This window comes from Plecotus auritus, assembly GCF_963455305.1.
Source record: "Plecotus auritus genome assembly, chromosome: 4".
Taxonomy (NCBI): Eukaryota; Metazoa; Chordata; class Mammalia; order Chiroptera; family Vespertilionidae; genus Plecotus; species Plecotus auritus.
The window spans coordinates 28,088,416-28,160,504 of NC_137775.1; positions in this window are offsets into that span (position 1 = coordinate 28,088,416).

Consider the following 72,089-nt stretch of genomic DNA (forward strand, 5'->3'; position numbering starts at 1 on the left):
ATTTCAAAATATTAATTGAGTTTCCTTTAGAAGTGCCTTTGAACCCAATTTAACAATCGTTTTTGACTTTTAAAAATAAGTTATCAATTTAGTGTACCAGGAAGAAGAGTCTTTGGGAAGCCTGGAGTGGTGCTTCCTATCCATGTCTCTCTGGGAAAATGTATAAAATCTTTCTGAGCCTCGGTTTACTGTCGGGGTGAATACACTATTTCTTCTTAAAGGCTGTTGAAAGCAGTCAATGAAGTAATGTATGTAAAGAGACTGACACCGTGACTGGGTTTTATCAGTCACACATCAAGCTGTGCTGTGTCCAAGCTGGCTTCTACCGGCGTGAGCCAATCCTTAAAATTTCAGGAAGGCCAGGTGCTGGTTAACATCATTTTGGTAGCTTGAAATCAGCAATGGAAGAACAAATCAGATAGTTTCTTTTTTTCTGGTTTTTAAACATTTAAGAGCATGCCGTTGATAACAAGTGTTAATCCTCATTCATCACAGCTCCAAATTAGATTTTAAACCTGCCAGCCCTTGTAAACAGTCCATATAGAAAGTGGTCCTGTAAGAGGATGTAAGTAAACTTCAGTCATTTTCTATATTGCAGCATGGGTGCAGGCAGGCCCATTGAACTGTCCTCCCCATCCCATAGGACTGAAGAATGTTCTACTTTTTGAAGTTTAATGTTCACTTTTTATATATTTTTTCTTCTCCTGTTATCTCAGGCGAGCTGGCATATCTTCATAGCTCCTCCGCACATTATTTGCTTCTCTCATTAGTTGTTAGCTTAAAAACCAGCTGTTAAAATAATGTGTAAAGTAAAAGTAAACGCTCCCTATTAAAAAATGTTCAAAGAATCTGAATTGGTATTTCTCTGAGGAAGATATACAAATGGCCAACAAGTAAGCACTGGAAAATATGTTCAGCATCATTCATCATCAGGAAAATAGAAATCAAAACCATAATGAGATAGCATGTCGCACCCATTGCAACAGCCACAATGAAAAAGCCCAGTAATCACAAGTGTTGGTGAGGATGTGGAGAAATTGGAACCCTCATACACTTGTTGGAAATGCGAAATGGTACAGCTACTTTGGAAAAACAGTCTAGTAGTTTGTCAAATGATTAAACGTAGGCCCATACCATATGACACAGCAGTTCGACTCTACACATATATTCAAGAAAAATGAAAACATATGTCCAAACAGAAACTTATAATGGAATGTTTACAGCAGCATTAATTCATAATAGCCAAAAAGTGGAAACAACCTAAATGTTAATCAACTGACAAATGGATAAGTAAACTGTGGTATATCCATACAATAGAATATTATTTGGCCACGTAAAGGAATGAAGTGCTGATACATGCTATAGTATGGATAAACCTTAAAAACATTAAGCTAAGTGAAAGAAGCCAGTCACAAAGACCATATATGATTCCATTTATATGAAAACCCAGAATGGAGAAATCTATGGACACAGAAAGTAGATTAGTGACTGACTGCTCAGGGCTGGGGTAGGTGGGGGGCGACAGGGGAATAGGGGAGTGATAGCTAAATGCTATGGGGTTTCTTTCTGAGGTGATGAAAATGTTGTAAAATGGATAGTGGTGATGGCTGTGCATACATGTGGATGTACTAAAAAAACCATTGAATTGTACACTTTAAATGGATGAATTGCATGCTATGTGAATTATATCTCCATAAAGATGTTAACATTAAAAAAACAATAATCATGTGCCGCAACCGGTTTGGCTCAGTGGATAGAGCGTCGGCCTGCGGACTGAAGGGTCCCGATTCCGGTCAAGGGCATGTACCTTGGTTGTGGGCACAGCCCCAGTAGGAGGTGTGCAGGAGGCAGCTGATCGATGCTTCTCTCTCATCGATGTTTCTAGCTCTCTATCCCTCTCCCTTCCTCTCTGTAAAATATCAATAAAATATATTAAAAAAAACCACAAAAAAACCATAATCATAACGTTTGATGATTATGATAAAAGTAAGAAAATATTCTACTAATACATTAATTAACTTTTTTAAAAAAGCAAACTGGCTTTGAGAGACAACTTGAAGGGCTCAGGGAAGTGCATGGGTTTTTAACATCCATTTTGCTGTTTAGGAACACTTTTGTTTGTTGTTGTTGTTACATTCTGGAGAGTTACTGTCTTAAGTAATGAATGAGTTGTCTGAATGAGTTGTTTACCATACAAGAGCTTTAGTTGACCTTTTAAATGACCAATAAATACTGAGGGGGCTGAATAAGGCTCTCTCTGTTCATTTGTGTGTATGTTTAAGTTTAATATATTTGGATGACAGTGGTGGTGATATTGCAGTTTAGAAAAGATAGTTTAATCTCTGGCCTCTGTAGAGACGCGGGAAGGTCAAGTGAGGGATGGGAATGGCAATATTATTATCCACCCATCATCATTGGTAGAGCAAAGATAAATGACGAGTACATGGAGCCTAAAAATAGCGAACTATTCAACAGCTGTGTGTGTGTGTGTGTGTGTGTGTGTGTGTGTGTGTATCTCCTTTGAAAAAAAAGCTTGTAAGATATTTGGGTGCAAAGATTATAGAAGTGAAAATACATATGTAAACATCATGCCAGTAACTTTCCATTTAATTTTATGCTCTTGTGTTATGCCAACACCCAGCAAAATGTTCTGCTTTTCATATTTTAAAAATGTGAAATGTTATCTTATGCCCTCTTTTAGAAAGATCTATGTATTTGAAGGGAAAAATATCTGTCATTTGAAATTGTTTTATTAAGCATTCAAATGCCTGTCTGAAAAAAAAATCATTCCTTAAGGGTAAGCCGATCCCTTACAGAGTACTTGCACTCTGCTTGCAAGATTAAAATACATACTTGGTATATGCTGTGAATCTTCTGTGGTGAAATTCAGTTTTTCACTTCTAGTAATGCTATTTTTTACATTAATATTTGGATTGTTCTTGCTCAAGTTTTATTGCTAGTTATTCTTAGTTTATTTTTGTTTACCATAATGCTTAGGGATTAGATTCAGGAAGAAAAACAAACAAGGAAAAGTACTTCTGAAGTTCCACACTGCGTAATTGCCTCAATATTGTAAATACAGGCTAAGAAATACTAAGACTCCAATAGCTCAGCCGCATCTTCTGGTGAGATCTAAATGCTGCGGGAAGGAAATTAGCCAATAACCATCCCCCACCCCTCTTCATGGTCCTCTGCCCTCCAGGCACCCGCCCAATTGTGCAAACCTTAGTTTAAGTGTGAGGATGTCATTTTCTCAACTAGCACTGGGTCAATTATAAAGTCCTCGGGCATTGTGGGAGAGCATTTCTTTCCCACCTCCATCAGCAGATCCTTGATCCCTAGAAGCCTGGAAATTGATTACCTCCCAGTAACCACAGTTGCCAATCTCAGTTAAACATTTGAAGAGAGCAAGAGGGCAGAGGGAAAGTTAGTCTTACTCCTCTTGATGGTCAGATTCATGGATAAATTACCTCCTGGGGAAGAAGGAGACAGGAGAGTGTTCAATGATTTGTATATCTGGGAACGTACAGGGTCAGGTTAATGCAATGACTTAACTGTTAGGAATACCTGGCACTTGCTTTTATGTTGTTGGACATGATCCACAATGTAAATATGAAATCTTAGTGCATTTTTTGGGCTTGAAAGAAGAGATAAAGAATTTGTAGCTCTAACCAGTTTGGCTCAGTGGATAGAGCGTTGGCCTGCGGACTGAGGGGTCCCACATTTGATTCCGGTCAAGGGCATGTACCTTGGTTGCGGGCACATCCCCAGTGGGGGTTATGCAGGAGGCAGCTGATCGATGTTTCTCTCTCATTGATGTTTCTGGCTCTCTATCTATCTCCCTTCCTCTCTGAAAAATATGAATAAAATATATTAAAAAAAAGAATTTGTAAATAATATTTTAAATAGTATTTATGAAACTTTATGATATGTACCTGTTATTTCCATCTTAGAACAAATGAAAAATGGACTAATAGGTAGGAAGACAGTCATCAGCTCCTAGCATCTCATATCCTTCCCCTCTCTCTAAAACCAGCAAGTCATATCCTCGGGTGAGAATTAAAATTAAAAAAGACAATTTAGTTTATCTTTGATGCCATTTAAGGACAGTTTCTAGCCTATCTATCATATAAGTTGCAAAAATATTAATATAGGTTTTTATCTTTATGAAAACCTATATTTATTTATGTTCATCTTTCCTTCATTCAAATTATTAACTAATTTTAAAGACTTCCCATATGCAATTGTGCCTATCTTTCCCACTGCTTCTAATGACTTTCCTGGAGTTATTAGATGTTTCTTTGTATTTTTTACCATCTTTCTTTGGAAATAAGGTGATTTTAACTGAATGTAGAACAAGTGTGTGCCATTGACTTTTGTAATTGCTTTGGAATATATTCTCTCTCATTCTCACAGCAATTTAGCAGTGTATTTGCTTTCTTTCTTTTTAAAAAAACTGCTGAGCATCCTGCATACATCTTCATTAAGATGTCTTCCATGACCCTAAATCTTTTCCCTGTGAGTTTAGAACTAATTCAGAACTCACCCAAGTGGATGACTAATTTAAATTGCTATTTCCAACATGCATTACTTTGCACTTGTCTGCTCTGAGTTTCATCTGCCACTATTTTGCCCAATTACCGAGTTTGGATTCTGTATTTCTCACATCCATCTGCGTAGACTTAGGGAACCAATATAGTTTTGTTTACTCAGCAAATTTCAGCAACTCGTTATTTAGTCCATTCTCAAGGGTGTTAATAAATATCCTGGAGGACAATACTCTTGTACTGATTGCTGACATCCTACTATTAACTCTATTCTATGCTGAGAGCTGGTCATTTATTCTTTCATTCCCCCTCAATCTCTAAACTCACTTTTCATCCATGATTGACAGCCCTTTACCTCTTGCCCAGTGGTTGGCAAGTTTCCTTCATAGTCTCTTGTGTAGGCCTTCATAAAAAGCCCTTTGAGAGTCTAAATAAATTGCATCCTCTAGTCTTCCTTTACCCACCATTTTGTTGCCCATAAATTTCTGCATTAAACATATCAAAGGCACATAAGCAAAATAACAACTTTCAAATGTTCTAAAAATCTCTTTTCCCCTTTTTGGATATGTAGTGCTGCTTTTTTTCCTTTCCCTTAATATTAGTTTTCTGTTTGTATCATCTTCACTGAACCTCTGCAAACCAAAGACGTGTTCCCCACCTCATGTTAATGCTGTGACATATCCAACAAGATTCTGAGTTACTTTCTGATGTAAATAAATTCCACTCATTGGCCCTGTCAGCACTATGAAACATGTCTTGCTAACTTACTTCACTCATTCACCAGCTTGTCAGAAATTCCAAGAAAGTAAGTTTTCTCTTTGGCAGTGAACAATCCAGTATTTTGACTTCAGGGGCATGACACCTTGTGAGCACATTTTGCTGTAAAGATATTTATTTGAGTCATCTTCACTGTACTTCAATAATTCCTCACTTTACAGAAAATTGTTTTCCTGGAATTTAAAAAAGGAAATTTAAAAATGTGTAATAAGTAATCCAGCAAAAGCTTTTTTTTTTTTTTACAATTTAATTTTACATTTATTTATGTATTCATTTGATTATTATCTTTCTGACCAACTAATCTGTAAAGACCACCAGAGCAAGGATGTTGTCTGCTTTTAGTCATCCTTGCTCCTCATCTTGATGAGGAGGTTGATGGCACTGGTGCTGTGTGGCATGTCCATTTATAGACCTTTAGAGCCTCACAACAACCATATGAGGTCTGTAAGCAAGAAATATTATTATTATTATTATTATTATTATTATTATTAAATGTAGAGTAAACTAACACATAAGAAGTACATTATTGGCTCAAGGCCATCGGGCACATTAATGCCCCTGGTCTACTACCCAAGGTTTCAGATCCTTCATCCAAAGTCCCCTCTATGCTGCTATGATGAGCACGTCTATAAAAGATTAAAGCCATTTTAAAAATTACTTGTAGCTCCTCATATTCTATTATTTCAAAGTCTTTTCAGGAGACGTGCAGTTCTAAATGTGGAGAGGACATATCCTTGCCCTCTTACATCATCTACCTGCCAAATCTTTCCCTTTAGAAATGAAGGACATTTTCATTTTGAATTAATATTAAGATTACATAAAAAACATTTTGCTCTCTGAGGTAAGCTTTTATTCTGTGTTTCTACAAACCATTTATACTTTTATCATTTTTTTACCTAAAATCTCCCACATTTAAATTCTCACAGCTTGGGAGCCCTGCCGAGAATACATAATAACTGCCTGTAACACTTAAAATAAAAACAAATTTACCAAGGATGGTGGAATGACAACAAAAAGCAGGAAAAATATAAGTACCTGGAAAATAGTCTCTCCTACGCATATATTTTCAGCACTAAGTGTTTTTATTGAAAATACCTGCTTCCGCTTACCCTGCTTACCTTCTCTTCATCTGGATTTTTTTGGGGGCAGGGGAGGAAAGTTCAAATTCTAAAGATCTGAGGAAAGAGAGATGAGCCTTTAGAATTGTTATTTGATTTATTGGGTTTAGAGGGGAGTATTTAGTGAAGTAATACTGAATCTGAACAGAACACTGATTGGCAGGTAGCAGTTAGAACAAGCCTTCTCAGCTTTGGTACTATTGACATTTGGGGCTGGGTCCTTATTTGTAGAATTGAGGTCTGTCCTGTGTATTGTAAGATGTTTGGCAGCATTCTTGGTCTCTATGCATTAGTTGCCAGTTGTGACAACCAACAATATCTTCAGACATTGTCCAAAGTCTCTGGGTTTAGAACCCTGACTTAGAGGCCAGATGCTTGGAAATGTGCCGCGGGACTCTGGTAGGGGCTTTGGCAAACCTCCCACTTCCTCCCGTGGGCAGTCCCTCCCCATCCGGGGCAGACTGGCCTTGATCCCTGCAAATAAATTCACTTCCAACGAGGCCTGCTAGCTTACCCAGCCTTTGTTTATGGTCTTTGTCTAGTGAATCTGAAAGATCCATTTATTCTCTCTTGCCAGAACTAGCGAGACTTGACAAAAGCACTTTGAGAACATCCCTATTGGTGGGGAGGAACTCATGCCATTTCCTGAAAATTCCATGCTCCTCTCTGGCCTTACCCTATTACTCTTCTCTCTTTCCACTCAGCACGAAAGCTATGATAAAATGAGAACCCGACTGGGAAGCAGCAGACCTCAGTGACCTTGGGGAGCCAGTCCCTGCTCTGGGCTTTTGTTTTCTTATCCACACTTGGAAACAGTTGGACTAGATAATACGTCTTCATGGCCTTTCAGCTCTAGAGTATTATGGTCTGAATGTTCTTATTTTTCTTGGCTTCTTTAATCTGCCCATTCGGACTTTAGAATACCTACTTCCTTTAATGACACCAATATATAAACCAATTTTTGCAAAAATGTTTGTTTGGATTTGAGTTTATCTACTTGCTTTATTTCATCTATATTTTTTTTTACTCCCCCAGAGCCTGACTTTATTAACCCATACGGAAAATTTAGGAAAAATTAGTCGTGTCTTTTGAAGTAGACACTCATTTAATATACTGATCACATCAAGAAGTTTTGAGTTCAGTGACAACTTATAAGACTATACTGTGTATTAAGTTTATAGCAGCAAAGTGTGTGAGTGAAAACCATATTTCACATACATTAGGGAGAACCGGTCATTTAAAGCAAACTGCTGGGAAAGCCTTTTGAGAAAAAAGAGAGTACTTTAAAAATATATAAATTAAGTAACTGGATATTTCTGGATATAGGCATTTCAAAAATTATTAAAATGCATGCAAACTTTTGCTGCTGCTGTGTCTGATTTTCAGGATAAGGCACGATTGAGGTGGGAAAGTTTTCCCTGATTCTGACGGGCTGGTCATGTGACCTTAGGCAAGTCAGTTTTCCTCTCTGGGCTTCCATTTCTCCCTTTCTAATAGGGGGTTAAGTTTTATTCCTAAGGTCTCCTATAACTCTAAAATTGTAAGAGTTCAATCAGAAATGCTGGTCAGGAACAAGGCTTTGGGACACAAAACTTCTTCATCAGGGCTGGGCGCTAGATTCCAGTGAAAACTGGCTCCCTCTGAGTGGGCAGACCTTGAGCTCTTCTTCCCACCAGGAAAAAAGAGGTGGGCAGAGAGGGATTCCTTCCCTTTACTGAGGCTGATGTGTGAGGGACTGCACTCGACAACTGCTCCCCCTCACCCTGCTCTGTGCTGTTGAGAAAGGCAGCAGTTCTAGGAAAACAGGTGGGAGCCTGCTAAGGAAAATGCATTAACAGAGGTAGAGGACTAAAGAGGAAGAGGACAGGGAAAATCAAACATTCTTCTGAGCAGGGAGCACAGAAAGGGTGTTATCAGCATGCTCTTTGAATGGGAAAGGAGCAGGTGGGGTGATCAGGGGTGACTGAAGTGCCCTCACGCCTGACATTCACAAGGAATCAAGGGGTGGCGCCATCCAGAAAGCAACATCTCCTGAAGATCTGCCCAGGTCCAGAGTAGCCCCAAATACCACGACGATCACAACACTCGGCCTGGGGGGAGCTGCCACGGGTTTTCCTGTGATTGCGTGTTAGGGAACTGGCCCAAAGAAATGGGTTCCATTGGTCTTCCTTGAAGGTGCACTGGGAGCCTTGCATCATATCACATTACACATTCATTTGTGAAAGGATATTTACGGAGTCACTATTATGTGCTAGATGCTTGAGATACATCAGTGAACAAACTGCCCAACATCCCTGCCCTCCGGGAGTGTGCAGTGGAGACAGTCAATGCAAAGTAAAGGTAACAAGCAGCTTAAGCAGCATGTTAGAAGGTTGATGGAGCCAGGGAATAAAGAGAAAAGAATAGGTGCCATTTATTCCAGATTCCTTCTTTACTTTCCCTCTGGCTCCAGCATTCAGAATACCCACAAATAACTTTTCCTTCTTATAATTTCTTACCCTTCCAGTTTTTCATTACTGACCTATTATTTGAGACTAAATTTCATATTATATTATAACTAAATTTCATATCCTATATAATAAAAGGCTAATGTGCAAATTGACCAAATGGCGAAATGACCAGTCGCCATGATGTGCACTGACCACCAGGGGGCAGACGCCCAATGCAGGAGCTGCCCCCTGGTGGTCAGTGCGCTCCCACAGGGGGAGCACCACTCAGCCAGAAGCTGGGCTCACAGCTGGCGAGTGCAGTGGTGGTGGGAGCCTCTCCTGCCTCTGCGGCAACACTAAGGATGTCCCCCAAGGGCTCCCGGAAGGTAAAAGGCCATAGGCCAGGCTGAGGACCACCCCCCCCCCCCCCCCCCCCAGTGCATGAATCTCGTCACCGGGTCTCTAGGTATGGTCTCTAGTTATATTATAACTAGAGGCCCGGTGCACGAGATTTGTGACCCTGCACACTCTTCAATCTGGGACCCTTGGGGGATGTCCGACTGCTGGTTTAGGCCCGATCCCACAGGCAGTCAGACATCCCTCTCACAATCCGGGACCATTGGCTCATAACTGCTCACCTGCCTGCCTGCCTGATCACCCCTAACTGCCCCCCCCCCCCCCCCCGATGGCCTGGTCATCCCACGCAACCTGCTGTTTGGTCATTTGGTCGCCCCTCACTGTCCCCCTGCCGGCCTGGTTGCCCCATGCAGCCTGTTCGGTTGTCCGTTCGGTTGTTTTGGTTGCAACGGTTGCTTAGGCTTTTTTATATATAGACAGTTTTACGAATTGATGTTAAAATGCCTTCTATCTGTTCAGTGACATATTTCCTTTCAATACTTGTGTGAGGTCGGCAGAGAGGCATTTTATAGATTAGGAGCCTGTAGTTTAAAGAATCTTCATGAAGCTCAGCAACTTGATTTTTTTCTTGGTATTCTTTCATAGATCTTTATAGAAAATATGTTTCTCTATGGGGAAACGTGTTAGAAATGTCAAACAATTGAGTTCAAACAAATACTTGGCTATTTCTTGGGAAATTCTAATATGATAATTACTTTAGGCAGATGGGTGGGATATATGTGGTGGGATAGTTGCTGTTCTTGGAAAATGATGGTTGAAAAGAAATTTACTTCCATGTGTACTTGATGGTCACCACTGTGATCCCTGACACCAGGCTTATCCTTAGCGAGCTGGTGACCTGCAGCCCTCATGACAGCAGGGTACATAGCCTAAAATTGGTGAGGTACAAAATTCTTTTGATTCTCCTGAGTATTAGCATACACCTCCACTCTTGTTGCCTACCTTCTGGGACTTACTATCAACCACATCTCCTGGACATGGGTCATATAGTCTTGGGTGTAATCTTTAGAGGACAAATGGGACAAATGGGACATGTGCATATGTAATTTCCTGAAGTCCCTGGGGAGTTCGTGTGTGAGTGTGTGTGTGTGTGTGTGTGTGTGTGTGTGTGTGTAATTTGATAAGCTGTAAGGTTGAAAGTTTTATCTCTGAATTCTTTTGCTTGTTCCTCTTCTCACCCCCCCCCCCCCCCGCACCACACACACACACTTCTGCTCAGGGCCTTTTCCTCCTAGCACAGGAATCTGTGGGGAAGCTTTGGTCCCCAGATAGTTTCTCTGTGAAGGCTCTTGAGTGCCTTCTCGTCGGTTGCTATATGCTCAGCACCCACGGCCGAATTTCACTATCAGTACAACCAGAACATGTTAAGGAAGGTAAGTTCACTTCTGCTGCTGCTGCCAAAATAGGATTATGCAATGTGTTCTTACACCAAATAGAAATGATTTCTGTTTTGTGCCTTATCGTCAATAATCTAGAATGCTGCTCTTCACAGTAGTGTGGAAAACAAGGGTTTCTAGTTCATGGCTTTCCCACCCTGTTCTCTGTTTTAGAGTCCACACCTAATAGTGAATTAGTGACAGCAGGTTACAATGAGGCGGGAGGTGCCTCGGAGGGAGGAGGGCCTTTCGGGAGTCTTGAATTTGGAAACTGACAATGATGCTTTAATAGTTCTGTGACTTTGTCATATTTAGTTTACATCTCTGATACTTAAGGTTTTGTGTGTGTGTGTGTGTGTGTGTGTGTGTGTGTGTGTGTGTGTTTCTGTAAAATGGGAGGAAAAGTACTTCTTACAAGTTTTTTTTTTTTTTTTTTTTTTTTTTTTTTAGTGATGAAAGGGGATAAGGGATAAAGTGCCTGGCATTTAAATAGCATATACTTGAAAAATATTGGTTTCCATTTCTCTCTTCTTCCCTCTCCCCCTTAGATTGATAATAAAGCTTTCTTGGGAATGAAGTTTTTATGTGACAGGTTTATTTCTCTGCTAAGACTCATGCAGCATGAACAGTTTGTGGTGTGCTGTGGAGGTGTCGGCTCCCCATGTGTGGCGTGGTGGGAAATATGTTCTCCTCCCGCCGTGCTGATGAAAAGACTCCTCTCTGTGGCTGAGAATGACAGAGCCTGCCTGGGGCTGATCTTTTTCAGTATTGCCGGGTGACTGTTTACCCTTGAAAATCCATGCGTTTGGGGATTCAGAGATTAGTGATGCTCATCTAACTTGAAAGTGTGGGGAGAAATAACCGGTACACTTCTGGCTTCGGCTCTGGTAATTCTCTCCTTCCATCTAAAATGCTGTGCCAGAACTTTCTTTGCCATCACCACCAAGGGGCGAGTTTCCGGCCAGTGACCCATTCCCTGGTCAACTGCTTCTTCCTTAGTTTGATGGCTGGGAAGAGCAGAGAGACTTTAGCACTGAGGAGAGAAAGCACGGTTTGGAGAAGGGGGCACTTTGGGAAAATATAACCATCTCACCAAGATCCCCCATCTGTGCTCTGAACCCTGTGGAAAGGATAGTACTTGACATTGATAGAGAGGAGCTTCTCCAAGTGACAAGTATAAATTATGCTGCTTATTGGTGTAATCTGAGCGGCCAGCACCTGGCCCAGAACAAGGGCTCCAGCAGGAGAGAACATTCCAAAGCCCCAACCACATCTCACACTGCACACGTTGCCTCCCTAATGAAATGAAAAACGGCACTGCGAGAGAAACAAAACAGAGGTGAGGAAAGCTTACAAATAATCAGGAAAAGGAAGATGTAAGGTGGGAGTCAGAGTCAACAATGCCGTCTATCAAAAACATTGTAGGAAACAGCTCTATTAACTTTGTGTAAATAACTAGATGGATATACTCTCAGGACTTAAATCACAAGCAAAGTGGAAATTGCCCAAAGAAGTAAATAATTTCTTGATAGAGCCTTTCATAAATAATCATGGTTTGTCTCTGCTGGATAGTTCATGTTTAAATTGTCATCAGAAATTTCCATTTTAGCTACGAGGCTAAACACGGGATTGTGTTTTTATGGTATATAAAAAAGCTAAGTACTTAATAACATCCCCTTAGAATTAGTTATTAAATTATATTTGCAGCCAGGATGCACTGAGGGAACGCACGCACGCAGCAAGCCAAACAAAAGCAAAACAGAAACAAAATCAGAAATGACTGTGAAGACTTGTGCCCTTGCAGTGACAGTAAGGACCCCTTTGCCTTGAAGGTTCGCTTCCCTTTGTCCTGAGCGCAGAGAGATAAGATCTCTAAGACAAAAGCTGAGCTGGTCTGAGAGGGGCCTCCTGAGCAGGAGAAGGTTTTTGTTTCCATCACCTTTATCACATCACCCTTTTCATCGCATCGGAAGGTCTCTCTCTACTCCACACTCAGTGAGCTGGACACTGCCAAGAGCATGAGGTGCCCTGGATTGGAGGTGAGAGAACTCCGTAAGGCTATCAGAGTACCCTTGGGCACAGAGGTGCCACCCTTGGCCACTGAGTCTAGTGGAATGAGTCCATCAGGGCTGAAGGGATGCCCTCAGGAGAGAATCACGGTTGTGGAGAGTAAACCTATGTTCAGGAATACGTACTTGCTGTATGCAATGACTGGCCAGTTGTTGATCTGCAGGTGTGATCCCTTTTTCAAAGAGCAGAAAAGGAAAAACACATATGCAAAGGTAAACATTTCAACTCTCTCCCTAACTGCAAACCATTCTTGATACTCATGACTGAACTGAAGCTTTTCTTTCCAAAGCAGATCTGAAATGTTCGAAAGGCCCAGGGAGTCAAGGCCAATCTTCCTGGATGTTTAAGGCCATGCCTGATCCCCACCCCCACTGGGCTCAGCTGCTGCCACAGCCAACCTGAGCCCAGTTCCTTGCCACACCCCTGTCCTTCCTGGTCTGAGCTGCCTCTGTACACACTGCTCCCTCTGCCTGGAGATCTCTCCTCTCAAAATCTTGTCCCTTCCAGACCCAGATGGGATGACCCCTGTCTGGGAGGAACCTCACACACCACTGGAAATTAGAGCTATCCTGCAGCTCTTTGCCTTTATTCAGCCTTTGGCACTTTCTGTACTAAGACTTGCACTGCAGTTACCTGCCAGCTTCCCCACCAGGTACAAAACCCTCAAGGGCCAGGGCTTGTCGTATTTATCTTGGTAAGGGAGTGCCCCAGGCACTAGGAGAGTTTTTCAGCACAGGCTAGGCGAGGTGAATGCTGGCGGATACACCTTTCCTGCTCTCTTTAGATTTTGGTGATTTGCTGTGTGAAAATTGGAGTTAGTCTTTTTCTTTTTCCTTTTCTTCTTTAATATATTTTTATTGATTTCAGAGAGGAAGGGAGAGGGGGAGAGAGAGATAGAAACATCAATGATGAGAGAGAATCATTGATCAACTGCCTCCTGCACGCCCCCCACTGGGGATTGAGCCCACAACCTAGCATGTGCCCTTGACCGGAATGGAACCCAGGACCCTTCAATCCGCAGGCCAACACTCTATCCACTGAGCCAAACCAGCTGGGGCTGGAGTTAGTCTTTTAATGTTCAAACCCCTACCTATTCTGAATCTTTGCTGAGATGTCATGTGTCCTGGTCTCAGCTTCTAAAAAAGTGTTTATGCTTCTGCCCTGTAGGAGTTTAGGCCCTGGAAACTTGGACCTTATTGTGTTTTTTGTTGCAAATCCTGTCCATCAGATTATATTCACCACATTGGCTTTTCCCTTACAGCCAAAACTAATTCTCAGTGTGTTCGGACTCAGTGCTAGGTTAGTAGAAGGGCCCCCTTTGTGCAGTAGGCCCTGGACTGTGTCTGCCAGAGGATTCCAGATTTGTCACCGCTCAGGACTGGCCTTTTTGGTTGGTGCCTAGTGAGGGTGGTTGCTCCTGCCAGCCCAGGACCCTGCTGGAGAACTTGCCAGGGGAAGTGTTTGTTCTTCTTGTAGGATTTTTACGAATGGATTTTTGTATAGTTCAATGTGGACCAGTAATTTTCCATGGTCAGATTGCCTCTGCCAGATGGGTAGTTTCCCTCAGCTTGGTAGGACGCCTTCTGATAAGAGTTAGGCTCAAATAAATAGCTTACCCTTTATGGACCTTTGGCTACCAGCCATAGAAGAGGGGAGGGGTCCAGGGTTCAGCAGAAGACCTTGAGAGGACTGCATAACCAGGAGAGATTGATAAAATCAGTGTTCCAACCAATAATATACTTAAGCGATACCCAGGGACCACCGTTAGGGAGATCTTGTTGGTACACTTCAGCAGAGCAATATATCTTAAAGGAAGATAACATATATACACACATACATAATTATAGCTGTGTTTATTGAGCTCTTTCTAGGTAAGATGCTTCATGCTTTACATTAGGTTTGTTGTTCAGTCTTCACAGCAACCCTAAGAGATAAACATAATTATTTCCACTCTATAAATATACAAAATGAGGCTTAGAATGTTACCTACCTTATCTTATTTGCATAATAAAATTTTAACTGATGGCTTTTCCAAGTTGTTCTTGTTTCTTTGTTTTCTAAAAGATTGGAAGAAATGAGGCAGCTCAAAAGTTTTTATTTCTATTGCTGACCAAGGACAAGGATGTTTAAGAGTTTTGCTAGAGAAAAACATGCCAGTTGGGAGGTCTGAGACCCTGTGGCTGAGATGTGGGAGTGTGAGCAACAAATACTTTCTCTACGTAAGAGCTGATATTTTGGGATGCAATAACTACAGATTAGAATGGCTCCATGGTCAACAGTAATTTTCCCAGTGTTCACATCTATATTAACTCTTTGCTTTTGACCGGTAGCTGACTGGTCCAGGAATTCTTGACCCAAGTCTGGTAATTAGGCCTCTCTTTCTTGTCAGTGTGGCATCCAGAGATATGAGACTAGAAGTCCCAGGTGCTGAATAAATTCAGCACTGGAAGGGGTTGGTGCTAAACTGTCTGCTCCTCAACCTTCTGATTGGTAAATATCTCTCTACCTATGTGGATGCCTCCTGCTTCTGGAATTCAACGAATCCTGAGCTGGGCTGAGTGTACACTGATAGGCATCTGTATGTCATCTGGGCAAGGCATGTGCAGCCCTGCTGTTTTGATCTTTGTTCTGCCTTGAACTTCATGTCTGCAGGAAGAGGCACAAATCCATTCCATCTTGGTGCGTTGTAGGGTGGGCTCAGTGGCCTGTGAGAGTCTCCTAAACTTGTCTTGTGTTACTATATTTGCTGAGCAACCACTGGTTCCCCCTCCCCTTCTACTATTTTCCAGCCCCGAGGTTGAAACATGGGTGGGTAGTGAGGATGAAAGCAGTAGAAGGCTCGGACCAAAGGTTGCAGGGTGGGGTTGTTCTCTTCACTCCTCCCTGTTGGGTATGAAAGGAGGAAGAGAAAGGCCTGTGTACTTCAGGAGAGGTATGCATGAAGGGGGAGGGGTGGGTGCTCTAAGTACAGGAAAGCCCTTCTCTGCCTTGGAAAAACTAAATAAGCACCTGAGAAAAAAAGAGGAGATGATAGAAGAAACATCCTGCAAAAATACCTGCTCATAAAAGATAGGTCTCTGAAATGTAAATGCCCTGAGAATCTATAAGGCTGGAAGATAAACTTCCTGAGTTTATCATCCTTAAAAGTGTGCAATAAAGCTAGGAGGAGGTTCAGGAGTAAGTTTGCAAAAGCTGGAAAAAGAGTGTAAATGACCTCCTGGTAAATTAGATAAGTTGATTTCAGAAGAGAATATAAGTAAATTGAGAAAAACATCAATAGCAGAGAACACCTGTGATAATGTAATCAAGGGCAATAAATAATATAGGTTTTGAAATGATAAATTATGACAAGTCAAATTGGTAGATTTGAGACGACTTACAAAGACTAGGAATTAAGTTCAGCCAAGCAGATGTTAAATGTTTAAAATTTAGGAAAGCACTTGGGGTGAGCTCTCAAAACATTTTACTTGCAAAATTAGTTCAGATTGATTTGGATATGCTGAAACCAAACAATAAGCATGAGCCCTGGAGAGACACAAGGTCCCCAGCAGGAAGGGAGATATGAGGAGGAAAAAATAAATTTTAATGTATTTTTTCTATAGGAAATGATTTTTTAATGTATCTTTTTTGATAACTATAAGGAGGTGATGAGTTTTTCCTAAGCTGTGAGGACATAAAATAAAACAGAAACCAAGGTATGCCAAGAAAAAGAAATAAGCATATTAGATTCTATTTTTTAAAAAGCAACCTAAATCTGCATCTGTTCTGTTTTGAAGAAAATCCTGGAATATAGTAATGCAGTTCTAACCATCCATTCATTCCACAGCACATGCCCCTGCCTCCTGTGTGCTGGGAACTGCTCTAGTGCTGACGCATGCCAACTAAACCTGGTGTTGAGGGAACCTCAGGAAGGTCCAGGGAAGGACTCCTAGAGTTGGTGGGTGAAAGGGCAGGGAGAGACCAACTCCATGTTCCTTTTGTTCCATGTCCTCTACCTCGTGGAGTCAGGTTCCCGCCCTAGAACCTCTCCAAGAGCCCAACCCACACTTTGAATTAGCCAATAGAAATGCAAGAGGAAAGTAAGCCGCGTCCTGCCCCCATGTGCAACCTGACCCCAACCAATCAGCGGAGGCCACACTACCTCACCCCTCCTACCTCTCCCAGGCCCCCTATAAATCAGCGTGTTTGGGGTCTGGGGCTCTCTCTCTCTTCACCTCGCCGCTGCGCAGGTGTGTGTGTGTGTGGGACTGAGCTCGAGCTAGCTCGATTAAAGGCTCTTTGCTTTTGCATCGGACTCGGCTCCCTGGTGGTCTTTGGGAATCACGAAATCTGGGCATAACAGTGGGAACTGAGTTGTCTTAAGTTATCATTATAACTGCTCATGTTATATAATATTTTACATATTAGGAAGCACCTTCACATACAGAACCTTATTTGGTCTTTGACACACAGCTCTGGGAGTGGTGCAGAGAGTATTAACACTTTTGGGGTCTATTTCATATTACCTCTTTACTATGTTTAACATGATTGTCCACACCTCCCTTTTGGACATTTGCTCTTCTCCTGGCTTGTGAGACTTTGCATTAATAGTTTTCATCTCCTTGGATGTTCCTCAGGATCTAACTCCACTCTTTTCTACACTTGATCTTAGCCAAAAGGCCGAGAAGCGATTCCACTCTTTTAGCTCATCCCTTAAATGTTAGTGTCCCTAAGGGTGTTGTCTTCTGCTGCTCTTCTCTCCTTCACTTCATACACCAGTGGTAATGGTTTAATCTACTCACAGCTGACATGCTCAAGAATTGGATTGGAACATAGTTAGGGGTGAGGAGGAAAGGCATTATGAGTTTCAATTGGATGATATGTGCAGTTGAGAAAAGCTTTCTGGGTAATTCTGACAGCCCTCCCATCTCTCTGTTTTGAGTGCCACTTACCTAACATGTTGATGTTTATATTCCCGGGCAAATTCCCTGTGGACCTCTGGATCTACTGCCTAGTTTTTTACAGGAACTTTCTGCTTGGCTGTTTTACCAGAACCTTACTCAGATGTCCCAGACCACACCTACTAGTGCCCACTCCCTCTGTTACCTGTCAAAATCCAGTGTGCCTGACACTGAAAGGCCGAAACTCAAAACACCAGAGGTTGGAGTAAGAAGAGGTTAATTGATTGAGAAGGCACCCACTGAGAAGATGGGAGACCTAATCCTCCAATCCATCTTCAGAAAGTACAGAGTTCAGGCTTCTTTTATGTCAAGGGAAGGGTAAATGGGAGAGGCTGTTTTTTGTAAGAACTCAAGCCCCAAGCAGAATTCCTGTAATGATTAGTAATAAAGCAGGAGCTGTTCACTGAAGGTCATGGGCACAATGCAGGCTAAAACAAGATGGAGTCAGAGGCATGGAGCATTTTACTCTGTGACACCCCCATCCAAGTCAGGATGGCTGTTTCCTCTCTTCTCACATCCCTCACTCCCCATTGATAGCACTCAGTGACAGCAGGGAATGGACAGCCAGTGTGGTGAACAATAGAGATGTGAAAAGGAAGAAGTTGGGGCCCCACTGTGAATCTTCATATGTGTTTCTTTTAGCACTTAGCTCCTCTCTGTCTCCCTCTCCATAGTATATGTGAGTAGATTAGATGGTCTTTAAAATTCTAACTCTGTAACTCTGTCTGTCACATTTAGCTACTTCCCCCTTAAAAGTCTCAGTGATCAACACATGAAATGTACTAGGAAGTATGGTGTGTCTTAAAGCTTGACACAAAAATCACAGTTACCCTGATGGCATGCCTGGCTGGTCTCAGATCCAGATGTTTTTCCCAATCAATAGTGAGGACTTCTATTACCCTTTAACCCCTTTCTAAACATACATCCACCTAATGGTGTGGTGGACCTGGTTCGAAGTCTGGAAAGTTGCACTGGTGTCTCCCAGAGCCAGCCCATCCTGAGGGTCTACACCAGATAGTGCATCGCTGTACCTCTCCACAGTGAAATTCCCGGGCCCACATTAGTGAGGAACGCATGCTCAGGCAGGGGCATGTTTGGTTCCAGGGAGGAATCCTCTACCCTCTCTGCCATCAGCTGCGTCTGATTGGATTGAGGTGGCAGCCTTCACAAGCACAGCCAAACCATAGGCTGCTTAAAAACCTGCAGAATGGCCTCATACAAAACACATTGGCTGCAATGAGGCTCTGGAGCTGGAAATTCCTAAAGAATGGGCAACTAACCCCATTCATTCCAGTGGTGGAAACAGTAGCTGAAAAGAAGACACGAGAAGCTCTGAGGTAGTCATAACCGTGAAGTGCCATTGTAACCTAAAGTTCTGGGGAAACAAACTTAAGAGGTTATACTTACATATGGGAGTCCTTGAGGGATAAGATATGCAATCTGGAATACAGAATACACAGGTCAGAAAGAAGGGAACGGAGTGGACAAGGAGAGAAAGACTTCTGGGGGCAAGAGGGGGGTCAAACCCACATGTTCCTATGCTGTGATCTGGACGGATGTCTTGGATCTTCTGGTCCGGTGTCATGTTTAGAAAGGTCTGGCCCTATCGCAGTTCTTGTTCTTATTTCTGTGAGGTTCTTACAGTGTGTATCCTTACAATGACCACCCCTTCCTCATTTCTTTCTGGGAACTGGAAAAGCCTAATGTAGACACCCTTAGGGCAGGACTCCTTAATTCTGACTCACTGCTCTGGCCATTGTCTGGTGTGTGAGCATTACGTGTCTGAATACACTGGTCACTCTTCTTCTACATTCAACGCAACGTTTTCATTCGCACAGCACAACTCCTTAAATAGACAACAACCAAATCCCACATGTTGATACTTCAGGGAATATTTAAATTAGAATTCCATGATTTGGGGCTTATGAACCCAAGGAAACTCTGGATGGTCTGTAAGGAGGTCTAGAAACCCTCTGAAATTGTATGTAGTGAGAGTTTGTGTGTATGTGGTGGGGTGGGGTGCATTTTACTGAGGAGGGGTTCCATAACTTTAATCAGATCACTAGTTTAATCCCTAGCAGAGCTGGGTTGCCTAGAGCTCAGACTCTGGATGCAGAAATGTGACTGAAATCTCAGCTGAACCACTTACTATTGGGGTAGCCTTGACTATTTTCTTACCTCCACATCTGATGTTATTCATGCACTAAATGGATCTAATGCCAATAGCACTTACATAAAGGAGTGCTATGAGGATTAAAAGATGTAACAGACATAATGTGCACAGTTTCTGGCATATAGCAAGTGCATTACATTTTTGGTATATGTAATAGATATAAGTGTGATCATTGCTTCATTGTCATATATTTTCAAATTCCAAATGTATATGTTTTATTATTGAGGACAATATTTTTGTCAGAGAATTATGAGATTAGAATAAAGGACAAATAAACAAATATGATTTTTCAATAATGGACTTTTTACTCTCTAGTGCAGCAGAGTAGAAAATGCTATTAAATGAGTGAAATCGATCTATTTTATACTGATGAGCATAATTTTTATACCACCATAATCAGTAATAAAAATGAGATAAATTTGAAAGTCAGCTGCTTATGGGTTAGTGAAATGTTGCAATGACTGGAATTTTTACTCAACTTGAGAATTGGTACCACTTATATCCACACTTAATACCTATTGGTTTGCCATGCCTCCAAATAACTTGAGAGACCAAATGCACTGACTCTAGTTCATGTGATTGTCTCAATAGAGCTGTGTCCACTTGATTATATTTCTTTAATGCCCAGTAAAAATCCTCTGTTAGGCACATTTTTGGCATTACCAATTAACTCGCATAGAACAAGGCATCATCCACAGCAGGTCAAACTTCTGACTAGCTATTTTAGAATAAAAGTCGATACAGTCAAATAAACCTTCCTGAAACTAATACGACAGATGTTATTGTGACACTCTGCATCCAAATGGGTGCATAACTTACTTCAACTGAATATCACACAATGGGATCCATCTTCCCAGGAACCTGCCTGGACTCTTAGAAGTAGTGGAAAGGACTGTTGGGTAACCGTGTGCATGCAATCAGCTGCGGTCGTCCAGCTGGTTCTAACAGGTAATTCCCGATGAGGCCTTTATGGTGGAGAAAATAAATCCTCAAAATTCCTGATGGGATGCTCTTGCTTTTAATTTGACAGGTGGTTAGTCAGGTATATGAGAATAATCATTATACAGGACACAGCCCCAGCCAAATAAAACCCAACCCAACTCATGAATGTGAAAAATGCCATGTTTTCAAAATAATGACGTTCAGCCTGCCGTATGGAAAGGCAAGAGCACAGCAGTGGTCTTTACCAATGCAGCACAGTGTTCTTATCCTCCCGAGTGGTAGAAATAAAAGTGGAGTGTTTTCTGGCCCTCATCCAACCACTCATCCTCTGTTGACTGGGTCTATGACCTGCAGCCGCTCTAGCCCACACGGGTATTTGGCTGGACTCCACGTTGGAGTACGTAAAAAGTCCTGCTACTTGCAGATTGTGAAGGTAGTAGTAGTCATGAAAATGATAATGAGGGTGATGATGATGTTGGTGATGATGCTATTAGTTGGTGCTCTAACTTTTTGGTGGATATTTGTACATAATTTTTAATCTAAAGGTCTCAGGTGTGATCTGGTGATGGGGCTTCTGCAGGGGCTGTTTTATCCCTAAGAGAGTGAGTGTTCCTTGTGTCAGTTGCCTGTGCCCTTGGCCTGCCCAGGCTCAGGGACAGTGGCCAGCATTTTGCTTAGGTGTGAGGATGTTACATAGAAGCTCTCTGTTCAAACACATTGAGAACTGATTGTGACAATTCCCGATTCTCCCTTAAGACATCTCCATCGAGGACACTGTATCAGTACTGTATCTAGCCCATCAGAGAAACTAGCCAGTTACTCTGTAAATGTTTTGCTGCTGCTTCATGTAATCCTATATAATAAAAGTCTAGTATGCAAATTGACCGAACTGTAGAACGATCAGTGGAACAACCAGTTGCTATGATGTGCACTGACCACCAAGGGGCAGATGCTCAATGCAGGAGCTGCCCCCAGCCTGCAGGCCCCAGGCCAGCCAAGGAGGGTGCCATTGGAGGCCGCCCTGATCACCCCGCTGGTCGCCCCACAGTTTGGCCCTGATTGCTGGCCAGGCCTAGGGACCCTACCCATGCACATATTTCATGCACTGGGCCTCTAGTGAATACATAAATGGCTTAATGCAGTGGTCGGCAAACTGCAGCTCGTGAGCCACATGCAGCTTTTTGGCCCCTTGAGTGTGGCTCTTCCACAAAATACCACGGCCTGGGCGATTCTGTTTTGAAGAAGTGGTGTTAGAAGAAGTTTAAGTTTAAAAAATTTGGCTCTCAAAAGAAATTTCAATTGTTGTACTGTTGATATTTGGCTCTGTTGACTAATGAGTTTGCCGACCACTGGTTTAATGCAAAGAGCAACCTCCTCCTTCTGATTCTCTCTCTCTCTCTCTCTCTCTCTCTCTCTCTCTCTCTCTCTCTGTGTGTGTGTGTGTGTGTGAGAGAGAGAGAGAGAGAGAGAGAGAGAGTGTGTGTGTGTGTGTAAAGGGAGGGAGGCTGATTAAGGCATTTGGAAAATTCCTTAGTACATTGCTGGTATATTAGTTGCTTTTTATGCAATAGAAGACATGACCATTAGTATAATTTCAGATAGTTCCCAGTTTGAATCCTTAATTTCTATCCATTTTCTATAAGGATCTCCCATTTTGTTGACTCCCCCATCTCCAAATTTAGGCAGGAGAATGAGACTTTTAAGTGGGTCTTCTGGAAATTCCAGGGCATCGAGATTGGGTGCCAAGCTTAGGACTAGGTTGAATTTAGAATTATTATAGCAGTTGTTTGTACAAACTCATTCTAGGGAGGAAAGTAGAGAGGTATCTTATGTAGCTTTGTTCAATTTGCTGAACTGGAACGATGTTTCCCGTAGTCCCTTTCCCTTATGGCTCCAGGTTACTATTGAGCACTAGACACATTTAAAGAAGATTTGAAAGGTGAGCATGAAGCAGCAGCCACTGTTTACCCACTGATGGTGAGCAAGGAACTCCAGGCACAGTGGTAGGTCATGAAAGTTGGTGCTGATCTGCTAGCTCACTTGTGGACCACACATGGCCACAGCCTCTCCCGCAACTACCAGATGCTCTTTCAGCTTCTCTGAGTTCAGATGTGTATTCAACTCTGTGGTAAATCATGTTGGCTTTATTGTGCACATCACCTCCTCATCGAGACTGAGGGTGATGAGAGGCAGATGTGAGTTCCAGTTTGTTCTCATGGGTTCCAGTTCATTGTCCCAGGTTCCAGTTCATCCTTGTTCTTCCTACACAATGTTTAGCTTTCTTTCCTGACTGTTGGCTCAGTTTCACAGCAACATCATGGCCAACACCAGTCACAGAAGTGACTTGCATAGAGTTACTTTTCCACCAGCTTCCACCCTTGTGTAAAGTTTAGTCCCTATAATAAATCTCTTTTCGACATTACTTATAGTAGTTCTGCTTCTCTAACTAAACCTTGATGGGTACACTATTCTTATTCTAAATGAATACCAGCATCCCTTTTGAAATAGTGGCCCTGGAGTTCAGATGTTCTTTATACTATCTTAGGGAAGGCATTGGAGATTTTTTTCCTGTAATTCATCTGGTATGTTAGCTGAAGTTGTAAACTTGAACTTATTTTATGTGACTCAAATATTATACTATTCATAGGAGAGGAGTACATGAGGTTTTCAGGGGAGGAAAAGACAATTGCTTGCCATCCAAGAGCCTGGTTGGTTAGGTCAAGTGTATACATGCCAAACACAGATATTAAAAATGTATCAAACACCTGAGGACATAAGAAAAGTGAATAAAAGATGAGGATGGGGTGGAGTAAACAAGGGTTAAACACAAATTATGTGTACAATAAATGTTTTTGAATGAATGTATGAGAGGTATTTTGATATTTTTAATGAAAAACAAATATAACAATACCAGTCAAAAGCACAAAGTTATTTTTAAATCTCCCATTTTCACAATACCTCTAACTATTTTTCATTTTCAGGTATTATTCTTCTCATCTATGTATAGTTGTTATATAGTTGAAATCACAGGGCAACAGCTTTTTGTATCTTTTTGTGTTTCCCCTCCCACACACACACTATTTTTCATATACAGGGTGAGGCAAAAGTAGTTATAATTGTTTGTATGGAAAATAATATAATAATCCTATATAATAAAAAGGTAATATGCAAATTGACCTAACGGCAGAAGGACCAGAATGACCGCTCGACCAGTCACTATGAGGTGCACTGACCACCTCTCGGTCCCTTTCCCTGGCCAGCAGGCTCTGATCGCCCATGGCAAACAGGGAACCAGGGGTGGGTGGCAGGGGATGCGGGTGGTGCCAAGTCGAGGCCCCACCCCACCAGTCGCCCCACACACAGAGGGCAACCCGCAGTGAGAGCAGGAGTGGGCTGACGTCTCAGTTCCTTCTCCCGGCTGGCAGGTTCCAATCACCGGATGGTGAATGGGGAACTGGAGGTGGCGGGACGGCGGGGGGTGGGGCCAGCTGAGGGCAGCCGGGAAAGATGGCCCTGATCACAGGCCAGGCCTAGGGACCATACCCGCTCACGAATTTTGTGCGCTGGGCCTCTAGTTAATAAATAACAATACACGAATAAATTCTTTCATGTACTCACAACTGTAAACCTACTTTTGCCCACCTGTGTATATATTGTTCATTGACCTGGATCTCAACGGAGGCTCTTTCAAAGAGATTTTAAACCTGTGTTCAAGAATATGTTACTTTCAAGGAGATTTTAAACTTCTGTACAAAAATACGAAACATTCTACTTCAATTCCTGCTTATAATGTGTGGTTCTAAGAGGGATATGAGCTATTTTGGAAATCAGTCTAACAAATGATTGCTAAAGCAGTGTGTAGCCAAGGTGAGTTCTAAAAAGTAAGAGCTGTTGCTAAGGGAACCAGGAGAGAGACATTTAGGGTATAAACTTTGCTATGGTATTTAAATTTCTTGCTACCGTCCTTGCTTACTGGACTTGAAAATTTAAATAGCTCTGATCAAGACAGAACTGTCCTGGGGGGTCATAGAGACAATGCAGGCTGGAGAGAGGGAAGGGAGCTGACCAACAAGAGAACTTTTTGGACTCAGGGATCTGGGAATTTGAGTGAGATCCTTCTTAGCTTACTATTGAGGATGATCATCCTGGTGCAGCTGCCAACATCCCTATCTATCAGGAGGCAAGTGTTTGTTAGCTGGCTGGACACCACCTATATGTATTTAATTACAGGAACAATTAAAATGAAACCTTACATTAAAATTCAGTGCCTTCAGTTGATAAAAATGGAGCTGCTTTGGTTGACTTTTAAATTAGGTGACTGAGCATTTCACTTGCCTGGCCTTGACGTCACCCTTAACCCCACCTATACTTCTTTTCTATTGCAGTCCCTCAGGTCATGGGTTAGAAGAAAAGTAGCTTCAAAAATACTAGTTTAGATCCACTTTAGTTCATACTTATTCTTAGGAGGAAATTTGAACATTGCATCTTTTTTATTTTCACTCATCTCTTTGTAATAATAATGACACTATAATAAACAAAATCTATAATTGCAACATTTTAAAATTTCTTAATGGCACATAAAATAATGGTGTGTTGTACATAGAGAACAGCTTAGATTCCGCAAAATACAATATTACTATCCTTGTTTGACAAATGAAGAACTAAGGCACTGAGAGGTCAGATAACTTGCCCAATATCACAAACCTTGGCATGCTGGTTTAGGAATCCGTGCTTTCAGCTACCTTGTGCCCTTGCTGGCATTCAGCATGGCTATCCTTGTCTCTCCTTGCACTGCCACTGAGGGGTGCACCCTCAGCCCAAGGGCCCCGCCAATATTGACTGTGGATTCCATCCATTGGGTTGAGACCCTCTTCCAGGAGGCCTCCCAGCAGGGTTAACACAGAGCCTTTTTCATTCAGCCATTGACATTCTGCTGGCATTCACTCATTATATTGCGTTTCCAAATGAAAGACAATTCTGAAACAGTGTTTTAGAGATGAGGCACAGAGCAAGTTTTGATAAGGGAAAAGACTAGAAGGTCAAGTAGTGTGTGAGAACTGATTTCGACCAGCTTGCAAGAGTTCTTCAGTGCTATTGTTAGTTAAATTGTTGGTAACGTGAAATTGACCATGGTAAAAGGGTTTACATCACAGAAACCAGCAAACACCAGGGATAAGGGCTTTTGTTTGTCCTTTTGATAGAACCAGTTTATGAGCATATCATTACATAGATGCTAAATGATTACATTAGAACAGAAAGCCCTCATTGGTCAAAACACAATAGTAGTAGGAGGGGATGAGGAAATGAGCAGATACTCTGAAGTTTTCAAAATAGTCTCAATGTCAAATAATTCATCTATTATTAGAGTTACATTGTATGTGTGTGAATATTTTAATTTATGTTATGATTTTAATAGCTTTATGTGTAGAAGACCAATGACACATAGACTATCCATCTGCAGAGCTGCAGAGGAATAAAAATTACCCAAGGAGAGAGCACTGACCACTTTTCATTTTGCTCTCCTTGTCGAGAGGAGAGGTTAGTGTGCTAGTTACCAAGAAAGTGAGTTCTACGTCCAAGATCATCTCAGAAGCATAGCCCAGAAGTGATAACTATGAGATCCCAGAGGGCACTGCTCAACACGAGGGAAGTGATCAGTGGATACTGCTGAATGAAGCAATTATATGAGTTCTTATACTGTCACATCTCTTCCATGTGGGTACTTTGTTATTTTCTCTTTTTCTCCTTGGTGATTCTCAGTAAAACCCACAAAACAGAAAGGGCGTGTGGGCTTATCATTCAGAGGAGGAAGGAAGTGAGCTGCATGGACAGAGCCTCCGCCTGAATAGAGAAACCTCCAGGGAATAAAGTATATTGTAGCATGGTTACAAAGAAACCCAGAGTGGGCCAACACCTCAACTGCTTGTCAAAGAAGGAAAGAAGATCATGGGAGCAGGATAGGGTCTGAGGAGAAGCTCTTGGGGCCAAGAGGGAGAGGAGAAGGCAGTTGGAGTCCCCAAACAGGGGCTCTTTCATCATTTTGGGTCCACAGAAAGCCCCAGACACTGGCCGGGAGGGGAAGAGAAGGGAGAATGATTCTCAAGGCCTACTGAAGGCGGAGGTGGCATGATGGCTGCTTTACATGTTGCAAAGCCCATTTCTCATTTCCAAATTAGGCTATTTTATAAAACAACAACAACAGCAACAGAACCTTTGTGATTCTCCTCTATTTAGAGCTGCCAAGGATTACAGTCAGGAAAGGTACCTTCACAATCACATGATGGAGATTTCAGCAGTAGGACTTTTGTTTAATTCAGCGGGAGGGGATGGACTTCATGAGGGTATGATATGAAGGCCAAATAGAAACTTCTAGAACGACCTTCCTAATATCTTCTCCCACTCACAGAAAAGGGCTGCTCACAACCTATTAACAGATTTAGTTCTCATTAATAGTTCTTTGAACTGGCAGAGCAATTCTACCTGATTGAAAATAATTATCAGCCTCTCCAAATGATTAAACAGCGTGTTTGAATTTTCATTTATATCATCGTTTTGATTGAATGATGTGTATGTGTGTGGGACTGTGTATTAACAAGGTATTTCTTCAAAGTAATAATAAATACTTGATGAAAAAGAGTTGCATATTGCTTTGCATAAAAGGCAAAACAAGAAGTCTAGGGCAGGTGAATAAAAGAACAAAATTAGTACCTAAAATAAATGATGAAAGACAGGCTGTGGCAGAGATAAAGTTTCACGGGACATAAGTGATAAACACATAACAAAATACTTACGACGTTCCAAGCATAGCACCAGAAGATTGAAAATTCTGGTCAGCATCAACAAACAAGCAGTGTAATTAATCTGGAACAGAAAGACTACCACAGATGTTTAAAATTATTTTTTTTTTCCTACTGACTCAGTCTCCTGCATATTTACAAATTGAACGTTGTGGATTAATGCCCCTGAGCTTCACGCCCAATGGGCCCTGCTCCAGGTCTGTGTTTGCACTCAATGACATTCTTTTGGATGCAAACTATTTCTCCTAATCAGAATATAAGAAAAATTAAAGCCAAAACCTGCTTTGTCTTACACAGGTCTCCCAAGTGTATTCTGTTAAGGATCCACTCAACAAGAATAACAAACAAAAACTCCCACCAGAAACTGCTGCATCTCACGGAGGTGGTGCACACGGCTGTCCGCTGCTAATATAACTCAGTTTGGTGCAGCCTCATCCATAACATAATAACAGCAACTCGCTTCCACCTGGTTCATTTGAATTCTGATTTTGCTGCATGTCCCCATCTGGATTAGCTCAACACACTTTAAATGCTAGAGAGAAGATCCTGCAGACATGGTCGTTTACAACACTCTGAGGACATTTTTCTTTCACAACACCCAGAAGTAGGCAGCTGTTTCACAGAGAGGTAAACTAAGTCACCAAGGTGTTTTGCGGGTGGCTTACGGTGTCCCAGCAAGCCAAAGCAAACACTAGAATCTCAGCCAGAATGTTAAATTCTGCAGGTTAGTGTTAGAGCACGGCCCTCTTCTGGGTTTGTTTTTTTTTGGGGGTGAGGGGTGAGGGGGGTGAGGGTGCTTGTTAAACATAAAATGTTTCTGAAAGGGCAGGGAAAGGCAGAGTAGCCCAAATGGTTTAGAAAGAGCCAGCTCTACAGCAGAAGGATCCATCTCATACCTGGGAGTCTTTCCTTTAAGCTGCTGGCTGAGGGGACGCCAAGAGAACCCCAGCCACGGCGTGTGGTGGTCTCTGCATGTCTCAGTGGCTTAAAGGGTGGCAGGAGTATGGCAACCCCTGTCAGATGCTTTTAAGCTGCAGCGTTCATTCCAATGCTCTGGTTTGAAACACCAAGTCTCATGCGGGGTCTGCGCATGTCCCAGCCGTCCCATAAACACTGCAATCGGATATAACTGGCCAAATTGTGCGTGCCTACATAAGGCCTTCTCCTCTGCGATGGGGTCGATCAGAGGCCAAGTCCTTAGTTCTTTTTCAATGAAGCAGCAAATCAGAATAGGAAGAGAATAAATTAAAATGTACTAAAAATAAAATATTCTCACCTCTAAACATGATGCATTCCCAGTTTAAATGTTATCACTTCGATCTGAGTTTTGCCCACACGGACTTTCAAGATACAAAAGGTATTCTGACACACATGCTCACATACACAAAGAAAGAAGCAGCCAGAGAGATCCTGAGAAGCCAGCTGTCTTCTTAGGAACCAGAATAGAAAAAGAAATAGAAACCAGGTAGTATACAAATAATTTCTCACAGCCTCTGGCCTACAAAAGATACAGTTGGTTGTTATAAGTAAGCTGGCCCTCCCCGCATTGCCTCTGTACTACCACTTAATAATTTCCATCTCTTTTTACTCTTCCTTAAGTTACTAGGTTAGGAGAATATTAGCAATTATCTTTAACAGACCCACTTAGGTTATGTTTACATAACAACAAGAAAATGTTTCTGGAAGGCATTCACTATTGCACTGGGGTGTAGGCATTAATTTCTTCATGTAAGAACCAGTTCTTCTCTGCAGAATGTTTCATCAAAATGTTTATTTCAAACCAGGAGGCTCAGCCTAGTTAAGGGGTGTTTTCCACTTAAAGGCCTCCCGATTGGGTAAGAACTGGCCTCACCCAAGGTGTCCTAAAACTGTCTTATCTTTTAACACATTTTCTAACTTCTTTTAGACAAAAGAAGGAAACCAAAACAAAATTGGGGCTAGCAATATGGTTAGGAAGATAGGGCATCAGCTTTGTACCAAAGACACATGTTCCTGTGAAAATGAAAGAAATGCAAAGGAGAGAATCGTTCAATTTCATAATGTTCAGAGTCAGAGGGACTTAAAACGAATCTTCCTTATTCTATAGATGTGGGTGGGAACTGTGAGCCACACAGAGCAAAGAGATGGAGCGCATTTTCTAAAAACATGTGGCCTATGTGTACGATCCAAGAGCTAATTGAAACGTTCCAAGGCAGATTTCTCTAGACATTCCAGAAAAATACCATCCAATATTCTATTTCATTCCAAAATGCAACCATTCATATTGTCTGGCAGTCCTTTCCTGTATTTTTCTCAAATTTCTCATGCTGGCCTGTTCAGGACAGGTTCACCTTTGGCACACTGCCCTAAGTGGACGAATAATCCGAGAGAGGACCTGGAGCACTACCCTGGCTAAAGGGGACCCTAACTCAAGCTGGAGACAAGCCTCTGTAGCTGCCAACCTAGGCCTTCAGGTTTAGCAGTTTTTGCCTGACTGAGAACCGAGGACCATTTAGCCCACGGCAGTCAGAATTCTAACCAGGACCCTCCTCTGGGAAGCTACCATGTCCCTGATTCAGTCTAAGGGAGAGAGAGGACTGCTTTTTTGTTTTGATCACTTCTTTGTAGCAGTTTAAGCTCACCCCTTGCCCTTTCAACAAATCCACAGGATTGTCCTTCCTCTCCCTCCTTTGTTCCTCTTTTAGAATCTTAATTTCCTAGTCATTTGAAGTTTTGTTTTTCAACTCTCTACCCCACCCCCACCTTTGTCCCAATCTCCTAATCCCGTTTAAGCAAAATACTGGATTCTTTTTTCTTCTTTATTTTCTCCCTTTAGTTCTTTGGATGCCTTGGGAGGTTTACCCCCCGCCCTTGTTTTTTTAACCGAATGTCAATTTTGCTTATTTGGATTTTAAACATTAATGCCTTCTAGTTTCTATGAGACTAGTTTCTCTCACTTTTTAAATAACTAAACTCTTGGAAAAGGTCTATACTTAGTCAATACTTAGTATCTTCACATCTCATTAATTCCTCAACTCATTAGAGTCTGGCTTCCACCAACACCACACAATTAAAAATGCTCTCTCACCAGCATCCTCCTAATCAGCCAGTTCAATGGCCTCACTTTTCCTGCCACCCTACTTAACATCTATGCAACATTTGACATGGTTGACCAGTTGCTCCTTATTGAAAGTCTTGCCCTTCTCAGCCTCTTTTATTTCATCAGCTCTGCTTCTCTAAGCTTTCTTTTTATTCTTCCTTTGCTGCTTCCTCCCGCACCTTTTGATGTTGTTTTTCTAGGGGATCTATTTACGATCTGCTCACCACACACACCCTTGCTCTGTTCTAATTTTGTCAATAACCCCAAATGTATTGATGACGTTTTCTGGTTTATAATTTTTCTGCTCAACCTCAGTTTATATATTCTAAAGCCTATAGGACATGTTTATCCATTTTCTTTGACCATGCTACATTATTATTATTATTATTATTATTATCATCATCATCATCATCATCATCATCATCATCATCATCAGAATTAAATTCTCTCTGCCTTCACTTTTGCTGTTTTCTTGGCCTGCCATGATCTTCCTTCATATTCCCTGCTTGGAATAGTCCTGCTAACTATTTGAGACCAGCCCTCTTTTAAAAAAATTTTTATTTATTTTTAAATCCTCACCTGAGGACATGCTTAGAGAGAGGAAAGGAACGAGAGAGAGAGAGAGAGAGAGAGAGAGAGAGAGAGAGAGAGAGAGAGAACATCAATGTGAGAGAGTGAGAAACATTGATTGGTTGCCTTCTGTATGTGCACCAACTGGGGCTCGAACCAGAACCCAGGTATGTGCCCTGATCAGGAATTGAACTGGCAACCTTTTGTTGCATAGGGCAACTTTCAACCAACTGAGCCACTCCGGCTGGGTGTGACCAGCCCTTCTGATGCCACCTTTTCTTCGGAACATTCTCTGTCACCCTAAAGAGGAGTTTGTTACTTCCCTTTGAAGCATTCTGAGAGTGATAATGATGAACATTAGTCAAATTCTTAGATGCCAGTCTCTGATCTAAAGCCTTCTCACGGATGATCTCATTCAATCTGCAGAGCAACTCTGACACAGGTCCTCATCATCCACAGATTTGGGATGAGAAACCTAAGACTCAACATAATCACTTGTAGGTTCTCACAATACAGTTTCAAACCCAGAGTCCTTATCCGGCCTCCCCAAATAATAGTGGCTCACTTTGACTTTGACAAACTGCTTCCTTTGTGTGTGAATTTCTGTGTATTATCTCATTTGGTCCCCAGAATGATCTTACAAGGTAGTACATGTGTCATATCTATTTTATGAATGAGAAAATGGAGGCACAAATAGATTAAGCAACTTGCTCAAAACAACTACTTTGGACATTGTTCACTCTTCCATCAGCACCTTGAGGGCCCAGATAATGTCCTTTTAAACTTTGGATCCCTCTATCTAGTCACAAAATGGAAGTAAATATAGAGAGTAAGAGAGACTGATAAACATACTGGCCACTGCTATCTTAGGGTGTTTTCTGGGGGAACAACAAAGATACCCACCAACTTTGTTATATGTTTTCCCAGCAAATAATTTTTTTTTGTATGTGTAGCATATATGAAGCCAATTGTGAAAATGCTGTCTAGGCAAACTTTCTTTTTTTGAGTAAAAATAGTTTCAGTTCCCAAAGGTAAAATAATTGCTGCCCTGACAGTCTGTATCTGCTTCCCTCCCCCTTTAGGAGTGCTGAGCTATTACGTCCAGATGGGAGGTTTAGTTGAAGAGACCCGTAATCTATTTAGAGATAAATACCACATTTCACAGAATATAAGCTGACAACATATTTTAAGTCACATCAAGACTGGAAAGAGGTCCTTTTCTATTGAGTGAGACTGTGTCTGCCCATCTCAGGTATTTGCTGGCACTTTTCCTCCCCTCTCTCCTTCACTTTCTTTACTCTCCTCCCTCCCTCCCTCCCTCCCTTCTTCCTCCCAATGGCCAGATTTCACTGCTTGCTGATGATGTCACATAAAATCAAATATGCATCCCGTGTCTAATAATAGAATTTCCATTTCTCCACTCTTCCTAAAACAGGTTGGTTTTGTAGTTTTTAAATCATAAAATATATTACTTTGCATCAATAAAAGCATAATATATGTACTCATTTTTCTTGTTTTGTTTGCTTATAAAATTACAAAATATGTGTTTATTGTAGAAAATATCCAGAATACAAAGTTACATATAGTAAAATTTAAAAATTCTTCTTTGCCATAGAGTTCTGATTCTATTCCTGTACTTATTTTGCTTGCTACATTTTTTTCTATGCGTTATAAATATAAATGTGTATAAATACACACACACACTAAATTTTAACTTCTATAATCTGAGATTGCATCATACATACTATCTTTAGTACATTTTTTGTGAAAGAATATATTTTCCCAGGTCTGTGTAATAAATCTACTTCAATCTTTATAATGGCTATATAGTATTCCATATTAAGGAGTACATACCTTATAAACCAATTTCTCTTAGAAGAACATGTGGATTGGGCTCTGCCATGCTAAATATGCACATATCTCTGTGCATGTGTAACAATTCTATAGTACATTCTTAGGAAAGAAATAGAGTTGCTGTGTCATTATCATTCTGATAGATTCTCCTATGGAAGCTGGTCTCTAGTGAGGGTCCCCACTGAACCACACCAACTATATCACATCCTTAGATAGAACCTCTCACATTAAACCTGGACTATCCATCCTTACAATTTTAATAGACATAGTTAAATCTATATAGTTTAATCAACATTGAGAATTAATCTTCCTCTCCCTGAACATGAAAGACTGGTAGCAAGAAAGCATTTACTTTTCCCTTTTCTCCCTTACCTTTAAATTTTTGATTGAATCATTTAGAATTTTCTAGACTTGCTAATTTTTCAAATGCAATTTCTTATGACATTTCCTAAGAATTGCATTGAGCTTCATAGTTACATTGTCAAAAATAACTTAGACTTGACTGTGGTAAGTGCTAGTGGTTTTTTTCCTCATCTTATTGTAACAGGGTGTACTTAAAAAAAAATTCCTCTTTTGTTTTTAAATTCCTCTTTTGTATTTGGTATATTTTTCTACCCAGAGATGCCTGGGTGGTAAGATTTATAAATCATTGCATGTGTAACAATATCTTTATTTTTTCCTCAGACTGGATTGATATTTTATCTGGTTATGGGAATCTAGGTTCAAGATAATTTTTTTCTTAGTTTCTTGAGAACATTTCTCTGTTATCCTTTCTCTATTATCACTTGTTGATATAAAATATGATGGTAAATTGACTTTTGTTCTTTTAGGTAACTTTTTTTTTTCCCTTGGAAAATTTTTGGAGTTTCTCTTTGTACTTGGAATTTAATAATCTCACTAGGATTCCTTTGTGTTTTTGTTTGTTTTTTAAATTTTTCTGACTCAGCACTTTTTCAGCCATTTTCAGAAGGGACATTCGGTTCCTAAAACTCTCATAGCCAGAGATGCTACATTATTTTAATCATTATTTCTTGTTTGATACCTTTTAAAAGAAAAGAAATAAGGCTGTGAGAAAAACCAGGATAATAGGCATATAAGGAAAAATAACATTTGCAGGTCCATAATTTAAAAAAACACACAAAACTTCTTAATAGCTATTTGATTATAGTTTTAGCATGGCCAGTTATTCTGTTTTCCACTGCATAGATTTGAATATTTAAAGACAGTGCTATCAATCATTGTTTTTGGTCCTGAGGGCTACATAGTTGTTTATAGCCAAACCCAAGAAACTTAGATAATAGAATTGATGTATTCCTGGAGGGAAAAATCTGCTTTTTGTATATTTTCACTTATTTTCTTAGTAAAATTGGAGATGGGCGTGTCCTGAATAATAATTTGATCTCACTCATTATAAAATCATTTTTCCATTTAACAAGTGAATTTAGATTACATATTTAGATTGTACAAATTTCAGGAAAAAAACCTATCAATATATAACATAACATGCAAAATATCAACAAAAATTTCCTAGCTTCAATAGGTAACTTTAACGTATTAAAGGGAAAATTGGGTCTGACTGAATATCCATGGGCTAATCTTTATTGAATGTTGCTGTGCGCCAGGCTCCCCTCTACATTTCCACTACCCCTACTTTCCATAGCAGGAAACTGAAGTTGACACAATTAGCCAATGACCAAGCCAGGATTTGAATCCAAATTGCCTGTTTCCTCAGGAGTGTTTGCTTCGGGTGCATTGTGTAATGAAAGTCTTGGGGAGCCTGATCTCTGCACCTCACAATCAGAGAAGACATTCTGGGAGGTGGTGGTGCCTGAAGGGGTTAGCCAGGCAAAGAAGAGAAGGGCATTTCAGGAGAGGACACATTTTTCCAATGACACCAAAGAATGAAGAATGTGAGCCATGGGGGAGAATTGTAGGTTGTTGTGTATGGATGTTAAGTGTCTCTCTGTGGCCATCAGCTTTTCTGCGGCACTTTTCCCTTGGTGCTTTTGGCTTTATCAACATGAGATGTCTACATAATCATCCCCTCAGCGATCCGCATCAGTGGTCAAGGTGGTTGAAATCATAGAGCTGATGAAGATCTGGTTATTTCAATCATATAAACATAGCTTTGCGATTTGGTTTCATCTATTTAGAATTGGGGCCTAAATTGCCATGGATTTCAGATGAAATTTATCATAAAAGCACACTGTGGTCCAATCATATTTATTTATCAAAATAATTGACAGTGAAGTTCCGAAAAACAGTATCAGATCTGCAGGATTTTGACCCATGAGGATTTCAAGTAGGCTGTCCACTTATGAGCAGTCCCCTGTCAAGGAACAGTGAAAATAAATGGCCAAGAACAAATACCAGTAAGTAGAGTACTTTCTATTTTAAGCTTTCAGAGCATTTCTATGCACATAAATGAATCAAGAGCCAGTTAAGAAAATGCTTTTCACAGAACTCTAAAATTTAACAGGTTCAAAGACATTCACCAAGGAAGCTGAAGCACACTCGGAGTGTGCTGTGTGTTCAGTGTTATTGCCTGACAAAAGGACAAACGCGAGACCAAGTGTCTTCAACTCTGGGCTTGATTTCATCACATGCTAGAAATGAAGTGTCACATTCCATGATTAAGTTAATTCCCTGTAAAATCATGCATCAATTCCTATCTCTCTCCTTCCCATATGACCCAATGAAAAACTTGCTGTAATGAGTTATATTGTGATTTTCTTAAGTCAACCCACTCTGATTGCTAAGTCATGTTTATCTGTGGGAACCAATGCAGTTGTGTGTGGGGGGCTGAATTCCTTCTGTAATCTGAACCCATCTCCACTGGAGTGATCTCTGACCACTTTAAGACCTTGGTATCCTTTCAAAAACAAAGGCCTTATCTCTTCAGATCTCCCGTGAATTCCATTTGCCTCTAAATTCCAATAAAAGAAAACTGAATAATCCAATTCCCTTTGAAATTTTTGATGCAATCTGATGTTGACATCGATCTTGAGAGTAGTCTATGTAAAAAGCATGCTCTCCTGCTGGATCACTGCCCATATTGGTTTTCTGTATCTGATTCAAAGCTGTTTAAAACAAGGTTTCTCTCGAGTCTCTTACATTATCACAGCTTGGATAAATTGACTTTAGTGGAAAACATCTTGGCATATCAGCTTTACAATTTAGAAAAAATAAGGGTTTTGTCAGAGAAAAGTGGTATGAATTAAGCCTTGATATGATTTAAAAAATGTGACTCAAAAAAAAAAATCTATTGTTTAAGAGGTGGGCTACATTTCTAAGGACTAACAGTCTGGAGACAGACTGGCCCGTGGGACTTGTGATTCTTGTGCAACATCAAAGAGGGGATGGAGGATGCAAGGATGAATTTACACGTCACAACCTGTTTCCTGGGGCATGAACATTCTCTTTTCTGCTTTGGCCCCTGCATTTTATCCTTCAGTGGCCTCCTATTACACCATTCTCTGAACTTCTCATATGGGCACTTAGTCTGTTTATTCTTTGTCTTGTTTTCACGTTGTTCATGTATCATGCCTTCATAACCAGATTGAAAGGTCGAGATCAAGGGCTATGCTTTGCACTGCCCTTGTGACCATCACAGCATCTAATAGTCCTTGAGTGCACAGGAGGCTTCCGTCAATCCTTGTAAAGTGAAACCGAATTCAGTAAGTAGCCTTGGTAATCTTGACCCAGGGCCAGGACAGAATCCACTAAATCTATTTGTCCTCATTGGCAGCCACTTTACATCTCATTTCTCTGCCAGGTTACTCTCCTAGCCCAACTACCCACATACTTCTTCTCTTCAAAGGCATCTTTACTTCTGAAAAATTTCTAGGTTTTTCTCGTGTGTAGTTTCTTTTCTTCTTCTTGAATGCCAAACCTAGGTATGTGTCATTAAATAGGGTTTTATTTGCCAATAATTAAGAAGTTAATAAATTATACCTGTGTGGTTTCCTAGTCTCAGCGCAGGAATTAATAATAAGTATATGCTTACAGGCCTTGCAAATGGCTTTTCAGTATATTGAGTCAGTTTTTATTGAGCTTGACAAAATTATCATTTTTGTTGGCATTCATCCTTGCTCCCAAAGCCCAAGCTATTTTTTTATTTTTTTCATTTTTACTTTTCTCTTAAAAATATATATTTCTTCTCAGTCTAAGACCAGTAAGTAGTTATTGTAAAGATTTTGGCAAATATAGAAGGACAACAAGAAAATTAAATCCATCCATAATCCTACCGCCCGGAGGTAAGCATCTTAAAAGTAATCTCCTTCCAAACTTTTCCTATGCATAGTATGTGCATGACCCCTACTCCGTAAGCTTAGATATGGGAGATGTTTTCTTATTTTCTTAAATCTAAATGAAATCTGACCTTATCCCTCAGCCTTCCTTCCAGGGCATATTACATTTACCTTGCCAAGCTTGAGAAAACTTCACTGACATTTTTATTATAATTACCTGAAAATTATACATCAATTCATGAAAACTAGGTATTTTTTATAATATTCAGTCTCCCATCTAAGAATATGGAATATGATCTTTATTCAAATGTTCTTTGTCTCTTGGTTAAATGTTAAAGCTTTTTGGGTAGGAGGGGGATCCAAGTTCTACCTTTTTAAAATATATATTTTATTGATTTTTTACAGAGAGGAAGGGAGAGGGATAGAGAGTTAGAAACATCGATAAGAGAGATACATCGATCAGCTGCCTCCTGCACACTACCTACTGGGGATGTGCCCGCAACCACGGTACATGCCCTTGACCAGAATCGAACCTGGGACCCTTGAGTCCGCAGGCTGACGCTCTATCCACTGAGCCAAACCGGTTAGGGCTTAAAATTGTTTCTAAGTATTTAAATTTTTCATTGCAATTGTGAAAAAAAAATATTTTTATCCTTACACTTACGGTTGTTAATGGCATTACTTAAGGAAGTTACTGGGTGGGTTTTTTTTTGTGGTTTTTTTTTTGTATTTATTTTGTCTTCAACCATGTAAGTAATTTCTTTCTTAGTTATGTTAGTCTTCAGTTCGTTCCTTGGAAACTAGTCCACAGCACATCAGGAAATAATAATAGCTATACATTTTCTTTCCATTTCGTATCTTATTATATTGACTAGAGTGTCAAGAACAAAATTAACACCTCTATTTTAAAGACATTATCCCAATGTTTTATATATATTAGTATTAGCTGCTGTTTTGAGATATATGTTACTTTTTATGATGTGATTAATAATAGGTTTTAAAAATGTTCTTTGGATGAGACTTTCTTAAGATTGTTGTAGCTACCTGTTTAAAAACTACTGTGTCAAGAGTAAAAGTATCAACATGGGCATAATTTACTAACTAATAGATCATTAATGGGTAATTATAATGATAATTAGCATGTGTAATATTTATTTACATTATTCCACTTAACCTAGTTAGATCTTATCATGCCATTTATATCTTTATTATCACTTATATTTGCACTTTTTCCTTGTTCCACTGCATCATAATCTTCTTAAGGAATCATTATTTCTTTGTAACATCTCAGTGTCTTCTGAAGTGTCACATTCCATGGATATTTGTTGTTGATGACCTAGTAACCTAGCACTGATAATAATAACAACAATAATAGTGACCTAATATTTATTGAGTACTTATACCCAGGCAGTTCCAAGAACGTTTATATGCTACCTTTCTAATCTACACAACAATACGTTAAGGTTGACGTTATTATTATAGCTGTCTTTTCACGTGCGGCACTGAGCTAGATTAAGGAGGTTGCCCCAGGAGCATACCTGGGAAATGACAGAGCCTGGATTGGAATCCAGGCCTCCTAATCCCAGAGCTATGTTCCTTCCACAGGTGGTCAGGTTAGCGTGTAAATCATGCTGGTACACTTCTCTAAATGAAATCTTAATCCTACTTTGTAACTGTGAGACCTGGTACAAACAATAGGGTAGGGTAAGACTCAAAATGTGTTTCTCTGAAATAGCATTTCATTTTTGGTTTTGTTTTTACTTCTCAAGATAGATCTTTTTATTTTTCTATGTGAAATAGCCCCAAGAATGTTTTATTCTGTAATCTTCATAGCTTTCCCTAACCAGCAAAGCTTTGGTTATCACTTAAATCTTTGTTTTGCAGAATTCTTTACTTTTGTTGAAAGCAAAAAATTATTTTACCCCTTGTGGCAGAATAAATATTCACCGTTAGTAAAGTCACGTTGATGATGCCCATGTATGTTGGATAGTCCATCCTCTGATAGTTTCCCTAGGGTTTGCTGGCTAACTGGTTAACCTGTCTGTGCTCTGTTGAGTTCAAGGTGGACTCACAAGACGCAGGGGTCCTCAAACTTTTTAAACAGGGGCCAGTTCACTGTCCCTCAGACCATTGGAGGGCCGGACTATAGTTTAAAAAAAAAAACTATGAACAAATTCCTATGCGCACTGCGGGCCCGGGACGATTCGGCTGCTAAGCAGGACAGGCAGCGGCACCCGGTGGGCCGGATAAATGTCCTCGGCGGGCCGCATGTGGCCCGCAGGCTGTAGTTTGAGGACCCCTGCAAGAGTCTGGGGGAAGAGCAGGGGACTAGCGCTCTGGTCCAGCTTGCCGCCAAGTCACGTGTGAGACTACGGGAAAACCAGAGGAGTGTTCTTACCTCTGAAAAGAGTGAATAAAACTAACTAAAATACAATTAAGCTTTCTTCTAGGGCTAGAAGTTTATTATCAGCATGATAATGAGTAACATAACTCAGAAATTGCAAAAATATATTTTTGGTAAACACTAAAAAATGAAGACTATTGCCCTGGCTGGTTTGGCTCAGTGGATAGAGCGTCAGCCTGCGGACTGAAGGGTCCCGGGTTCGATTCCGGTCAAAGGCATGTACCTGGGTTGCGGGCACATCCCCAGTGGGGGGCGTGCAGGAGGCAGCTGATCGATGTCTCTCTCTCATCGATGTTTCTAACTTTCTATCCCTCTCTCTTCCTCTCTGTAAAAAATCAATAAAAATATATTTTAAAAAAATTAAAAAAAAATGAAGACTATTTTTGGCATTTGAAAACTCTCAACATCTTACTTACAGTATTTTAAAATCTTAAACATGATAATTTTAATATATAAATTAAACATCAATTTTAAGTGCTATAATTATCACTTTTATGCTTTAGAAAATAAATTTAATTGGTTTTTCTAGATATACTTTAACTGCAATCACTTTTATGTTTTCAATCTTTACCCCATATGTCCAAAAATAAGTAAATAATACAATAGCCACCTCCAATTCCACTATAAAAATAGTGCTTTAGAAAGAGCAAATTTCAGGTTATCAAACACACATTTCCACAGTTTCCCATCTACCAATGAGAAGCTATCTTTTCCTAATTTGATTTACTAATAGCTTAGATTATAAATAATTCTTGGAGTGGATTTTTTTTCAAAATTGTCATTCTTCTTAATTGAAAAATAACTTTTTTCCCACATTCATTTTGTAGCTCCCAGTTATATCTACCTTTAGTGTTTTAATTACAGGTTATTTTGGGCTCTCTGCATAAAGATGAATGAGTTTGGAAGCCAAATTTCATTACTCCCACTACAAAGATAGGTTCAATAACAGATGCAACAAATTTTAACCATCATTTCCATCAGGATCACAGATGGTATTGATGTGGAAGACATCTGTGGCACAGGCCAGAGGAGAGATAGTTGGCTTCCTGTTAGAGTCAGGGCAAAGAATGTGGCAAAAAAGATCTAAGGATGCCATGAGGAATTCCAGCACTACTCTCGTGCATGCGCAGGTCATGGTAAATTAGTTATAACAGATTCAGAGGCTGACTAGGGGAAAGGCACCCAGGATGCACTGGGTACTTACTGAGTGTTCCAGGGTTTTCCTACTCTGTTTTTGGCAGAATCTAGAGTAAAGAAGAGATGAGACAAATTGTTTGCATTTAAAAACTTGACAGAAAAGACTTCTAGATGGAAGAAGTGCTTTATCCGGTAGGAATATGCAGGTTCAAATCCCCTTGCCTTATTACTGAGGAAATATATGTCAGATAAATGAAGCAGCAAGGTAAATAGATAAAACCTGTATTGGAAAGATGAAAAGAAAAAAATATGGGGCAGCACTTACTATTAATTGAATGTATTGCCATAGGCTATAAACATGGGTTTAGACTATCCATTGATTAATTTAACAAGATTATTGAGTACCTATTAAGTACTAGAAACTGTGACAGTTGCCAGGAGACAGTGATATGCAATTTAAACATGGTCCCTGACTTCCCAGATCATATGGTCTTGTGGGGGGCCTTTATGCACATTAAAATACTAGCAGAAGTGTAAAAGATAAATACATAATTGAAACAATTTTTTTCTTTTTACCACTTCCCATGTTTGCACTCTCCATCCTTTCCACTATTGTAAGGTATCAATATTAACAGTAAGCATTTTACATATGTTAACTCATTCAGCATTCACACCACTCTGTGGAAGGTGAACTACCTCTGTACCATTTTACAAGTGAAAAATCTGAGGCGTAGAAAGATGGAAGTAATTCACTGAGGATTAAACAGCTTCTAAGCCAGAGAGTCGGGACTGAGCCCTGGCAGTGTAGGTCTAGAGTCTGTGCTCTTCATCTCCACTCTGTGGCAATGATGGAATGCTTCCTGTTAGACTTCCTGTAAAACTTTCACTTTCACTGGTTCATAATGTCCCTGTGGGCCATGTCATTGATGTTTCCTGAAGTGCTGTGCATACAATGGACCTTTGGAATGTGTTATTGATAATTGACCTCACTGGCCAAGCCGAGAGGGTCACCTTGTATAAATGATGTTGGCAAAGGTCCCCAAAGGCAGTTTTAATCCTGCTTTATTGCTTTCAGGTAACAAGTTCACAGGGTTTTAAGGAAGGGTTAACCCTGGGGAAGTATGGAGGATGCCAGATTATCTTAGCTTGCACACAGATCAGAAAGTTCCTGGCATTGGGGATATAGTGATGCTCCAAGGAGGCTGGCAGCCAGTGGTCCAACAGCATTGCCCAGAAGAGGCTGTTCTGGGGACAGAACTCCTCTGTCTGTCTTTTCTCCACAGCTCAGTTCTCTCTCTCTCTCTCTCCGCCCCCTCCCCCTCTCTCCATGTTTATTCTTGATAGGACACACCATATACACCCTGCTTCCCTTGCTTCATGATAGCTCCTGCACATTTATTCCCATAGTGCACTGTTTGCTGACATAGTTGCCTGTATCAGATTTACACTCCCTGTGAGATGGTATCCAGTGGGACCTGGTTTAAGGCCCTTGGTGTAGGGCAGAGGTTTGGTGTTGGTCCCTCATGAACTGATGGCCAGTGTGAAACCACTTTCTCTTGACTCAGGAGCTGAACCCTGTCCATTAGTTTATGGCCAGGCTGTGGTGATATTAGCATTTGCTGTATTGGGAGCTTTCTGCAGGAAGTTGTGGGTGTGTCAGTCACTGTGAGAATCTGAAAAGGGTGCAGTGAAACTGTCACACAAGTTGCATTGCTTTTCCAGTATAAACATATTATTGATTTATTTCTACCTTGAATGTCCAGATGATCTAAGTCAGTAATTTAAGTGGCTGATGGGCCAGGGAACAGAGAAAGAATCTGTTAGAACAGGAAAAGCATGAGGGGGACAAGGACCATGAAGCTGTTAGAATTTCATAAATATTAAATTTTGAAGGAATTGCTAACATAGAGTTGTTAATTATGTGGTTAATTGTGAAGCTGTTGATAGCAAAGTGATAGGGCAGAAAGGAACCTCAAGAGATTGTGTAGGACATTTTCCTACTGTAAGAGACTAAAAGAGATACTTGTCAACCATTTAAACATTTGCATCTAAAATCTGTAAAGCAACATACTCTTCAGAAAGCATTAAAAGAGGGTCTGCCCTATCCTCTTCCCCATTGTCTTACTTCTTATCTTCTATTGCTACCTGCATATTATGTATTTATGTGTTTGTTTGTCATGTGTGTGTTTCCCTTGCTGGAATATATGCTTCATGGAGCAGCTTGGTCTCTTCCATCCTGCTATATCTCCTGCCTAGGAAGTTCTGGCCTATGGCAGATGCTTATAAATATTTGTTGAATAATTGAATTAATTAATATATGTATTAAAAAGTGTCTGGAAGAATACACACCAAACTGTCAATAATACTCACTTCTGGGGAATGCAGTTAGCAAAGCTGGGAGAGAATTGAAGGGGGAATGAGGCAGAATGGTTGATTTTTATCTTATAAATCTCTATATTTAGCATTACTTAATATGGTATTTGATATGATTTACATTTAACTTTTTAGGAATGCACCTATGGCACAGACAAGTAAACGTACATGTAGATATTTATGTTGTAATGCAAATATGTTTACTAATAGTGTAGTCTTTTTCAATAAATATATCCAATGTTCTATAGCAAGGTGGTAAGTTCCTTTTCTGGAGGGCTCATTTTAAAAATCTAATTTTAGTACTCCATATGCGGTGATAAATTAATATGTAATTATTGACTGACCCTCTTGATAAAACAGAAAAATATTGATACCAATTTTAAAAATAAATATGTCTTCAGAATGTCTGGAAACAGTCTTTCATCGGGTACTCAGAAAGGTAATAGAATTGCTGGTAAGAATACCTTGAACTAGTTAAGAAGCAGTTGATCATAAGCAATTAATAGAATCATTTTGTAAGGGTAAAAAGTATGTCCACACACATAATGGCATTTAAAAAAAGACTATAACATTGCAAAATTAAAGATGAAGAGTATATTAGGGTATAGTTAGGAAAACAGAGCCTGTATGAGATATATTTCAGGGAATACATTTCTTATGGGGAAATAATTACAAAGGTGATTTGCCTTACTTCAGACTTTTTTTTTAGATATTAGATATCTAAAAAATATCTAGGAAGGCAACCCAGAGATTAGCAGTGGCAGGATGCCTCTATCACCTTTATTGCTGGAGGAACCAAAGCAGATGCAGTGTTGCCAGGAAACTTTGGCCAGCCAACTTCACTAGGTAGGAACTGGAACTGCCCAGAATCCCACGGCTATCCATTGGGGGCTAGAACTATAAAGGGTGAGGCTCCCTGATGGAAATGTGTCTATTTAAGAGAAATAGTCATTACTCAAAATAAAAAGAGGGGAAGAAATATTCTGGTTTTTCCCTGCTCTTCACCCTCAAATCTCCTACTAGTGCCTCCTATTGGCTAAACCTAACAGGAAGTCAGGTTGAAAGGGATCCTGGGAAATGTAGTTTGCAGAATTTGCTATGTGAAATACAGTAGAGATTGGGGAAGAAGAGGGAATGGTTCTGAAAGCAGACAGGCAAATAATCTGAACAAATAGCCTAATAAATAAAAAATTCTATTCATGTAATAGTCAAGTTTTAGATAAAATATTTTTAGGTATATTTAGTTATATTAATTATTTTATACAACATTTATTCACAAATAAGAATATCAGTGTGGCCCGGCCTGCATGGCTCAGCAGTTAAGCATCAACCTATGAACCAGGAGGTCATGGTTCGATTTCCTGTCAGGACATATGCTTGGGTTGCGGGCTCAATCCCCAGTATGGGGCATGCAGGAGGCAGCCAGTCAATGATTTTCTCTCATCTTTGATGTTTCTATCTCTCTCTCCCTCTCCTTTCCTCTCTGAAATCAATACAAAATAATTTTTTAAAAAAGAATTAAAGACTATCAGTATGAATTGAAGAATAGCATCAATCATTTCTCAACCTTTTTAGACTCAAGAATGCTGTTTACATGAATAGATAATATTGCCAGTCACCTTATTGAGTCTTTATTCCTTTATTATTTTAATGGTGTGTTGTGGCAGAAAAAAATAAATACACTTTTTTTTCTCACTTGATGTTAGGAATTTTTGTAATTGTGACACAAAATTCAATGTTTTAAAAAATATTTTTTTTCTGATTTGTTTCTAAATGGCAAACTAAGAGAGCCATTGAGTCTAAATTTCTATGCATTACTCATGAAAAATCTTTCTCTCTTCCAAATAAGTTAAAAGCCAAAGTAGACATAACTTCCATTATATTTTCTCTTTTTAACTTTGGCTTTTGAAATATTGGATATATTTCAGTGTGCTGTGTAGGAATTTAAATTAAGTGAATGCACCTTATGGATCTTTTGAGGATAATTTTGTGGTGAATTTGCAGAATTATTGCTTTCATCAACTATATAATTGAGAAGATTCTTCCAGGGATTTATACCACCATAAAATAGTTGGTCTTATTTCTATTAATTATGATCTGGAAGATGTAGTAAGTACAATGTTAATGAATGTGGTGAATGATGTTCGATTAATTGGAATGATAACGACGCCTTAAGCAATGAGTGATAGTTTGAGAGTATTGGAAAATCCAAAGATAAAGCTGTTATTTACTTCATGTCCTGCCCTGTCCTTAGAAATATGACTGGTCCAGAGCAAGAAATGAAGTCCAGTAAATCCAGTTTTCCATTGTCATTCCTTGTATTTTTTAAAAAGCTTTTCATTATGGAAGTTTCAAACGTATAAGCATAACTCCAAGTACTGCTCACCCAGCTTGGGGAATTATCAACTCATGACCAGTTTTGTTTTCATATATGCAGGGTGGGGGAAAAGTGGGTTTACAGTTGTTCCTATGGAAAATAATACAATGATTAATAAATAATAATACATGAATAAACTCTGTGTTTCACGTACTCACACTGTAAACCTACTTTTGCCCCTCCCTGTCATTCCCTGCCCTCTCTCCTTCACCTCCACTGAATTGTTTTAAAGACAATCTCAGACATCATATCACTTCCTTCTAGTTTTTAATGAGCCTTTTATCGAGAGGATCCTGGTAGCTTTCCATTTAGTAGTGTAGTAGGAGAATCAACACAAAATTCATCTGTTTCCCAAGAATGCCTGTTATGGGTGGGGCATGGTGTTGGAAGTTAGCAGGGAATCACATATCCTTTGGCATATGGTTCTAAATTTAGGCACTAGGTAAACAATCTTATAAAATGTATATGTACTTCTTAAGATGGAGAACACATTAATTTTCAGAAATCATTAGTATGCATTTTAAAACCAGACTCATATGCAGTTATTTGATTCAACAGAGAACCATAATAAAGTGGGAATTTGGACAGAAGTATTTTAGAAGTATTTAGGGACGTCACAGAAAAATTCCCTAACCCCCAACTTGCTCTTCACCAGTAATGGCAACAGTGCCCTGGAACTTTTGTGGAGAAATAAGCAGAGGAAGGGTTCTTTTCTCACTTCATACAACCTCCTTGGAAAACAGTATTTCTGTCCCTGGCATCAGTAGTCCTCTGTGACAATGACTTCCAGATCCATATTTCTGTCTCTCTCCTTAGCTCAGGTTCAAATATAAAACTCCTAGTAGATATTTCTGCACACTTGTGCACAAAGCTCCTCATATTCCACATGCCTAGAAGAGATGGTTCTGACCACTCAACCTACTTTCCATCATATCATCTTCATCTACAAGGCATCATCATCCAATTAGATGTCTAAGTCACAATCATCAGCTTTCGTCCTGTCTGCCTCTAAAAAGTCTCAATGTCTCTCTATCTTCTATTGATTTGCCTTACTTCAGACTTTTTTTTTTTTGCCAGAACTAGTGAACTGATCTTAGATCCAACCCATTCTCTATGCTACTATTAGAGACATGCTGAGCCTGCATATCTAATGTCTCTCCAGTATCAAGTTCTTAAAGTTGCTATTTGTATGGCAAACATGACCCTTTGTGAGCTAGCCCGGCAGTGCTTTTTAAAAAAATATTTTATTGATTTCAGAGAGGAAGGGATAGGGAGAGAGAGAGAGAGAGAAACATCAATAATGAGAGAGAATCATTGATTGGCTGCCTCCTGCACGCCCCCCACTGGGGGTTGAGCCCACAACCTGGGCATGTGACCTTGACTGGAATCGAACCTGGGACCCTTCAGTCCTAGGGCTGATGCTCTATCCACTGAGCCAAACCGGCTAGGGCAGCCCTGTAGTACTTTTTAAGACTCATCTCCCACTGTTCTTTAATGAATTTACCTTCTATCCATATGGAAATACATGTAGTTCTCTAAACATGCCAAAATGTGAAGTATGATTCAGAAGATCCGTTTCAGATGGGGCCCGAGATCCTGTATTTCTAATTAGATCCCCTCTGATGCTGCTGGTCCACAGAGCACACAGTAGTATGGCCATCAGCTCTATTCTTATCCCATTCCTTAATTACCAACTGAGTCAGAGCTGTTCCCTCTCTTTGCCATTAATTCAGCCATTTTATTCTGCAGGACCACTCAGTTTCTCTTTCTAAATGCCCCACTTGGCCAAATTCTTCTTACCTTTCAAGTCTTAGCTCATAAACAACTTCCATTTAGAGAACTGCCCTGACCCCCAGGAAGATTAGGCCCCTCTTCTGCTGTGTGCGTTGCATTTCTTGCATTCTTCTGTTATGGCACCTACACATTACATTGTAGATTCTTGTTTGTCTATTTCCCAACTCAGTGTGTTCCTGGCGTTACTCACAGTGCCAGATACATGGGAAAAACACAGAAAATATTTGTTAAAAAACAGACAGATGACCCCTCCTTGACAACTTTATGATTGTCTTTTGCTGTCTCCATGACATTCCCAGCACTGTCTAAAGGAGCAAATAGTTCTGAAGTATCCTAAAGTTTTCATGAATCACAGCCTTAGAGATTAATTACAGTCCCATGTAAATAATAATGTAGTTGCCAGAGTCAAGGGTTGTTTCTGGACAAGCTTTGGGAGCGGCCATGTGAGCCTTGATTAAGTTATCATGGTCTGTCTTTAGCCCCAGGTTTGTAGGCCCAGAAGGTTGATTTGATAGCATCTTGACTGAGTGTCCCTTTCTCATGGGGAGACTCACATTAACCCAGGTTTAAGATTGATGTGTAATTTACAAACTCAGCCCAAAGTCAGTTATGGCGTTAAGAACCAGAATAGTGGAATTCTCATATGACTAGCCCATTCTTAGCTGTAATGAATGTTTAGGAAAAATCCAATCTTAATTCAATTTTTTTTTATTTTTTTTTTGTAGGGAAGAATCTGAAAAGTACGATTTAGATAAGTTGGATGGGTAGTAGCATCAGATTAAGTTAGCTTGACACCCAAACCATAATAGGGATGATCTTGTGAATGGGGCCAGAAACAGTCTGTGGTCACACAGTCTGCATCCATCTCTATGGAAAGGATGAATGCTCAGTGGGACTGGAAATGCTCACACTCAAAGTCTGATGATGGAGAGTGCCCTGCCACTGTTTGCCTTTGGGACTCTTCCTTTCCTAGGCTTCCATGGCAATGACCCTTTTCTGATGGACTCGTCTTTCCATAGAGCAATTCTTGCTTTTTAAGGTGACTTTGCATAACTGCCCTGACCCTTCACTTGTTATTTTCTATCACTTAAGTCCTAGAAGGCACTTTCCAATAAAATGCCAAGTGATGAAAACAAACAACCAAGCAAAAAACCAAAACAAAACACAAAACCCCAACCTCCCTTCCCCTCTGTAGTAAGTATAGGACTGGCCTTATGAATAAGGTTGATGCCTATAGATGTGATATAGGGGTTCACACGTGTCCTCCAGCGCAACTTAGTAGCATAAAAAGAAAAAAAATGTTCATCTCCTTTATCAAATGTTCTGTCATTTCTTTTGAGTTCAGTGAAAATGCCTTTGGGAGGAGTAACACTTCTCCCTCCTGTGAGTACCTTGCACTGGGAGTGGGATGGTGGAGTGCCCATCACAGTAGTGAATATCTGATGGGTAAAGGGTATATGCGGCTTTCGGTCTCTGTTCCAACGCCCACATTTTAGACTGCTGTTTTCTTACAGTGCCATGAAGTTGTTGGGAGAAAGAGAACCTGCATTTAGGGCAAAGAGAATCCTAGGAAACAGTGAGAAGGGTGATAAAGGAAGGCGTGAGGAGCTATGTGACTGCATCTTGATTGCTAAGGCTAATAGTTCTTCAAATACATTTCAAGGGAAGTTATTTTTCCCCTATTGGATATAAATGTTTACATTATTGACACCTTTCTTTTAGTTTCCTGGTTGGTAGGGGACTGACATGTGGAGGGTTTATTCTTTATGTGTCTCTGGATCCTGTAGGGATCTTCTTAAATGCAGATTTTGGTTCCGAGTGGGCCTTGAGTTGCACATTTCTGACAAGATCCCAGCTGATGCTGCTGGTCCACACATCTCAGGGGAGGAACAAGGGCTGGGAGATCCCTTGAGGCCTCTTCCCACCCCTCACTTAATTATCAGCTGAGTCAGAGCACTTCCTTTCCCTTGCTATTTGCCCCCTTTTACCTGCTATCTGGATGCAGCTATTTCATTTTGCAGATACAACCATGTCACGTGATAGGAAACCTTCCTTAGTCCTGTGGGTTTGTATAGCCTTGGAAACATTCCATAACTGGGAAGTGTTAAACAAGGAAAACTGAGTGGAGGGAGAGGGCACTGTGTGGGTGGAGAGGAAGAGGGGTGGGTAGGGGTAAGGGGAGGGAGGGAGGGAGGAAAAGAATATAATAGTTCTCATTGGAATGTGGAAATGTGTGTATATAAGAGACCTGTTAACTCATGTCTAAAGCATCATAACACCTTAGCGTGGTTGGGCAAGTATAATAACAAAACAGAAAAAAAAAAAAAAAGGCTAGGGAATGTCAAAGAATATTTTGGAACGAGATAACATCCACATTCATGGTCTCTTTCCTCTTAGCTGGTGCATGTTGGGCGTAGTTCTGTGATGCTCAGAGTTCACTCTGTTCCCTGTTCTGTCTTGCAAAGATGAGGTGGAAGGCATTACAAAGGGGGAAATTTCTACTGTTTGTGGCCAAACAGTGTTCAGGATGTCATTATTCTAGTTCCACCTAAGTCTTCTTTCCAATGTGTTACTGTATAATTTCTCCGCAGAAATCCCACTTAACACCCTGACCTTCCTGACTTTGCTTGTTTACCTCTTTAAACCTGGTCTTTGTACAAATTACACATCGATGGGGGAGAATTCATTTTTCCCCTTAAAAATAAAACTGCCAAATTTCAGTTGTTAACTTTTCATTTTGACCTTCCCTTCCCATTCAGTTCTCCTCGATCAGGGATTCCACATATATTTTACATTGTTACTTGTTTTCTCTTATTTATCAAAGTATCTCCCACAATTACAACTTCCTATTACCAGGCTTTAGAAAATGAAGACATTTAAAAATAATGTAAATAACCAAAATCTCCAATGATCAAAAGGCAGTAATAATACTTTAAAGCTTATCTTTCACCTGATGTTTCAGAAAATGTTTGGTGGACCTTTTTATAAAATATTTTCTATGTGATTTTTTTTTATCATTATGGGAAGAAAAACAATATGTAGTAACAGGGGGAAAAGACTTAGATGTATTGTGATTGTGATAAAATTCTAATTTTCAAATTCATTGTTAGTTACTGGTCCATTTCTCTGTTTTGTATTGCTTCTACACTCTGTGCCTACCTGCACAGCATGGTAAGTTAGGCATCTCTGTGGAAAGTTTGTACTTGTTCAGAAGAAAGTGGTTTTCATGGAGATGTCCCTGGGAAACGTTACTTTTTATCTCTTGGACTATTTGGAATTTTATATGTGTAACATACTACATAATTCCATCAGTGATTATTCCCATAAATAATTTCATGACTTGGTTTATTATTGCTATATCCATTTCATAGATGCTGATACAGAGGAATGGACTACAGGAGAGTTGAAATGAGAATCTACACAGGGGTGGACAAACTTTTTGACTCGAGGGCCACAATGGGTTCTTCAGCTGGACCGGAGGGCCAGAACAAAAGCATGGATGGAGTGTTTGTGTGAACTAATATAAATTCAAAGTAAAGGAGCGGGGTGGGGGGGGGGGGGAAGAGCAAGAGCAAGAGAACCGGATAGAACAGCCGGATCCGGCCTGCGGGCTGTAGTTTGCCCAAGGCTGATCTACAATCACAAAATTTTCTCAGACTGTTGTTTAAACTGTAGGCTTGCAATTATGTCGCTGGGTGTCAAGCATGAACTCTCTGGGGACTTGGCATCTCTGGGGCTGTGTCTGGGTTTGTAAAGAAAAAAGATGAGGATATGTGAATCACATACATAATATTATGGAGAGAAAAATCCCTTTAGTAAGAGAACTGTTGGTCCTGCTGGCTCAATGGTCTTCCCAGCAAGATAAAATCTGCTGGATCATGCCCCACTTGAGTTTGTTTTTATAAACATCGCTATCCTGTCGGTTACACTGCCAGGAACAGCTGCCTTCCACATTCTTCTTGTAATTATAATTCCAATCCTGAAAATGTGTCTGTCAGATTCTGAATGGTCATCTTAAGATCATATGGCTGTGACCTCAGAGAACCAGGTTTAAAACAAGAGTCTATCTGTAGAAAACTTCCAATGGGCTGAGGGGAGGTATCTTGGCAATCCTGTTCCACTTACCTATGACCATTAGCATTGGCTTTAGAAAGCTTACTCTAAAGCGAATGAGCCAGTAGGATCAGTGTGTAATCATGGGCAAAAAGTGGGAGGGATTTCTCATACCCCTCCGTTAGATGGTATAGTCCCAGAGGTTTCCAGGAAGAGTAGACCTCGAACTTAGACAGGGCTCTCCCATGCCCCAAATAGGATGCAGGACCCTCAACTCTTCCTCTATAGGTAACAAGCAACCTGTGATGTTAGCCCTGTGATCTTAGGAGAAAAATATTTTATAATATACTTATGTGAAATATTAATAGTAACAGTGTTTTAATTTTAGGCAAGTTGTCATTTTATAACACTAAGAAAGAATAACTTATATATCTGACTTTTGTCACTTTATAATTTGGCCTGCACTCTCCCATGGAGGCAAAAAAGCAAATCAAAATTGGTACTCCTTAGTCATATATATTACTTTCCACACCGTGCCTCTGTGAAAAGTGATACATTTCAAGCTTATGACTATAAGTGTTAATGCTGAGAATTGGAAATTACAACACACCTCATTAACTGTTTCCACTTCTCTGACAATTAGAAGCCAGAAAGGCATAATTTCTAGCTATGAAGCAAAGCTAGGTTGCGGGAAGTTCAGAGACGTGACCAAGGAGCCTGTGACTACCGGGTCTTGCTGCTTCTGGAGCCCACCAGGGCAAAAATATCCATGTTCCTGAATTCTGATCCTAATTCAGGATTTGCAGAGCCTATTCTCATTTGGCACCATCTGGAAAAAGGCTACAGGGAAAAGGATTTGTTTCAAGGGATTTTCAGGAAAATAGCCAATTCAAACTCCTCAGCTCTGTGAGATCATTCCTGGCTGGTAGCAAGTTCTTTCTGTCATCGTGGGGCTTGCTGGAGAGTGAGGAAGAATAGCTTCATTTTTATTGCATTTGTGTGTGTGCTCTCCATGTGTGTTTGTGTTCACACCTACACACCAGAATCCAGGTCTTCCTACCGGCCCGTCACACCAGTTGTGTGAACTTACTCATAAGCCTTCAAGTGTCCTAGTCAGACCTGTTTAGTCCAACTCTGGAAAAACAGATAGGAAAGGTAGACGGATACGTTCCATCACACTGATCCCTCATTTCACAATGTAAGTTTTTGACAGGATGTCTGGCCTCAGAGTGGAAGGAGGTCTTCTCCTCTCTTCAAGGGCAACCAAATGAAGCTGCCAATTCTGTCCTGAAGAAAGGCGAGCTGCCCTTCAGAGATCCTCCCTTCCATTGTCCTTCCATCTGGAGTCCTTCCCTGCCTGCCTATGGTTAGGTAGGTGCCATTAAAAAGTTGTCCTCATTCAGGTTACACCCTGTCACACCTTACAGGCCCCAGGACGCTTTCGTCTGCATTCCCAGCAGTGCAGCAGCCTTGCCAGCAGCAGACAGAGGAACCCCACGGCGCCCTGGGTGGAGAGAAAGCCTGGCATTATGCAACACTGACCCATTTGGCACAGGCGCAGAGCCGTCCTGATGGGCTCCAGGGACTCCTCATCCCAGTCCCCTGGGATCACCCCCTGGAGAACTCCCCCAAACAGTCACCCCACCACAGCTGAGGGCCATCAACAGAAACCCAAGGAAACAGGGCCCTGCCCTGTGGCATTAGGAGTCAGGCTTGTAGTGTAATTTACCAGCCATCTGAAAAAAGAAAATACTGCTAGGACCTGGGCTGGGACCCTGGGGTGTAAAGGTGTCAAGTTGGAAAAACAAAGGTGGGTTTACATCTCCTTCTACCCTGCGCCCCTCCCGTCCTGAGAAAATTATTCCAGTGTACACATTTCTTTTTAAATTTAGTACATTTTTGTGCAAGAAAAACTAGTTCATTACTCAACATTAATAACCCTCACTTTGAACCTTAATTCTAAAAACCACAGAATTTAAAAAATGCTGTAAATAGCTGACATGGGTGTTCTTCTTCTGCTTTCAAAGGAATTGTTTTTGTAATTACTGAGCGGGGTGAAGTGGAATCGTCCCTCCCGCAGTAAACAGGGGAGTGTAATGAGATAGCTCCACTGAAAACATTCATCTTATTCAGATTAATTAATAATGGAAAGTTTCAGTGCATTCCTAATGCTTTCGTTTTAATCTTTTATTTTTTAAGTTGTTAGGTCTCTCTGCTAGTTCGGAGTACAAATAAAGGCCTGACATATGGTCTAAGCCAAATTCCAAAAGGTAGCAAAAACAGTGCTTGCATATTTGGCAAAAATTTCCACCAGTTTAGGTCAGTGTCTATTTCTGCCCAAAGAAGAGTTTCTGCATTTACACTGGACTAGGAAACTAACACAGGAAAACATGGGGGACGACAAGCAATAGAGTGAGCTCCAGTGCCGGGCTGGCCAAAGTGTGGTGTTTACAGCAACTTGGGAATTACCACCCCAGCTGCAGCTGGGTTTGCAGTAGCATTTGGGGGGGGGGGGGGGCGGGGGGGGTGGAGGGGGTGGGAAGGTGGGGGTGGGAGGGACAGTGAGCAAGAGAAACAGTATGGATGGCATTGTTGAGGCTAAATGGCCTTCTCCCTTCTAAGCCTCTCACCTTGCAAATCACCCTCTCTTAGCAAAAGCACATCTTACTTGTTAACTCCTCCCCTGCTCCCTAACCTTTTCAATCATCCCCCTTCTTCATTTCAGAATGGCCTTCAGAACAAAGCAGTGCTTTAAAGCCTTTCCCACTAAAAGTTCGCCCCTCCCCCCTTTAAAGAGGCAGTATGGGGGTAATTTCCTTTCTTAAAATTTGTTTTTCTGCAATTCGCTCTTGTGTAGCTGTCATTGTTTGGGGGCTGATGGATATTTCTTGGGAGATACCATCATATCGCTTGTTATTGTAACACTTATTGGTAATAAAGTTCAGACTAAAAATTAAGCAGCTGCAATGTAGCAGCACAAATTAGTTTAATGTAAGCAGTCAGGAGCAGCTGGCTGGCTCAGGACTCGAATTTAGCTGTGGGGGGAAGGGGTCTGTGACGCTGACAGTGTTTTTTTCCTCTACATAAACATTTTTGGCTGTTGGAGCTTTTGTGCTGATCATGTGACAGTGTCCCTAGGCAGATAATTTATTTCTGTGGCTTTCATGAGCAATCATTAACCTTCAGACACCGAGTTTGCTTTTTGCTATGTGGCATTTGTTATGATTATTATTATTATTTTTTGTATACTAACTAGTTTAATTCAGAAAGTATCAGGAGAAAATTACAACCAATTTGTAACAGACTGCAATACATAATACTTACGTTTCCGTTAAAGCAGACCTTACTTACAAAAGCATTCTCAGAGCTGAGCTGGTGTTTGTGGGTTCGAATAATTATTTTCAGGGTGGCTGTTGTGGGGATGCCTCCTGAGTGTCCCCTCCTGATTGCAAGGCCACTACCTTGCAGTGACGCGATTTGGAGATCCAACTTTGGCAGTCTTCATTTATGCTCTATGAGCTGGGATCCCAAGAGCCATCAGCAGAACTGAGCATTGGGTTTCTGGAGGTGGGATCCTGCTTGGATCCCCTCTTCCTTCAGTAATGGACACACCAGCCTTTAGCAAACAGTATGGCCATTTGTAGTAAATAACTAAAGCTAGAATATACTGGGATTGAAAAACAAAGGAAACCAGAAATGTATGTGTCCTGCATACATCAGAAGGGGGCAGAGGACAGAGAAGTATCATTTCTGACATCTGCTAATCATGCCAACCCTGTTTGCTGAATTCATCTGTTGTGTCCTCCTCAGATCTGTTTGTATTGCTCAGCCCTTTCTGCCAACCAGTAATTCAGGGGTAAAATGCACAGGGTCATTCTTTGGTGTCTATCATACATGATATCTTCAGACACTTTCAGAATGCTGATTATCTCGTGGGTATTGTGTGGGCCCTGTTAGATATTCATGTATTCATTCTCTCATGGTGCGGGGTTGAGTGGGGGGGAACACTCAGGACTACTTGCGCAGAGGGATTTGATTAAGTGTATTTATAAACCCCAGTGGACTGTGTTGAGTGCCAAATAAGGAAGAAACAACCCCTTTTCTTCCTTACTCATTTAAAATATTTCACTGATGAGAGCTGTTCTTAACTGATCCTAATATTTCTTAAGATTCGATGTATGGGTTATAGACTGCAGCATGAAAATTTCATTCTTCTAAATTTATGATTCAAGAGCTGAAAACATAGGGGAGATTGATACTGTTGTTCTTTAAACATTTTGAGGCGCCATCAATGGGCGAGGTATTGTACAGGCTAAAGAGTTAGGAAGAGCTTGACCTGATGATGGACATGAGAATGCCAAAGTGTTTGGGTGATCTCTGATTTTGCATGCAAATGAGTGAATAGGTCCCATAGGTGCAATTAATGGTGTGGGACACAGAGAGTTCTATGAGTTGCATTGTTGCTGTGGTAGGGGTGGGGGAGTGAGCAGAATATGGGACCTTCTTTGTCCTCACCTAAAGAGAGAGATGTCTTCCCCATAGGGCCCTAGTGTTCTGGACTTTCTTTACTTCTTCCTAACGTTTTCCTTGCTCACTGATTCCTTCTCACATGATTGGCAGAGCTGCATTATGACTTCGTGTTTTACCTAGAAATTGGTTCACTCACTTAGCTGAAGACTTTTGCCTTCAAGGGCCCCTTCCTCCATATTGATAATCATATTTTATGACTATGTTGGTATAAAGATGAATATAATTCAGGCTGAATTATTTTTATTCATTCATTATTATTATGTTCCCCTTTTCTTCTGATTTTAAAAGAAAGGAAAATAAAAACATTTTTGTGGGTCATTGTAACTGACCCTGGGCACAAACACACAACTGAGCCTCATCTGAGGGGGGGTAACTTGGGTGAACAAACCAAGGATGAATGAGGAACACCACACATGTAGTCTCCTTTCCTCAGGTTAAAGCATTTGCACTTCATTCCAGGCACACATTTGTTGTAGGCCCTCCTGCTGGGTTTAGCTGTTTTGGGGGGACCTACTGGGGAAAGACCACCCTTATCCTGCCCTCTACCCCCAGTTTTCCATACTCTTGAATTCCTTTCTAGCCCTTCTTGGCCTCTGTCCTTAGCCCCGTGTGCCTTATCTGAGGCAATAGTTCCTGGGACCCTGTTCTAGAATGCTCTCTCCTCTTTTGCACTGCTTATCTCTTAGCCTTAAACCTTGCACACTCAGGATCACTGCATTCTAAAGGCCTCTTTTACGCACCTTTCCTCTTGGTACCGATAAGATCTGACTGGGCTCTCTCTAAGACTCTCTTCTTTGAGTCAGCACATCCTTGTTACTCCCAATTCAGCTTTGTCATTTACCATTTGAAATCCCCTTACTTCACACTACTTCAACCCCACCTCTCAATTTCCCTCTAAGTGATCTTAGATAATTTATCTTTAAAAAATTTTTATTGACTGATTTTTTATTATGAGAGAGAGTGAGATTGACTGATTTGCTGTTCCACTTATTTATGCCTTTATTGGTTGCTTCTTGTATGTGCCCTGACAGGAGATTGAACCCGCAACCTTCACATATTGAGACAATGCTCTAACCAACTGAGTACATGGCCAGGGCTGGATAATTTATTCTTTAGCACCAGTTTCTTTTTATCTATACAAGATGTATTAATATTAGCCAACTATTAAGTATGCACTGTGGGCCAGTTGTTGTGCTAAGGAACTTGCTAAGTGATTAATATGCATTGTCTCTTTTAATCATGGCAAAACTCTGTGAGGTATGTACTATCATTAATTCCATTTTACAGATAGGGAAGATGAGGCACAAAGATACTAAATAACTTAACGTTTCTTACATAGAATGTGAGCAGGTTTGCAACCAAGTCAGTTGGATTGTAATGCATTGGTTCTCAACCATTATTCTGTACTGTTCCTATGCTATTATCACACCTACCTCATAGAGTTGTTGTGATTCACTTAGCAAACATCTGTTTCCCATCTGCTGTGTGCCAGGTATGAATCAATACCTGCTCTCAAGAACCTTCTATGATTGCTCTAGAGACAAGTCAGGAGTAATAAAGGCTAAACTAAGAGCACCTAGTAACCTCTCAAGGAGCTCAGAACATGAGATCGTCAGAGGGTAGTTGGGAAGGCTTTTTAGAGAGGAAAACATTAGAGCTTAAAGGAATAATAAATTGTACTTATTGGGAAAATCGGGGAGGGAGTTCAGACTAAAGCAAAGTTTAGGCAGGAGGCCAGGTATTTTTCTGGTTTCAACCATAAGCTTTAAAATAGTCAGCACCTGGCAGTTACAGTTTTGCCTAGAAACCATGCTTCTTCTTTGAATGGGTAGTTACCAAATCATAATTACTTTAAGCAGGTAGAAAGTTAAGACCAAGATGAGATTCACATAAGATCCAAGAGCATAAGTCAACATGAGATTGTAGGAATAACATCATTTATTCACTCACTCATTTTCATCATTATTTAATGAATGCCATATTCTGAGCAGTATAGGAAACTTCCTATGGGATAAAAAAAATGAAAAGATACTCCCATCTTTCAGGAGCTCAGTCTAGTGAGGCAAAGGAATAGGTAAATCTAAACAATTGCCATTGATCACATCAAGGCAGTTAGAAGCATCTGTACCAGATGCAGAAGTAACCCTGAGCAAGGAGCCTCTTCCTGTATTTGGAGCACTTGAGTTGTGTCTCAGAAGATAAGTAGGTGTCCACCAACTTGAAAAGGTAAGGAAAGGATCCCAGGCAGGGAGATGAACATAAGCAAAGGAGAAGAGGTGGGAGTGTGACAAATGCAGAGAAGTCCAGCAGTTTTTCATCACAGGAGCTTCAAGGACTCAGCTGGAATTTGGGGTAGAGGTGTGGTTTCAGGTGTGGCAAGGTCTCCAAAGTAGGGTAAGCAGGGGAGAGTCAGTCAGTTCACATGGGCAGGGCATGAATTGTATGGGAAAAGTAGGAAGACAAGTCAGGAGCCCATTGTGATAATTTTAGTGCTAGATGACTAGGACCTGATCCAAAATAATGGAACTGAGGAGAGAACTAATTTCCTGTGAATTGGGAAATTAGGGTGTCCTCCTCCCCACTGAATGCTACAGATGGGGTCCTTACAATATTTCAAGAAAAAGAATTTTCTGAGACTCGCATGGGAGGATGTGTGATCTTTATTTAAATGGAATTGCATCCCCGTGTTTCCAAAGTCCCATTTCCCTTAGTCCAATCATAGAAATGTAGCTGTGGTTTCAGTAGAGCTAGAAGCAAAGCCAGTGTCCAGAGTTTCTGCTCTATGTTGCAGCCGGGTTCAGTTCAGCATCAGGCTAGTTGCAATCCTTTAGTCCATTGTGTGTGTGGGTCCACATGGCCATGGGCCACGTGTGCAAATACAGAGGAGCATGCCTGAGCAATAAGAGTCCCAAGAGCATAAAAGGAACCAAGAGAAACCAGGAGAGCAAATTCCTTTGTTCTGGGGATTAGATATCCCAAATCTTCTTGCTTATAGTGGGCACACCCATTCTGGCCCACCATCTCTGTCCCCAGGTGTGATTGACATCAGACACCTTCCCTAGTCCCCCCAATTTTACTGGGTATATGTCTATCTTCCCTTTGCTCCTTTCCTGTTATTAATAACTAGGTCAATTACAATGATATCAAATGCATATATTTAGGCGGAGGACTGATTGGGTGTGGATGGTATCAATGTAAGAAGGTCCAAACCTGCAGTGAATTTTTATGAGATTTTATTTGAGCCTAACTGTTGGGAAGCAAGATCTCAAATGTTCTGTAGAATAACAGTTTTGCAGGTTTTTTTATGCATTTGAATTTAAGGAGGGAATCTAAGGAAGTTTACATAGAGGTGGGAGAAAGTGAGGCAGGGATTAGATTACAGGAAATTTAACAAGAATCATGTGGATTACTTAGAAAAAGAGTCATGCCCAAGGTGTGTTAACCTGGATGCACAGAAACAATGGCTAGGACTTGCTTCACGCAAAGATAAGCCTCTTAGTGAAGAAGTCACATTGCCTGGGGCATGACTACCCACCATGATCTTCCCAGTTAGGAATTTATGATCAGATTACCCTGTGAGGTAGAACCCCTTACTCATCTATAGCGGAGAGGGAGAGAAAAATAACTACCAGGTTTCTGGGACATTAACTGAGCTTTTGGATAAGATGAAAATTTAAGATGAAATAAAGAGATAATTACAGTCCATTTCTTTATTCATGCTAGTTATGTTCTATGAAGTCACTATAAACACTGAATTAGTGAATCTTGAATGATGCTTCTAGGGGAAATACAAAGTTAGGCTCCTGTGAGCCTCTAGTCACAACATTTTAATCAACTGATTAATACAAAGCCTTGTTTTATGTATATTTCTGTTTAAAGACACTGTATTAGACAGAGTTCTCCAAGGAAACAGAACTGATAAGGAAACACACACACACACACACACACACACACACACACACACACACACAGGAAATCTATTATGAGGAATTAGTTCACGAGATTATGGAGGCTGAGAAGTCTCACAATTTGCCATTTGCAAGCTGGAGACCCAAGAAAGTGGATGGTGTAATTCCAGTCTGAATCTGAAGGCCCGAGACCCTACGAAGCAGATGGCGTAACTCCCAGTCCAAGAGCAGGAGACTTAGCTCACACATGCAGGCAGGAGAAAAAAGTGGCAAATCACTTCTTCTTCCACCTTTTGTTCTATTCGGACCCTCAGAGGATCGGATGATGCCCACCCACATTGGGGAAGACAATCAACTTTACTGAGTCGAGTGATTCAAATGCTAATCTCACTAGAAGACGCCCTCAGATACCCTCCAAATAATGTTTAATCTGGGCACCCCAAGGATCAGTAAAATTGACACATAAAATGAGCCATTACAGACACCTTAAGTATATATTGTTGATTCATTAACAGTAAACTCAGAGCCAATAACACTAGTACATGCCTGAAACAAGCTTACCTAGCACAAGGATCTTCTCTGTAAGGCACCTCAGTCTTCTCATGTTTGGAACACATCTAGACACTACTTCAGCAGTACACTTAGGGTGAAATCCCCAACAAAACACACAAAAATGTGGAAAAGGTGGCGCTAACTAGGCTGCTGAGAGACTACCTGTTTATCATATGAGAGCATGAACAGGAAGGCGGAACATTGCCTATTTCCACCTCTCTGGGGCCATGTGGGTCCAACATCTCAAGTTCCCTCCATCCCATGAGTGTCTGTGAATGACGATAAAAATATTCTGTGTGTTGATTTGAGGGTTACAAATTAATTTTAGTGAGTAGGAAAATTTGTAATTTGGAATCTGTGCATAATAAGGATCAATTGCCTTCATTTAAGATTTGAAAATTTTGCTTTTAGGTGCCTTTAAGACACCCTGTTGAAAGGCAGGAGAGATGTTGAACCAGAACATAGATACTTGAGATACATTAGTATTCAAATGTCTGAACCATGCTGACTGTGTAAGAGATTGTTATGGGGCAAAAGAGGTTATTTACATAGTAGAAAGACATGCATGGTGTGAGGATGGAGAAGGAGGGATGTAGCTGTTGTGATGCCAGTGGCGGGGCTGGCAGAGTGTGGCAGAGCATTGGAGGAGCTCTGTATGCTCATAAGGTGAGCTCCTACATGCACTGCTTCCCTCCACATCCTGCGGTAGAATTGGATGTAAGTCAGGCATTGAGTAACATCCCAGAGAGATTGGATTCAAGATCATCACTGTACAAGTCCCTTTTAGAGCTAATGCCTCAAGGAGGCCAAAAAGGCTCATGGCAGGGGGCTGGGTCTGCCGAGGGCAGAGCTATGATAAGAATCCATGCCCCAACTTTGGGCTGCTCTCTTGATAGGAAAAGGAGTGTGTCGGTTGCACTGTCCTGGGTTCTTTGTATCCCCTTCACACCCACACCACAAATCTTCTTTGAGACATGTGACTTCAGAGAGCCACAACTTGGGGCTATTCTTCCTACCAATGTTTTTCCCTCAATTATAAGCCTCTGCTATTTCCACCTAACCCTGTCTTCTGCAAACCTCTTAATCTACTACCCATGTATATGATGATCCTTTGGTTTGATTCTATCTCTTCTCCCCACAGATCCAGCTACAAAAACTACAAGGGTTAAAACTTAAAAAAAAATTAGTTAGATTCAGGACTCAACCATTAACTGTTTCTTTCTTTCCTTCCCCCTCTGTGCTATGTGCCAGGCACTGTGCTAGAAGCTGGATAAGTAGTGACAAATGAGCTAGCATAGTCCCTACACTCCAGTAGCTTACAGTGTAGGAAATAGAATGTTAGTGAGAGGCCCCTGAAGCCAGGACACCAGGGTTCAATTCCTAGTTGTGTCACCACTTGTCTAGGGAACACTAGACAAGTCACATAGCTCTTAGAAATTCTTCCCTTATTTATAAAACATTGGATTTTAATTTCTAAAATCTTTTCTGGCCCTTTACATTGAATGGTTTTTTAAAGTAAAATACTCTTACATTTGTTACAGGGTTGGGGGGAGATGGTATTAAACTTTTTTGTTGTAGGGAAGCAAGACTTCATAGAGGTTGTCTAAGTTGCTGACAGCTTTGAGCCATCTATGCTATATATGTATATGCCCCGCAGAAAGTATAGGGTGATTGTTAATGCTCACCATGCGACCCTAGAGTATTCAACCCTGAAGTATTTGGGTTCTGTGGAGGGATTTACGCAGTGGAAGGGAAGATGTCAGCCTTGGGAAAGGATTTGATAATACCTTGCACGACTTAGCAGCAGCTGGAGAGTGCATCCTCCACTTCCCATTGTTGTTCTCAGATTTAAGGGAATGGCTCCATTTGAAAGCCACTGCTGTGCCGCTGTGTCTTTGTGAGCAGTAGCAGGAGCTTAGTATTGTTCAGGGTCCCCTAGAACAGTGGTCGGCAAACTCGTTAGTCAACAGAGCCAAATATCAACAGTACAATGATTGAAATTTCTTTTGAGAGCCAAATTTTTTAAACTTAAACTTCTTCTAATGCCACTTCTTCAAAATAGACTCTCCCAGGCCGTGGTATTTTGTGGAAGAGACACATTCAAGGGGCCAAAGAGTCGCATGTGGCTCGCGAGCCACAGTTTGCCGGCCACGGCCCTAGAACATCTTTGAGAGACCAGGAGACCACATTTGAAATACAAAAGTTGATTTCTTTTACCAGAGGCAAACACAGCACCGAAATCTGTTGCATGTGCCGTAATTTGTGCAAATCAGCTTCCTGCCTTCTCGGATACAGATCTATTGAAAGCGTAAGTGAAGCATGAATCCAAATAAAAAATATTTTTCAGGTAATTGTTAGCTAACACACCAGTGGAGGCTGATGGTTCTACTGTGCAAGGCACCTGTGTATCAACAGAAGGAAGCTCAGAGGGATGTTATAAAAGTTTTACTACATCCCATTATGTTAGGGTAAATAGATACTTTCTCAGAGGGTGTTTTTTTTAAAGAAAACAATATATCTATCACAAAAGAACCCTCTTATATTTGTTTTATGGCTAAAGGATGGCTCTATTTAATTTAATAACCCATTGTGATACAGGGGAGGGAGGCAGATTGAATCCACAAGCCAAGGCATGGTACCTGGTTTTGGCATTGTCCTTGATTGGCTGTGTGACCTAAGACATTAGAATAGTTTTCTATGGCACTTTCTTTGAATGCAAAGTGCAGATAACAGTAATTTCTATCCCTTTTTCTTACCTTGTGTGTTGATTAATCATGGTTAGGTATATGGAGTTCTTTAGGAGAAAGGTTGTTTGCTTTTAGAACAAGCTCACTGTGTAAAATTTATCAAGTCCACAAGTATATTTGGAACTGTGCTTAGAATTGAGTTGAGTTACCAAAATATCAAGATATTTAAATTCCTGGGAATACCTGATCATTATAACATGCAGCCAAAGTTTTAAAGAAATAGCTGCTAAAGCTTTTCTGACTTTAAAACTGGGGTAACCTACTATGTGAAAGAGAGGACATCGAAGTTCTGGGCACTGTCTTCTCCTGACTATTTTCTGTAGCAAACCATTCTTTCTTTCTAGTCCTTTTGCTTTCTCCCTCTGGTTTTCTGCTTCTTCCCCCTCCTGCTTCTTCTTCTTCTTTACTCAGTGTTCCTCTCTTACAAGTGTGCAGAATCAGTATTTGAACTCAAAACAGTTGGCCTGCAGAGGCTATGGGAGTCAGGTGACAGTCTTTGTTGGGAATGGCAGAAAGATTATATTACAATGTTGTAGTTCCCCAAGGAAAAGAGACCTTTGCCATTCAACAGTTCAGCTGATTAAAGAAGAACCGGTACTGAGGATCATGTCTGAAGTGATAACAACACCCCTCCCCCCTTCAAATAATGCCATCTAGAATGCCAAGACATTGTAGAGTCTGCTGTCAAAGCCACAGCACTCAGGAAATGCGGAGATAGTGTGGTTTCCATTATTAGTATTCATAGTATTTTAAAAATGTATGGCATACATAGGATAAGGTCCACATGTAAAATGTGCTCTCTTGTGATTGGGCAGATGAGATCTGCTAAATTAAAGACGTTGGACAATGGAGTAAATGTAAAGAAAACACACCACCACTGAGTTGAGAAAACCAGTGAATTGTAAACAATTAAATGAAATAATTCTGAATCTCTTGGATTTTCTTTTAAAGTAGTATGGAATTGTTTTTTGATGTGTTAATTTAATTATAATTCAATTTAGGTCACTTCTTTTAAAACACCTTTTAAAATTTAAATGGTCATGTGCTTTCCATCCCCTTCAAAGGTCCCCTCATACTCGGTCCTCTTTCAAAGCTTCTCTTCGGGGTCAGGACCTCTTCTCAGACATCCCAGCATTTGCAGGCAAGCTAATCCTCTCCTGTGAAGCAGCCTGAGCTTTTTGCTCAGCCTGCTATTGTAACAGTTAGTATAGAGCACATCTCCAGTTCTGTGCTACTTCCTGTCAGGAGGCCCTCTGTGAACTTAATGGCCCTTTCTGGGTTGTCTTATCTCTCTGTACTAGCCCCTTTCCCAGCATTTGCTCCTCTTTGGATAACTTTCTGTTGACTTTCCGTTCTGGTTGAAGTGTAAGCTCCTGAGGGACTAACATTATCTTATTCACTGTGTAGCCTTAACATTTACCATAGATGGTTGATCCTTAGTGGAATAAATATTTCATTGTCAAACTAAAATTGTATTTTCTTATCATTGTTTTTGAAGTAAGCAAATTTTGTAAAACTTGCATGTTAAGCTTTCTATACAATTTACCTCTGACTTGCTTCTTACATTGCAAATGGTCTTGTCCATTTGTCAATGGGAACATTGAAGATTCCTCCATTTACTTATACAAGATATACCCTCTGCCTGGAGTCTCCACCATCAGTCTTGTTGGCTAACTTCTATTCAAACTTTCCATCTCATCTTGGACTCTTCTGCTTCCTTTCCTGGCATCTCCCTTTCTCCTCCTGCCCACCCAATCTGAAACAACATCCCCTAAAATAATGACTCATCACACCCTTAATTTTTTCCTTTACATCATTTATCAAAAGTATAAATGATAGATTTGTAGAGAATGTATATATTTAGTTCAATATTTTATTTCTAACACCCAGCACAGTGTCTGGCATAAACCAAGTAGGCAATAAATATTTGTAAAATAATTATTATTTTTTCTTTCTCTACTGTATAAAAGTTACTGTAGGAACACACAGGTAAATAGGATATTGTCTCTAGCATTAAGGGGAAATCTGGTGCCTCCGATGCCTTCAGGTTAAAAAAGACACATTGTGTTGGGGATGAGGAAGGATGCATAGGTCCAGTGATTGAGTATGCGAATGTTCACTTACCATAAAATACATAATAGCTGTACATTTATTAAACATTGTTTGAGAAAGTTCATCATGATAGAAAACTATAAATTTATTCAGCAATGCTATTAAATAACTTTACACATTGTGAATCAGACTATTATATTATTTTGAGGGATAGCGGTATACATGGTGAGATCTATATCCTGTCAATTTTTGTTAAAGTTTGGTAGCTACATATTTATATCAGACTCCTTGCAACAATAGCCACAGGGTCTCCAAACCTTGGTGGCTGGGTATCTAGGGCTCAGAATGAGGAAATCAGTGCCTTGGGAATATTGCCAAGAGAATAGAGACATCCCAGTGTGTGGCTGGAAGGGTGTCCATTCAGGCACTTGCCAAATTGTAGTCCTCTTGGCATTTAAATATGCCCTTAAGTTTGGTATTGTTTTTAAAATTTCTCTTTTCTCTTCAAGATTATCTGTGCTAATTCACTCTTTAAATAACCAGCAGTTGCTCTCGTGTGTTTAGTGATGATCATGTTTAGTTAAAAGACACTGTTTTCCTCTATTTGTTGTATGTGGTGATAGACAGTATGGAAATAAACACTTGAGAGTACAGCAAGCCAAGGCATTATGTAATAGGTAGAAGCAAACCCATAAATAATCAAATGAATGCATAAATATTTAGAGTTTAGCTGCTTAGGGCACTGAAATGAAAAGAAATACTGTCACTATCCTTTTTGAAAATTTCAGTCAGGAAGCCTTTAGGTAAAGCAAAGAGACCTTCTAGGCAATGAAACTGTTGTAATAGCTAATACTTATCTTGGGCTATGCTATGCCATATACCATCCTAAGTGATGTGTAGGTAATAATTCATTTAACCTTTATACCAACTGTATTGGATGCTATGGTTGCCTCACATATTCCCCCCTACAAGAACTAAGGTATTTGTTCCCTCATTTTCTGAAATGTTGTCTGCTGCCAGCTTTTAGCTAAATCCCTCTCTAGATATTGCCCTTAGTAGGAAGGAGCTGCCTTGCCCAAGGTTGCACACCTTTCCAGGGACAGCCTGCACCCACTGATTGGTCATTTTGGGGGCTACAAAGTCCTGGTTGGCTTGCCTCAATTCAGGATATTTCTGCAGGGCCATTCCAGCTTCAGAGCTCTTTTGGGGAGCAGATGAGGCTCTGTTGCAACTGTTCACAGTCCAATATCATCCTTTACTCCAATTGGCTTTGCTCACTGCTTTTCTGATGTTTTTCCTGAGAGAATTCCTTATATGAATTTCTATCTCAGCATCTATTTCCTAGGGAATCAGATAATCACAACAACTTAAGGAAATTGAGGTGTAGAGGATGAGGACCAGTAATCAGCCCACAGTTATACAGTCGGTATTCAAACTTCAGTAGCCCATCTCCAGAATGAACATTTTTAGGCATTATGCTGTCTTAAAATAGGACAGGGAAAACAGATGGGCTCTGCCTGTTCTGGCTCTGCCTTCCTCTGGGGCTTAATCTTGCTGTGTCCTCTCACCTTCTACTGTTTCAGCACACTGGCCTTCCTTCAGTCTTTTTTACTGGTCATGAATGAGTGAGTGAATTACTAGTGGTACAGTTAGTATGGCTGGGATATTAGCATCTAGGCTGGAGATGATTAGAATCTAGAGGAGGAATTTGACCACAACAGAGAGAAGAAAGAATGAAATGTAACTGATATTATGGTTAGTAAATAAAAATTTATGAAATGCAAATCTGAGATTCTCAGCTTGGGGGCAAAATATTTTATGCTCAGCACAGTATTAAATTCTTATTGCAAAGCAGACAGGAAATAATGTCTGCATCTTTTGGAAATTTGTAATCATTTTTCAAAGAGAAGAACACCATATAAGGAAAAACAAAGGAATAACAGAGGTGATATGTCATCAAGAGCAAGATACTGTGACATATTGTAAGTATATTTGTGAGACTTATGAAACTGAAATTAGGGAACAGAAAATATTATGGTGATGAAATTAATTAATGAAGGGTTAGAGTTGCATTTGTGTTGCATCTTCTTAAGTAGAAAGGAGAAGGACAATCATTCTTGACAGAGGAAACAGATGGAAATCATGTGAAGAGAGGCATTGTCTCATTTAATCTCACAACATCTCTCTGATATATGTAGATTTATCATTGTCAGAAGTTATGAGAAAGTGGAGGTGCAGAGAGGTAAAGGAAATTGCTGGAAGGAGCCAAATTGGTGAGCCCTGAAGTCAGGCCTGAACCCAGGCAAGCTGCTTCCAGAGTGTATGACCTTGACCACCATCCTTTGGAGCACAAGATTTGTGGTGATGCAATAGATCAGTGGGCTAGGTGATAAAGTTGTTAAAATTGCAGTCTGGAAGAGTTTCAGGGGTCCTCAAACTTTTTAAACAGGGGGCCAGTTCACTGTCCCTCAGACCATTGGAAGGCTGGACTATAGTTTAAAAAAAAACTATGAACAAATTCCTATGCGCACTGCGGGCCCGGGACGAGTCGGCTGCTAAGCAGGGCAGGCAGTGGCACCAGGCAGGCCGGATAAATGTCCTCGGCGGGCCGCAAGTGGCCCGCGGGCCATAGTTTGAGGACCCCTGGACACTCATTAGGCAATTGGTGATCTTCATAATCAGGAAAAAGCATAGGTTTGGAAGTCAAACTGATGAGCATTCTAATTCAGCTCTCATCATTGCTGGAAGAGTTGCTTGTTCTCATTGTAAGGCTCAGCTTCCTCTATTCTAAAAATGGGACTAACAAAATTTAACTTTTAGATTTGTAGTGTGGATTACATATAATGTGTGGAAAGCAATTTGTCTAGCATTTAGTATAACTGTTGCAGGGACTTAGCTAATGGCTGATAGTTGCTGTTATTTCAGTGTAGATTATCAAATTTGGGTGGAGACTTCTGAAAAAGAAAGAAACAGAGGGTGAAATACTGAAAGTGGAATTTTGGGAGGATAGAGATGGCTGAATGGGGTATGATAAACTGTAAAAGGATGAGAGGGAGGGGTTGGATGCAGGTAAATTGAGTACCACTAATTAGGATTTTCCAGTACAAGGATATGTGATACAGACTGTCTTAGAGTTGGGCATTAGCTTTGGAAACACAGAGGAAGAATTGACAAGAGACTGTACAGAGAAGATAAGAAAAGAGGTAGTGAAAAAACAGCCAGATGATCTGAAGAGCAAAAGCTAAGAGAAAGATAATACTATTGAGGAAAAAAAATGGCAAAGCTGAGGGAGAGGCTATATTGGGGCACATGATGATAAATTCTGATGTTAAAGTTAAAGTAAGTAAAGGAAGGATATAAAAATGACTGAGAAGAATCTGAACAGTGAAATAAATAAAGAAAAGAATTTAAAAAGCCAATGGTTCCATTAATTTTGATCTTGAGAAGGTGAAATTTCTACTTGTAGATTTTCTGGATAAAGTTTTGAGGGAAAGAGAGCCAAGAAATATGGCTGCCCAGACCTGTTGTCCTCCTTGCATAAAAGGGAGCTGAAGCCGTAAGAATGGGTGAGATTGGGTTTACAAAGAAGAGGGACAAGATAGATTCACACATGGACATCACATGAGAGGCAGATCCCATCTGCGTGTAGAACCAATCCCTTCCTCTGCAGGTTCAGTGGTATTCTTTCTCTGAAACCTATAGATTCCAAGAATCAGAGATTTTTTCAGAGTTTCTCTTTTGGAGGTTGTTTTAGAATAAAAACTCAAAACCGTTGTGTTTCTTCTGTTCTTTTGCTTTAAGAGCAACACGATGGAATGCTTTGCCAACACCAGAGAGTTCAGAAGGACTATTTCTGTTTCTCCAAAGGGCTTACTAAGGAAGCAGCTTAATCTCTCTGAGGAAGATGACACTTCTCAGAGGCCAAATATATTTCTGTAAATTGTGAAGGATAATAATATTGTTCCAATTAAGCGCTTTATGCTCACAGTATGGAGGCCAGTCTGACCTTAAACAAATAGGACAGTAGGAGAAAAAAGATGCTATTGCCAAAAATGTTCTCACCTGGAAGATAAATGTCATAAGTAAGAAGTTGCCAAAAAAAAAAAAAAAAAAAAAAGAATACCTCCAAAGAAGCTAGAAGCATCATTTTATTTTCTCAAAGAGACAAATAGATGAATTTGTAAATTGAGGAACTATAGGGAGCTGGAATCAGGGAATTTGAAAGTATCAGCCATGCTGAGCCAAGTGGCCTTTCTCAGGGTTTAGAATTTCTTATTTTCCAATAACAAAACCTAAATCCCCCAGGCACACAGTCCTAGAAAAAAATTTTCATTATTGGCTCATTAGAAGAAGTAAATTCTGAGCTCCAAAAATGTATTTGTTTTACTGAGTATTCGTGTACCTTCTAGAAGTTTTCCCCAGAATATACCTGCCCCAAACATAGTCAAGGCCAGGTTTTCATCAAGGCCCAACTTTTTCCTTTCTTGTAGGCTTTTAAAGAAAGATGGAGAACAAAAACCCAGGAGAAGCCTGTCCTTAGCTTTTGTGAGCCATAATATTATCTATTTATGCATTTTTAAAAAATATGCAGCAAAAACATTATTTCCACATTCAGTGAGACACCTTAGAGTGGGAAGAAGGCACTCACCACACACTTAACCTTCAGTCAGATTGGCTGCAGGCTTGGCCTTAGATTAGCTGGCCTAGGGATTTTTTTCACTCCTTAAATATTCAAATTTGATTCTTAACCATTAGTATCAGTGTTCATGCTGAAGGACTAATAAATGCCTTAGAAACTTTTTTTTAATTCAAAGAAATTTGCCTGTTTAAGAAAAAAAATGTACTTGGGAAAGAAATAGTATAATTTCATGCCCATTGACCAGGCATATATTCGTTCTACCTGTGGCTCTTTTGGAAAAACCTCTCATTTGAATATTTCTAATTTCTATTCTGTGACATATTATACAGTGCTTGACTCTGGAGGACAAATTTTAGCTGTATAGCAGTTTTGGTTGATGATCACAATGAATACCAGTCAAGTCTATGGTGGTTAAAAAAACATTGACGCCACATCATACAGGGCCATCTTCCCGAGTGACAGCCTCATACTGCAGCACTTTCTCATGAAGATGTACCCCACTAGCTTCCCTTTTCCTGGCAGAGGAAAAGCTCCAGGGCGGCTCTTTTGATTGTCTAGATTTTCTTACACCTGGAGTAATTGGGGATCTATCATTCCAAATGTTTAATCCACAGACTTCTTTTTAAAAGTGACATCTTACAAGAGATATGGAGGCATGGAACAGACTGATATATCTCAGAGGGGACGGGGGAGGATAGGAAGAGATTAACCAAAGAACTTATATACATAGATGCATAACCAATGGGCGCAGACAGTAGTGTGGTGAAGACCTGCAGTGGGGCAGGGGCTGGGAGGAGGGAGGTAAAGGAGGGAAAATTGGGGGTTATCTGTAGTACCGTCAGCAATAAAAAAAATAACAATAAATAAACTCTTTCAAAAATTGGCAATTTTTTGTTTAGCTTAAAATGTTGAACACCAAACAAGCATTTGAAGTAAATTATTTGGTAAAAGCAAAGCTAATGCTCAATTAAAATAGTTTTGACAATAAAAATAAAATAAAATGAAAGTGACATCTTACAAGGAGCATGTGGAAAGGGAGCTATGGAGGTGGTGGTGGAGAGGTGATGGAGGGGTGAAGAGAACGGTTTTAAACTTGCTGATTCTAAGGCCCAGGTGGTGCTGTTCTGTATTGCTGCAGCCTATGGGAGGAGAAACCTCACCCCAGTTTATCTTACCTCATGAGTTCCTATTCATGAAACAAGAAGAATGATTTTGACTCTGAGAACAGCCTTTACCTCTCGGGAATTAGACTTTGAATGGGTGCTAAGTCTTCTTTCTCCATCTACCTCTCCATGCATGCTCCAGGTCTCTTATGCCTAGAATAAATTAGCAACAATTCTCATCTTTACTCATTGCCCAGCACGAAAATAATCTGCTCTTGTAGAGAAAAACTAAGCTAATGTGGACGCTGTATTCCTTCCTTGGGGAAAATAAAAATCATACTTTTATACCAATATTTTTGAGGAGGTTGAATAGGATATTACTTTAAAAGAAATTCTAGCTGCTGAAATGTAGGATTCTGGGAAGACTCGAATCCAAGAAAATTCCTTTGCTTTCCACCTATTTATTTTCATGGTATTGTGATTAGATGGTTTTGTTTGCTTCAAGCTTTTGTGATTATTTTGTTTTTCTGACTTGGTTCTCTGATGACGTCAGTTATGTCAAACCTGACGACTCTCCTCTTCCCTTGCATGCTCTGTTTCACTTGCATCATGCTGGCTTAAAAGTGGCCTTGTTCTCACAGATATTTGTTATTTAGCTATGTACTTATTTACTTAGCAATTTGGTTACAAAATGTTGATATGTTCTATACTATATTGCCTCTTCTATCACTTATCTGGTCTATTTTTATTTTATTTTTTCATAGGCCTGCACTTTCTTGTTGATGTTTCTTTTAAAATATAAATATCCAAAGATTATATGAGCTTTTTTTTCTAGTTATTACTTGAGTTTATGAGTGCTTTAAAATAAGGATTTATTGTTTTACTTTGTTAAAAAAACCATTGGTTTGAAAGTTCAGCCACATAATAATAACTTGTTGAAAAATTGTTAAAAACACAAAAATGTAAAAGGGCACAAAAGAAACTTTTTATGTTCCCTTAATTCTACTCCCTGAAGGCCACCAGTGTTAACAGTTTGGTACATATACATCCAGATATTTTTCTAGCTCTCTATATTTCTATA